Source organism: Haliotis asinina, chromosome 1, assembly GCF_037392515.1.
Source record: "Haliotis asinina isolate JCU_RB_2024 chromosome 1, JCU_Hal_asi_v2, whole genome shotgun sequence".
NCBI lineage: Eukaryota > Metazoa > Mollusca > Gastropoda > Lepetellida > Haliotidae > Haliotis > Haliotis asinina.
Window position 1 is genome coordinate 16,596,807 of NC_090280.1, and position 72,089 is coordinate 16,668,895.

Below are 72,089 nucleotides of genomic sequence, written 5' to 3' on the forward strand. Positions count from 1 at the left end.
AGTAAATTCAAACTTTCATGTTTTTAATCGTAGCATAAGTGTCTTTTTATTTGCATGGCTAGGTTTCCCAAATTGCTGATGGCTGAGGGGATGATGTAAATCCATCTAGGGTCCATGCAGGTAGCCAAGGTACTGTAAGTCCCCATGGTCCCTAGTATGGTGATCTACCTTCAGTTGTTAGCAATCTATAGCCCATGTTTATCTTGTATTGTCCTGTATAGATACATTGTTTTAGGTATAGTTACTAGTTTTATATTCTCATCTGTGATATTCTAGTTGTTTTACTGTCTCTTGTTGACAGGTTTTATAATAGATATATATATTTCATTTCAGTATTAAATGTTCTCGTCACGATATGGCTGAGATATTGCCGATGTGACGATAAATATTAACTCACTCACTCCTCCACTGACGCTACCATAAATAGAGGTATCCCATCCTTATTCTGGTCAATTCCATGGTAGCAGCAGCAGGAGCAGGAACATCATGTCTGCCCGTTTGAAACGTCACAAAGAAACGTTCTGTCATGTGTGTAGTCCTACAGCAACACCGGCCATGCGACAGGCTATTTTGAAACATGCTCCGTCTGAACTGATTCAAGCCATCTGCGAATGTGTGGTGAATTTGTATGGAGGTAACATTCCCATGACAGCACAGCAACGACATCGTTTACAAAAGCATGGACCACTCATGCATACGTTGATGAAAAAGAAAGTGTCTGTGACCAAGAAACGCAAACTGTTACAACAGAAAGGCAGGGGATTGGGTCTCTTGTCTGCCTTGGCCTCGGTGGTGGGCCCTTTGGTGTCTGGTCAGTTGGGGCGATCATAAATATGCGGATCCTCTTGGATTGGGGTTAGTTGCCTCTGCACCATGATGAAGCATGCACGGAAGATGGTGATGGTCCCAGAAGAGGTATGGCAAAGTCAGCAAAACGAAAAACGACAACGTCATTTGCTCAAGGCCAATCTGTTGGAACAGAAACGGTTACACACGCTTCACGATATGGATACCCTCGTTCGTGATGACACGGTTCCCTTCAGAGACAGAGAGCAGCAGTATAACACCTTGTTGCAACAGACGTTGGCGTTTCAAGACAAAGCAGCAGCAACAGCAACAACAGCACGACGCACTAGCAACACGCAACCACTGAACGGAATCCCGACCAACACCACCACCACCACCAGGGAGGAAGGAACAACACCCCTCGGGAAAGGAGGGACTCAACTCCTAGCTGCTCCCCGTAAGTACGGTTTACTTACCGAGTCACACTCTGGCCTGTGTAGAGGTCACCTAGAAGTCTTAGGTCTACAAGTCTTAAGACTAAGAGAGCTGTCTTAGACCCCCTAAGCATGGAGTGCGCGAAGCCAGTTACAGAGTCACTGACTCATGTTGGTTTTTTTTATTCTTTTGTTTCAGAACACTCCTCCTCCTCCTCCTCCTCCTCTGACCTCATTCTGAATGAAGTGGTGCAAACGATTCCTAAAATCCTACAAGGCAAGGCCAAGCAGTTGATGGTACGGATACAAGAATATCCTGACTTGGGTTGGAATCAGCAGGGCCAGTTTGTGGTGGAAGGGGAACCCATGAATGGGACTCACATGGTGGATCTCATCAATGATCTGGTGCGACAACGCACCAAATCCGATCCTCCACGGGGTTGGAACATTCTGGCTAAGTATCTGGCTTCCGGCAACGTCCCTCATGAACTGTTTGGCAACCCTCTCCGTTGGTCCTGGATGATGAAAACGAAAGGATCAGCATCCACCCAGCAGCAGCAGCAACCCTCTGACACCCAACAACCTGGCACACGACAGGCAACACCACCTGACACCCCTGTCAAACGTCCAGGAGTAGAAGCCTTGTTTTTAACACCACCTCCATCGAATCTTGTTAGCGTTAAGAAGAAGAAAGCTGAGGTTGCTCCCTCCACAGTTATGGACAGCGTTGTTGGCCAGTTCATTGGGATACTTACTCCCACAACCCACGTTGGTATCATCATCGTCGTCGTCGTCATTGGTGCCTCCATCCGCCTCTGCCACGTCGCCGACCCCTTCCGTGTCCAGTCTGGTTCCCTAAAGAAACAGCAACAACAAGCATGATGTCAATGTCTTTGTTTTCCAAACGTGACTTTTATGTGACGTTACCCAGCTATGCGTCCATGGATGTCCATCCCGACAACAAGGTGAACCATTATGAAGTCAAACTCCCCTTTCCCATTCAAGTGAATCGTCAAGAGTGGGAAGTGGGCGTCAGTGAACTTCATTTTCCCATGACGTGGTACAACGTGTCGTACCCCTTCAACTGGTTTGTGCTTCGCATCGACCAGGATTTACAGTTCAGGTGCACCGGATGCGACCGTGACCGAAGAGAACCCAGGCATCATCCGAGCTGTCAGCGAAAAAGTGATCATTCCAGAAGGCGTGTATTCTGCTCGAGACTGAACATCCTGCTTCAGCGTACCTGTACACGATTGTTGGAAAAGCATACGATGAATGTGTACCAGGAGGATGCCAGAGGGCGTTACACCATCACTGTGAACTACCCCAAAGAAGAACTCCGATTTGAAATGCGCGGCCAAACGCACGTCAACTTTTATGCTCCCACTCCGAAAGACATGTGCAGGGACATCTCGGGTTCTTCCTGCAAAACAGCCACCCAACCGGCCCACGATGACATCAGGTCTGCCTACACCACTCATCTGGTGTTGCCTGTTTCCTTGGTACGCATGCTTGGATTCATGCAACTCCCCATGGTCGATGAAGCAGAGGAAATAAGTCAAGTCTCCACTTACCCTGTCCAAGTGAGTATGTTTGACCGTCCTCTTGTGGTAGGGGAACAGGAAGCCGACCATCTGTCTGGCTTTGATACGGTGTACGTCTACTCGGATGTGGTGGAAGATCAAATCGTCGGGGATACCATGGCTCCCTAACTGATGTATGATCCCGTATCTCGTCGGAAGAAGAAGATGTGTGTGAAGATGCTGCCAGGCTTAGTGCAAGATATTCGTTCTGGACGCCGTAGTGTACGGGACAGTTTGAAACATCATGGAAAACAGGCCTTCCTGACCACCTTGCAGTCACAGTCATCGCCAGCACACAAAAGAAAACGAAATCCAACGTCTGGTCCCACAAAGAAGAAGAAGAAGAAACAACAAAAACGTCAAGCTTTGTTTTGAGTCGTTATGGAACTTTGTGTCATTGGACTTGACATAAAAGGATCATTCCCATGAACAAGGGTCAGTTCAACACCAGACACGAACCTGTCAAGACCTGTTGGACAGACCTGTTGGGCAGACCTATCAAGATGATGATGATGATGCGTCGGGATGCTTGTGAATATCCAAATATCCTTTGACCCGAGTCCAAATCACAGTTCATGACATTCCAGGAGGAGGGCGCGATTTCCACAAAGATCAACTGGTGGGAGGACAACTGCCCAAACGTGTGGTGTTGGGACTGGTGGACAACGATGCTTTTGCCGGCAGCAAGGAAAAGAACCCCTTTCATTTCAAGCACAACAACGTGACCAGTCTCAAACTGAAACTCAATGGTCAGGAAGTGCATGGCACAGATATCAAAAGTGACTTTCAGAACAACAGTGGCTCGCTCAAACAGTTGTACATAAACCTGTTTCGAAACACGGGACACCTGTGGCAAGAACATCCCTGCAACCTCACCCTAGACGAGTTCAGGAACGGATTCACACTGTGGGTGGTGGATTTGACGGCAGATCTGGGAGCAGACGAAGGTCATAACTACCCACGACAGACGGGCAATTTGGGACTTGAACTCCAGTTTGCAGAACCTTTACCTCGTCCGGTCACCCTCGTGTGCTACGAGGAATACGAAAGCGTGTTGGAAATTGATCGTTTTCGCAACGCTCTGATGGTCTAAGGATGGACAGCACAGGCTTGACGACCAAGGACTTGAACGCCTACGTACAACAGGATCCCATACTGTGCCCTCTCTACCAAGGGACTTTTGCCCGAGATCACGTTGGCATCACCGTGCTGAGTGAACAACAGCATCAGCAGCAAGGACCTTATCCTAAAGCTTACATTGTCAACACAGACCCCAGTGATCTCCCGGGACAACACTGGGTGTGTGTGTATCGTCCAGCACCGGGTGTGTTTGAGTACTTTGACAGTTATGGAGTCCCTACCCACTACTAGGGATCAAAGTATTCAATAGGTGATGCCTACCAACTGCATCCAGACGTTCATGGCCTACGCAGGATGGCTCAGTCAACCATGGAATGTGAATTCACTTCAACCCTGGTTCAGTAGCTCTTGCGGAATGTACTGTCTGTTCGTCCTGGCTCATCGTGCCCGTGGACGGTCTTTTCACGACGTGATGGAACAGTTTGATCCCTTCAACACCCTCGTCAGTGAAGAACGTGTACGACTTTGGTTTCAACGGATGTCTATGATCCACACCCCTGTCAAATATGTTGTTCTTATGGTTCTGATGTTACAAAGTTCTCACGTTACTGTTGCTTGTAAACAAAAGATCAGGGACGCCCCTAATCCTGCATCTTTTGTCTCATTCATGTTAGCAGGGGAAATAAAATATAAAATGTCATCCTATCGTGATGTTATGTGTTTACATCAAATGCAGCATTCTTTGAGAAAGTGTCTTTAGAGACAGTTGGATGGTCCTGAAAAGGACCGATTTTTTTTTTCGTTGTGGTGATCACAACGACCACAGGGGCGGCATCATGCACTGACACGGGTGAATGGTTATCTTGGTTTTCACGGGACACTTGGCCCCGTGAGTCAGCCGCCGATGATACGTATCTTTGAACACCGTGCCGCAATACACGCATTGAAACGTCCCGCTGTAGTCATTCGTGCCCTTGCAATACACGGGCAGGCCTCCCAGGCATTGGTGACACTGCCATGGTGGCAGGTGCCTCCATGATGGAAAGCTGGTGGTGGTGGAGGGATGGACACTGGCAAGGGTGAGGGTGTCTCCACGGAGATGAGTTCTACGTCCCAGTTTTCACAACGTTCAGTCATGGTTGCAGCAGATGACTGACTGATTGACTCCCCTGTCTCGACTCCTCCTGATATGAGAGAGCTCAGCCAATGAAACGCACGGGAATGGAACCAATGAGGTGCTTGGATTGAGACTCACTGAACCAATGAAACGCACGGGAATGGAACCAGTGAGGTGCTTGGATTGAGACGCACTGAACCAATGAAACGCACGGGAATGGAACCAATGAGATGCGCTGGAATGGAACCAATGGAAACGTGAGACGTCATGTCATTCAGGCGACGTATTCAATCCGGTTGTGGGCCTGTAAAAACTCAGGATCCATCGAGACGTCTTCAGTCGTACCAGCACATTCAGCATGTCAGCATCTCCACGTCAGCATAGTAAGTATGGTTTCACCATGAAGAACACAAGTAGAAACTGTAGAAGAAAGAATTGCATTTGATGCAATCCGCATCTGCAACTGAACATCAAGAGAGAAGAGGGAGGGACAACGCCCCTCATACCCACCACCACCACTACCACCACCACCAAATTCTATGTATGCATCCATTGTGGTGGGGGTATCCCAAAGGCAGTACAATCCCTCCACGATAAAATTTGTCCCCAACAACAACAACAACAGAGGCCTCGGTGATGCGTCACCACCACCACCACCACCACCACCAAAATAACGGTCTTTTTCAGGGCCATCCCAACTCTTCTCAATAGAAACTTGAGTGAGTGAGTTAAAATTTAACGTCACATCGGCAGTATCTCAGCCATATCGTGACGAGAACATTTAATTCTGAAATGAAAAATATGCCTATTATAAAACCTGTCAACGAAGGACAGTAAAACAACTAGAATATCACAGAGTAGAATATAAAACTAGTAACTATACCTAAAACAATTTATCTATAGAGGACAATACAAGATAAAAATGGGCTATAGATTGCTAACAACTGAAGGTAGATCACCATACTAAGGACCATGGGGACGTACAGTACCTTGGCTACCTGCATGGACCCTAGATGGATTTACATCATCCCCTCAGCCATCAGCAATTTGGGAAACCTAGCCATGCAAATAAAACGACACTTATGCTACGATTAAAAACGTGAAAGTTTGAATTTACTTTGAATGTTTGTGGACTTACGTACCCTCTCAGGAGGACAATAGTTTTACAGTACTTCAACCCCCTTTGAGGATACAGCCACTACCAGGATTCTTTTAAAAATCCACTAATTAAATGAGAACTGATATCAGTAAAAGGTCCTTCATACTATGTGATTTAAAATAGGTATCCCTTGTGATGGAATATTCCACGCAGTCAAGCAAGACATGCTTGACCGTGATTCTTTCATAACAAGGGATGCAAAACGGAGGATCCTCACCTTTCAAAGGGTATTTATGCGTATATCTGGTGTGACCAATACGACATCGTCGTATAATGACCTCCTCAAATCTGGACTGACAGCCCAAGTAGGTGTAACCAATATACGGTTTTATTTCATGTAATTTATTTATACCTACTTGGGTGTCCCACTTCTTTTGCATCAGATCACGGATGTAAGATCTAATACTAGCTTTGTAATCAGAGTATGGAATAAGAAGTGGTGTCACAGATTTGTTGAGTGCTGCCTTAGCAGTAAAATCGACCATTGTGTTCCCTGAAATGCCTACATGGCTGGGTAACCAACAGAAGACGATGTCGTATTGGCCAGTAGCAAGATTATTATACAATTCAATAATGTCAATTAAAAGTGGATGTTTACATGATAAATTTTTAACAGCCTGAAGGCAAGAAAGAGAGTCAGAATAGATTATATATTGTTTACGTTTAGGGTGCCTTTGAATATATTTAAGAGCTGTTAGTATGGCGTTAGCTTCTGTTGTAAAAATAGAACTATTATCTGGTAATCTAGAAGATATTGTTCTGGATCCAATGACAGTGGCACAAGCCACAGCGCCACCGTCCTTGGACCATCTGTAAATAAGGATTTATAATTGCTATATTTATGTTTCAGTTGATTATATTCTTGTTTATACTGTAATTCATTCGTTTCTGATTTTTTAAAAGTCGTTAATGTTAGGTCAACTTGTGGCTTAACCAACTGCCAAGGAGAAGAAGAAAGAAGACGGGAAGGAGCTATGTTTTCCAGCTCAACGCTGGCAGCAGAAATAAGTGGTTTTATTCTTAAACCAAGAGGCGGAACAAGAGAAGATTTCTTATTGTATAAATCCTCATACAGGGGATTGAAAACAGTTATGTGCAGGGTTTGACTCATTTAAATATAGTTTTGTTACATACTGTAAAGCTAATTTTATACGTCGCTGCTCAAGAGATGGATCATCAGCCTCGACATACAGGCTGTCAACAGGTGAAGTTCTAAAGGAGCCAAGACAAAGTCTTAGACTTTGATGATGGACTGAATCTAATAGTTTTAAGTTGCTTTTGCAGGCTCCACCATAGACAATGGAGCCATAGTCAAGTTTTGAACGCACGAGAGATCGATATAGATGGAGAAGGGTAGCTTGATCCCTTCCCCATTTAGAATTTGAAACCACTTTCAACAAGTCAAGTGCTTTCAGGCATTTACTTTTAAGTGATTTAATATGTGGTAAAAACGTTACATGTGAATCAAAGATTAGACCCAAGAACTTGGCTTCCTTCACAACTTTAATGGGCGTCCCATCTAGAGATAGTTCAGGGTCTTTATGTGGTTTGTATTTTCGACAAAAATGTATGCAGTTAGTTTTCGATTTAGAAAATTTAAAGCCGTTTTCAAGACACCATTTAATAATCCTGTTTAAACACAACTGCAATTGCCGTTCAATGGTATGCATATTCTTCCCACGACAAGAAATATTAAAATCATCCACAAATAATGATCCATCAATTGAATCGTTTAAAACTTTAGATAAACTGTTGATCATGATGCTAAAAAGAGTGACAGACAAAATACTGCCTTGTGGAACACCCTGATCCTGATTGCAATGATCAAACAGGGTAGAACCCACACGGATTGTCTGTTATTTAAAAACTTTGCTATAAATTCAGGCAAGCGACCTCGCAAACCGAAGTCATGTAAATCTTTTAAAATCCAATGTTTCCAAGTTGTGTCTTATGCTTTTTCAAGATCAAAAAAGATAGACACAGCGTGTTGTTTGTTAATTAGTGCGTTTTTTACAAATGATTCCAAACGCACTAAGTGATCGACAGTACTTCTGTTTTTATAGAAACCACACTGTATATCTGTTATGAGATTATTTGTTTCCAAGTACCAAACAAGTCGATTATTTATGATGTGTTCCATGGTCTTGCAAACACAGCTAGTTAATGAAATCGGACGATAATTGGATGGATCCATATGATCACCTGCAGGTGTAGGTACTGGTACTACTACAGCATCACGCCATGAAGAAGGAAATTTCCCGGATGTCCAAATATCATCAAAAATATATGAGCGTCTCTAAACAGGATTCTGGTAAGTGCTTCAGGAGTTGATAATGTATGTTATCAGCTCCTGTAGCAGTGTCATGAGCTTGATCAAGAGCAGTATGGATTTCATGAATAGAAAAGGTTTCATTATAATCTTCCCCATTATCAGAATTGAAATTAATAGTTTTCTTTTCTTGTTGTTTTTTATATTACTGGAATTTTGGTACATAATTAGAAGAGGAAGAGTGTTTAGCAAGTGTTTCACCCAGTTTGTTAGCAATATCTGAATTATCAGTGAGCAATTGATCTCCATGTTTAAGATGATGGATAGTGGATTTAGTACCTTTACCTTTAATTTTCTGGACCATGTTCCATACCTTGGACATGGGTGTCCGAGAATTTATTTTAGATACATAATTTTGCCAAGATTGGCGTTTGTTCTGTTTAAAAGTACGTCGTGCTTTAGCATTTAAAATTTTGAATGTATTTAAATTATGCACCATGGGATGGCGACGGAAATAATGTTCTGCTTTTTTCCTTGCCTTCCTAACTTGTTTGCACTCATCGTTGAACCATGGTTTTCGAATATGTGAAAGTACAGAAGACTTTGGTATACACGCATCAGCTATGGAGTTCAATTCATCAGAAAAGCACTTAATAGCATCGGGAACGTCAATAAAACGTTCAGGTTTAAGCTTTTCAGCACACAGTGTTTCATACAAAGCCCAGTTAGCTTTTTTAATATTCCGTCTTGATGATGAAGGAACAGCAGATGGAGTGACAGATTTCAGTATAGTAGGTAAATGGTCACTTCCACAAAGGTCATCGTGGACTGACCATTCAAATTCATTAAGTAGATTAGAGTCTGCAAGAGACAGATCCAGAGAAGAGTAGGTGCCCGTTGCAGGATGCAGATACGTGCTCGAATCATCATTACATATACACAAATCAGTATTGAAAATAAAATCTTCCAGTGTTTTACCTTTAGTGTTTATATTTGTACCACCCCACAGTGGATTATGACCATTGAGATCACCCATTATTATACAGGGTTTTGGAAGTTTGTCATAGAGAGCTTGCAAATCAGACAGTTGAAGTGTTGAAGAAGGCGGAATATACAACGAGCATACTGTGAAGGCAACATGAAGAGTAAGTCTCACTGCAACGGCTTGAAGATTAGTTGTAAGTGAGACAGGGCTGTGTATAACATTCTGATTTACAAGGATTGAAGATCCTCCAGTGGCCCTATCACCTGGAGGAGAAAGAGAATGCTATCCAATGAACTGACGTAAGTTAAAATTGTCTGCCTGCTTCAGGTAAGTTTCCTGTAAGCAGAAAGCTGATGGTTGTAAATCCTGAATCAACAGCTGTAATTCATTAAAGTTGGTTTTTAGTCCTTTACAATTCCACTGGACAATACATGGAGAAACTGTTTCTATGGGGGATTGATTGGGGATCTCTCCCTTGTCTTTTTTGTGGGTGACACGCTACGAGCTCTACACAGGATGTTGTTCAGAAACATTCATATCTTCAAGAGATCCAAACTTATTATAAATTTGGATTGTTTTTTAAGCAGCTTTTGAGGTTCTACCGTTATGGTATTTTTTTGCAGACTCATTTATTGGTTTGATTTTTTGTTTTGGTAGTTGCTTCCCATTATTCCCAGAGGAAGGTTTGGAAATGGGCTGTGATGATGATTGTTCCTGGGAAGATGGCCGAGACTGAATTTCTTCTCTAACAGTTGTTGATGTAGATACAACAGTTTGCGTTGACTGATCAGGACAGTAGATTTCGGGTGCAACAGTGTCAACCCATGTCAAATTTGTTTGGCATTGCGTTGATGAAGTGGACACTGTTGAAGTTACAGTTTGATTTGTTGATGTTCTCGCAACTGAAGCATAGGACTCGTTTGGTTCTGATGTGTGAACAAGTTTCTTTGCATCAGCAAAACTAAGATTCCTTGTGAATTTGATTTTATTAATTTCCATTTGTTGTTTCCAGATCGGACATTCTTTTGAAAAAGATGAATGTGTTCCAGAGCAGTTGGTGCATTTTTTAAAGTTGCTGTCACAGTCTTCAGTAACATGAGTTTTTTCGCTGCGGTGAGCGCATGTAATAGCATTTGTGCAGTTCGTAACACCATGACCATACCTTTGGCATTTGAAACATCCCAACGGGTTAGGAATATAAGTATCAATATTGAGATGACAATATCCTGCTTTAATTGCTTTTGGAGCAGTTGGAGAAGAAAAATGGAATAGGTAGGTGTTTGTTGGTTTAGTTTCTGAGTTTGGGTTGTGAATCGTTTCACAAAAATCACTCCTTGTTCTTTCATTTCTGTGGCTATATCTAATTCACATATCGGCAAATAGGTGATCCCGGTCTCTGACAATTCCTTTGCTAGTGTTCAAAGTTCTATGTGGAGATACCGAAACCGGTATTCCAACCAAAAGCTGTGTTGACATCAAATTTGTTGTTTGTTGTTTCCTACTGCATTCGATGAGCAAAAGAGCCTGATCGCAATCGTTTGATGTTTGGGACTTCACCTGCAATACCTTGTATACCCTTTGAAACTGCAAACGGGTTTAATTTTAAAGGTGACTTGTCAAGTGTCTCAAGAACTAAAAATCGTGGCCAGTATTCAGTTGAGTTAGAAGGTCGTTGGTCATCATCATCACTGTCCAGTTGACGTTTGTTTCGTTTTGGGGGGGTTTTGTATTCCATAGTTAGTGTAGAAGGTTCATCATCCGAGCTCCCCACCCACCACGGAGTATCACAAGGACAATGCTATAAACAAGTGGGTCTCCAACTTGCAGCACCAAGGATACCCGGATGATATACTCCAGTAGAAAAATTAGAAATAATTAGTCCACCAGATTGGCCCATGAGCCATCGCCTTCTAGCATAAGACTCTAGGCAAAGTTCAAAGCAACATAATGCAACATCAAACATGTTTTAGACAATAAAGCCAAGACCAAATCAATCAAAATCAGTTCCAAATCATACTTGTGCAATGATAAATAAATTTATAGTCTATGCACAGGGCTTGGCATGACCAGCCGATTTTGTTGACCCGGGGACATTCAACCTCCCGTCTAGGTGAAGTAAGGGTCGAAGGGGTGTGTTGAGCAAAGGGAGCACGATTACAGGCCCCCAGTGCCCTCAACCCCCAGACTCCCGTCCTCCACAGGGCCGCAACCCACGGCAAACGGGTTGGTGGACCAAATATCCCCCCGGGTCCACAACGGGGGTGTCGGCGAGCTCCTATCATTACCCAGCACCCACCACGAGGAGGTGGCTCGCCACGGGTGCCAATAGAAACTTGAACCATGCTTTGAAACCATGCTTTGAAACCATGCTTTGAACCATGCTTTGAACCATGCTTTGAACCATGCATGCGTTGACACTCTCTCCCTTCCTTCCTCCCTCCCTTCCTTCCCTTCCTTCCCTCCCTTTCCCTCCCTCCCCCCACCCTCTGGTGCACCCGTCGTCCTCTTGCCGGCTGCCGCCGCCGCCGGCAGCCGGCATCTTGGCTACCACCGCCATCTTGGATACTGCCATCTTGATGACGTCACCATGCTCATGACGTCACCATGCTCATGACGTCACAATGTTGCACAATGTTGCACAGAGAACAATCTAAACACCCCAGGGAGACATTGTACACTACTTATATTAACTCATGACAACTAACGTCTCTCTTCAGGGCAAGGCTGGTATCTGTACATTGAACAGGTGCCGAGGGATGAGATGCCTGGAGATTCATGCTGGAAAGACCGTTTGTGTCAAAGGTAATTACCATTTTTCCTTGTTCTAAAGCAAAAAGTAACATACTATATGTCTAAGACTGTAACATTGTGTCATATTTCCATGCGTTCTTTCAGATGAACATGATCAAACACATAACCGTGTCAACACTGCATTTTTGGATGCCTGCTCACTAGGAGACCTGCATCAGGTTAAATACATACTGTCTCAAGACACTGCAAACATCAATTCAAGAGGCCACTCTGATAAGACACCAGCAATGATAGCGGTTGAAAAGGGACATAGGACAGTACTGGAATTACTTGTGGAGAAAGGTGCAAATTTGTCCCTATTGGATGATGAACATAACAACATCTTACACACTGCCTGTATGATGGGAAACTTGGAGATAGTGAAGTTCATCCACTCACGGAAGATAATTGACATTGACAGTAGTGGAGGGAATGGGACAACGCCGTTGATGCTAGCAGCACTGTCTGCTAGGATGGAAGTGTTTCATTTTCTTATTAAAATAGGAGCTGATACGTCAGCAAAGGATTATACAGGTAGAACTTTCCTTCATTGGGCTTGTCAGGGAGGAAATATTAAGATAGTGAATGATATTCTGACACGAAACAATGTCGATATTAACAGCAAGGATAGGAAGAAGATGACACCATTGATGGTTGCAGCATATCACGGGAAAAGTGATGTGCTTGGGTTATTAATAGAAAAGGGTGCCAATACATTAGCAGTCGATCATAAAAATAGAAATATTCTACATCTTTCCTGTCCTGGTGGACATTTGGATACAGTGAAGTATGTCCTAGATCGAACCGGTGTGGACATTAATAGTATAGAGTCTGCAGGGATGACACCAGTGCTGCTTGCAGCATACCATGGGAGAAGAGACGTATTTGATATTCTTGCGGAAAAAGGAGCTGATCTGTCAGCAGTTGACGAAAATGGTGACAACATCCTTCATTGTGCCTGTCATGGAGGAAATGTAGATATAGTGAATTACATTCTGATACAAAACATTGTGGATATAAATAGTGTAAGTGATAATGGGATGACACCGGTGTCGATCGCAGCCTCTCTGGGGAAAAGAGAAGTATTTGATTGTCTTGTTAAAGAAAGAGCTGATCTGTTAGTGGGGGGCGAAGGTGACAACATCCTTCATTTGGCCTGTCGAGGAGGAAATGTAGAGATAGTGAAATATATTTTGAATCAAAATGTTGAAGACATAAATACTAAAGGGTATAAAGAGATGTCCCCTCTGTTGCAGTCAGTTTATTATGGGAAAAGAGAGGTATTTGATGTTCTTGTAGAACAAGGAGCTGATCTGTTAGCACTTGACACGAATGGTGACAGCATCCTTCATTTGGCCTGTGAAAGAGGAAATACAGAGATGGTGAATTATATCCTGGCACAGAACTTTGTCGACATAAATGCTAAAGGATATAAAGGGAGGTCGCCATCGTTGCTGTCAGTGTATTATGGAAAAATGGAAGTGTTTGAAGCTCTTGTTGAACAAGGAGCTGATCTGTCAGTAGTTGACAAGAATGGTAACAACCTCCTTCATTTGGCTTGTCTAGGAGGACACGTACAAATGGTGAAGTATATCCTGAAACAGAACTTAGTACACATAAATGCTAAAGAGCATAGAGGGATGTCGCCATTTTTACTGTCAGCGTATTTTGGAAAAAGGGAAGTGTTTGATGTTTTTGTTAAACAAGGAGCTGATCTGTCAGTAGTTGACAAGAATGGTAACAACGTCCTTCATTTGGCTTGTCGAACAGGAAAAAAGATGATGGCAGAGTATATCCTGACACAAACCACTGTGGACATTAACAGCAGAAATAACAGGAAAATGACTCCATTGTTGATAGCAGCATATTATGGAAAAATAGACGTACTGGGATTATTACTGGAGGCAGGCGCTAATGCTTTGGCAGCTGATCATAACAGTAATAACATGCTCCATATCTGCTGCTCTAGAGGACATGTGGACACAGTGAAATATATCCTGAACTCAAGTATGGTAGACATAAATAGTAAAAATTCTAAAGGGATGACACCAGTGCTTATCGCTGCGTTTTGGAGCGAAAGAGAAATACTCAATATTCTTGAGAAACAAGGAGCTAATCTGTCCATAACTGATGGCTCTGGTGACAACATCCTTCATGTAGCCTGTATAGGAGGAGATAAACGGATAGTGAAGCATGTCCTCGAACGACACATGGTGGACATAAACGCTAGAGGGTGTGATGGGATGACAGCAGTGTTGTATGCAGCAGACTGCACAACATCCGATATTCTTAAGTTGCTACTAGAGAACGGAGCGGATCCTTTTGTAGTAAATGATAACGGTGACAGCGTCCTTCACATGGCCTCTGCAGGAGGAAAAGAGAACATTGTGAAATTTGTGCTGTCACAGAATATTATAGACATAACCACCAAGAATAAGCAGGGAAAGAACGCAACCGTGATAGCGAAGGAAAACGGTTTTCTATCAATAACAAAGTTACTGTCACAAGGCTCCTAGTCAGCGCGTGAGTAAGTGAATGAGTGAGTATGTAACATCACATCTGCAACATATCATATCGTGCTTATGAAGACTATATATCAACGCGTAAATCTTAATCTATATCAAGCCCTGTTACCAAGGGTAGAATGATATGCAAAGGGCACAGAAACATATTTAAACCCGACAAGTAACAACACAACGATGGTATTCTGTGTGAGTTAATTGTGGCAGACAGGGTATATGCAGTAAAGAGGATGTACACCAAAAGTACAATCGGATGACGACGTATTTTCTGGGTGTGCAGTTACACTAAGCAACTCTACGTCATCGAGTCGTATCAATTTCTTTTCATGGTATACGTATAGGCCAATATTGTATAACAACATCTTTGTCGCTTTGGAAAAGATTACAAAAGGGTGTATGGTTCTTTAGTTGATTTTGTTATGCATTTTGCTCTGAGTTCTCATGTGCACTGCAAATAAATAGTACATGTAATTTTATGATATATTTTTCTATATTATGATGACCTGTGGTTTTACAGTACGAGGGCTATTCACCCCTGATATCCCTGGCAGGTTTCGGAGATTACAGGAAACTGTCTCGTTATACGAGCAAGTACTGATTCTTTAATAGTTTCATTGCGTTGTAAAGGTATATGTTGAAAGAAAGCAGGTGTGAATACATGTCATATATGTAACGTTTTACGTAATTTTATTACATTTTCTCTTGTAGACTTTTGGTGGCGTGTGTATTTTCTTAACACATGTTTGTATTCGTTGTATGTAAGACATACTTAAACAAATTGTTCCTCTCATGTCATTGTGTGAGGTTAAATTGTTCAAAACATCTATGTCAATGGCAGTAAAGAAGAATTTACGCTCATGCCTACCAATCTTGGTGCATGTGTATTTTCTTAACACATGTTTGTATTTTTTGTATGTAAGACATAATTAAACAATTTGTCCCTCTCATATCATTGTGTAAGGTTAAATTGTTCAAAACATCTATGTCAGTGGGAGTAAAGAAGAATTTACGCACATGCCTAATAATCTTCTATGAAACAAGCGTTTTCGCTGATACGTTGCGGCACCCGTGGCGAGCCACCTCCTCGTGGTGGGTGCTGGGTAACGCCAAGAGCTCACCGACACCCCCGTTGTGGACCCGGGGGGATATTTGGTCCACCAACCCGTTTCGGCGGAGGAGGGGATCCTGGTGGTTGAGGGCAATAGGGACCTGTAACCGTGTTCCTGTTGCTCAATATACCACTTTGGCCCTGACTTCACCTAGACGGGTGGTCGAATGGGCCCGGTTCGACCAATCGCCTGGTCATGGCAAGCCCTGTGCATGGACTGTGGATATGTCATTGCACAAATATTATTTTGAATTGTTCGAATTTTCTTGGCACTACTATTGATCTCTAACGTTTTGGATTGTGAAATATGATAATATGAATTTTGCCTAGAGTCTTATGCCCGAAGGCGGTGGCTCATGGGCCAATCTGGTAGATCAATTATTTATAATTCTTCTGCTGGAGTATATCATCTGAGTATCCTTGGTGCTGCAAGTCGGAGGCCCACTTGTTTTTAGCATTGTCCTTGTGATACTCCGTGGTGGGTGGGGAGCTCAGATGATGAACCATATTAAAGTAACTATGGCTTACACAACCCCCATTAAAAGAAACAAGCGTCAACTTGACAATGATGATGATGAACTACGACCGTCTATTCCGTCCGTTGAATACTGGCCACGATTTCTAGTGATCGAGACTCTTGACAAATCACCTTTCAAATTAAACCCATTTGCGGTATCTAAAGGTATACATGGCATAGCAGGTGAGGTACGAAATATCAGACGACTGCGTTCAGGTTCCCTACTTGTAGAATGTAGCAGGAAACAGCAATCAACCAACCTGTTGTCAACTGAGCTCTTTGTTGGAGTCCCGGTTTCAGTTACTCCACACAAGACTCTGAACACGAGCAAAGGCATTGTTAGAGACCGAGATCAATTGTTTGCAGATATGATTGAGTTTGACATCGTATCAGAAATGAAAGATCAAGGGGTGACTTTTGTTAAAAGATTTACAACTCGGATAATCTCAGAAACAAAACCTACTAACACATATCTCTTCCACTTCTCTTCTCCAAATATTACAAAATCAGTAAGAGCAGGATATTGTAATATCAGTGTTGACACTTACATCCCCAACCCGCTTAGGTGTTTTAAGTGTCAGAAATATGGACACGGTGTAAATACTTGCACATTGTCTGTTGTGTGTGCTCACTGTGGTGAGAAAACACACACAACAGAAGATTGTGACAGTGACTATAAAAAATGCACCAACTGCTCAGGCGATCATTCGTCCTTTTCTAAACAGTGTCCAATTTGGAAAGAGCAAATGGAGATAAATAGAATAAAGTTTACTCAAAATATCTCCTTTTCCGAGGCAAAAAAACTGGTAAAGAGATCTGATCTTCCAGAAAGTTATGCTACAGTAGCAAAAACATCATCTGAGTCAAGCTCAAAAAGAACAAAATCATCCACAGGCTGCCAAACTACCTTGACATGGGTGAATTGCGATTCTCCACAGCTTTTGTACCCTGCTATATCATCTCAGACTGAGGAATCACTTCCTAGTACCTCAAAGTCGTCTTCTGATCACAAACCATCATCATCTCAGTCACTCTCGAAGTCTAAATCGACAGCTGACAGTCAGCAAACTGTTAAAAGTAAATCTAAGCCTAAGTCTGATGCCTCAAAACAACAAAGTGGCAGAGCTCCTAAAGGGTCACAAAATAGAATTCAATTGTTCAACAAATATGGGTCTCTTGAAGACATGGACGTTTCTGAAAACGTCCATTCTAGGGCACATAGCTTGTCGCCCTCCAAAAGAGTGCGGGGTATATCCCCAATAAATCCCCCCAAAAGATAGTTTATTCTAATAATATTGTACAGTGGAACTGCAGAGGATTGAGGACTAATTTACATGAATTACAGCTATTAGTCCAAGATTTCACACCTTCAGCCATATGTCTCCAAGAGACATATTTAAAACAAACAGATACATTTGACCTTCGTCATTTTAATGCATATCATTCTTTTTCACCTCCGGGTGATAGAGCCACTGGTGGGTCATCCGTTCTAGTCAGACAAAACGTTATTCAAAGCCCTGTTTCACTAAATACTAATATGCAGGTTGTTGCTGTGAGAATTACTTTACATGTAGCATTTACGCTATGCTCCCTCTATATTTCGCCATCTTCGACATTTGCCAAAACTGATCTTCAAGCTCTATATGACCAACTCCCGAAGCCATGTATTATAATGGGAGATTTAAATGGGCACAACCCACTCTGGGGTAGTGTAAATATAAACACTAAAGGGAAATTGTTGGAGGACTTTTGTTCTGACAATGATTTATGTATTTATAATGATGGTTCCAGCACATATTTACATCCTGGTACAGGGACTTATTCTGCTCTCGACTTGTCATTGACAAATTCTGAACTACTAAATGAATTCGAATGGTCAGTCCACGATGACCTCTGTGGAAGTGACCATTTTCCTACTATATTAAAAGCTATAACTCCATCCGATGTTCCTCCATCATCAAGACGAAATTTTAAAAAGGCTAACTGGGCTTTATATGAAACACTGTGTGCTGAAAAACTTAAACCCGAACGTTTTATTGACGTTCCTGATGCTGTTAAATGCTTTTCTGATGAATTGAACTCTATAGCTGATGAGTGTATACCAAATTCCTCTGCAGTTCCCCATATTCGAAAACCATGGTTCAACGATGAGTGCAAACAAGTTAGGAAGGCAAGGAAAAAGGCAGAACATTATTTCCGTCGCCATCCTATGGTGCATAATTTAAATAAATTTAAAATTTTAAATGCTAAAGCACGGCGTACTTTTAAACAGAACAAACGCCAATCTTGGCAAAATTATGTATCTAAAATAAATTCTCGGACACCCATGTCCAAGGTGTGGAACATGGTCCAGAAAATTAAAGGTAAAGGTACTAAATCTACAGTCCATCATCTTAAACATGGAGATCAATTGCTTACTGATAAATCAGATATTGCTAATAAACTGGGTGAAACCCTTGCTAAACATTCTTCCTCTTCAAATTATGTACCAAAATTCCAGCAATATCAAAAACAAGAAGAAAAGAAAACTATTAATTTCAATTCCGATAATGGGGAAGATTATAATGAAACGTTTTCTATTCATGAACTCCATACTGCACTTGATCAAGCTCATGATACTGCTACAGGAGCTGATAACATACATTATCAACTCCTGAAACATTTACCAGAATCCTGTCAGGAAACTCTCCTAAATATTTTTGATGGTATTTGGACATCGGGTAACTTTCCTCCTTCATGGCGTGACGCCATAGTAGTACCAATACCTAAACCTGGACGTGATCATACCGATCCATCCAATTATCGTCCGATTTCATTAACAAGCTGTGTTTGCAAGACCATGGAACGCCTGATAAATAATCGACTTGTTTGGTACTTGGAAACTAATAACCTTATAACTGATATACAGTGTGGTTTCCGGAAAAACAGAAGTACTGTTGATCACTTAGTGCGTTTAGAATCATTTGTTAAAAATGCACTAAGTAATAAACAACATGCTGTGTCTATCTTTTTTGATCTAGAAAAAGCATATGACACAACCTGGAAATATGGTATTTTAAGAGATTTACATGACTTTGGCTAGCGAGGTCGTTTACCTCAATTTATAGCCAATTTTTTAAATGATAGACAGTTTCAAGTTCGAGTGGGTTCTACCCTGTCTGATCATTACACTCAGGATCAGGGTGTTCCACAAGGCAGTATTCTGTCTGTCACACTTTTTAGCATAAAGATAAATAGTTTATCAAAAGTTTTAAACGATTCAATAGATGGATCGTTATTTGTCGTGGGAAAAACATGCATACTATTGAACGGCAACTGCAGTTGTGTTTAAACAAAATAAATAAATGGTGTCTTGAAAACGGCTTTAAATTTTCTAAATCCAAAACTAATTGTATACATTTTTGCAGAAAATATAAGCCACATAAAGACCCTGAACTATCTCTAGATGGCACTCCCATCAAAGTTGTAAAAGAGGCCAAGTTCTTGGGCCTAATCTTTGACTCCCACTTAACATTTCTGCCTCATATTAAGTCCCCTAAAACTAAATGCCTGAAGGCTCTTGACTTGTTGAAAGTTCTTTCCAACTCAAAGTGGGGAGGGGATCAAGCTACCCTCTTACATCTATATCGATCACTCGTGCGTTCGAAACTTGATTATGGCTCCATCGTATATGGTGGAGCCTGCAAAAGCAATCTTAAACTTCTTGACTCCGTCCACCATCAAGGCTTAAGACTTTGTCTTGGGTCTTTCAGAACGTCACCTATTGATAGTCTCTACGTTGAGGCCGATGAACCATCTCTTACTCAACGTCGTATAAAACTGTCTTTACAATATATTATTAAATTATATTCTAATGAATCTAACCCTGCCTTTAACTGTGTGTTCAATCCCCTTTATGAGGATTTGTATAACAAAAAATGTTCTCTTGTTCCACCTCTTGGGCACAGAACTAAACCATTTATTTCTTCTGCCGGTATTGAGCTGGAAGGTATATCACCTTCCCGTCTTCTTTCTTCTCCTCCTTGGCAATTGGTTAGGCCACAAGTTGACCTAACATTAACTACATTTAAAAAATCAGAAACTAATGACTTACAATATAAACAAGAATATCATCAATTAAATATAGCAATTACAAGCCCTTATTTACAGATGGATCCAAGGACGGTGGCGCTGTGGCTTGTGCCACTGTCATTGGATCCAGAACAATATCTTCTAGATTACCAGAGAATAGTTCTATTTTTACAGCAGAAGCTAACGCCATATTAACAGCTCTTAAATATATTCAAAGACACCCTAAACGTAAACAATATATAATCTATTCCGATTCTCTTTCTTGCCTTCAGGCTATTAAAAATAATTCTTGTAAACATCCACTTTTAATTGAAATTATTGAATTGTATAATACTCTTGCTACTGGCCAATACGACATCGTCTTCTGTTGGTTACCCAGCCACGTGGGCATTTCTAGTAACGCAATGGCCGATCTTGCTGCCAAGGCGGCACTCAACAAATCTGTGACACCACTTCTTATTCCATACACTGATTATAAAGCTAACATTACATCTTATATCCGTGATCTGATGCAGAAGAAGTGGGACACCCAATTGGGTATAAATAAATTACATGAGATAAAACCTTACTTTGGTTATACCCATTTGGGTTGTCAGTCCAGATTTGAAGAGGTTATTTTAAGACGATGTCGTATTGGCCACACTAGATATACCCATTCATACCTGTTGAAAGGTGAGGATCCTCCGTTTTGCATCCCTTGTGATGAGAGAACCACGGTCAAGCATATCCTGTTTGACTGTGTTGAATTCTCCATCATAAGGGATAAGTATTTTACAGTTAAAACAATGAAGGATCTTTTTGCTAGCGTTAATTCATATTTAATTATTGGTTTTTTAAAAGAGATTGATTGTTTGGTTGAATTTTGAATGTTATGTTGTGTAAATAGATGTATTTTAATTACTGGAAGTTTGGATTAGTAACTTGAATTGTTGGTGGCTGTACCCTCGAAGGGGGTTGAAGTATTGTAAAATTATTGTCCTCCTGAGAGGGTACGTAAGTCCAAAAGCATTCACAGTAAATTTAAACTTTCCACTGTTCTTAATCGTAGTATATGTGTATTTTTAATTTTTGGCTAGATGTGACTAAATTGCTGACAGCTGAGGGGATGATGTAAATCCAACTAGGGTCCATGCAGGCAGCAAAGGTACTGTAAGTCCCAATGGCCCCTAGTATGGTGATCTACCTTCAGTTGTTGGCAATCTATAGCCTGATTTTATGTTGTATTGTCGGAATAGTGATATTAGTTTTAACATTCCACATTAGTTTTAATCCCAGTTGTGATATTCTAGTTGTTTTACTGTCCGTCGTTGACAGGTTTTTATAGTATCCATATATTTCATTTCAGTATTTAACGTTCTCGTCACGATATGGCTGAGATATTGCCGATGTGACGTTAAATATTAACTCACTCACTCACTCACTGATACGTTGCTAGTGTATACTGAATATTTTAAGGTAAGTACTAATAAGCTAATGTGTGACTTACATGGAACAGATTCTAGATTTAACGCACAAACATACATGTATGCATATTGTATAATGCTATTCCTTGCACATACATACGACAAAGGGTCATGGGATGGGCGTCATCAGAGTTCCCGAATAGGACGTTTTGTATCTCAACTGTTCAATATAGCGGCTGATTTTTTATCTGTGACCAATCGTATCACGAGATACCTGTCACAGAGGGAATGACGGATGATTGGGCGTGGGCTAAATTTCTGAAGAGCACGTTCGGTCATTAGAGAGTTTGGATACAGATTGACTATTGGTTTGATCGATATGCTGGATTTCGGTTTTATCAACTCGAGCTATCATGAAAATGTTTGTGTATCGTGAACATACATAATCGTGAGGATGCCTGAAATGTACATGTAGGACTAACAAGCACTTTGACGAGTTTATTTTTCTTTAAAGCGCTCAAATCGCTACAATCAGATTATTTTTGCCCCGGATAACCCAATCCAACCATTGAGTAGAGAGAGTATTTATTTGCATATACATTTTGCGCACACTACTTGTACATCAAACATAATGGCTTGCTGAACGTTTCAATATAATCTGCACATTGTTACGAATAAATGTCACAATTCAAGTAAATGTATTATAGAATTGAAATAAGTTACACGATACTGATTTATTGTCATGTATACACTTGCACTTGAATCTCCCCAGACATTTATGAAGACGGGCATGCTTATATTTGTTTTGAAAGCAAACGAATTTCAGAAGATTGACAATGTACTCCACAAAATGAATGATTGATTTAATTTAGAAGAAGGTTTTGTAACCTTGTCAGCGATAATTCAATCAATGTGCAAACAGAGTATCTTAGTATTCACCCCCAATGACGAGTAACAAACACTTACCGACATAATCCCCTTTCTTGCAGACGTGTTCATTTGCCTGTGTAAGCCCCCGACATTGCAAGCAATTGTTATCAAAACACATTAATAGTTCTTCTGATTAACACAGAAAGTAACCTCTCTCATAAGATAGGCTAATCCTTGATCAGTACTGCTAAATTGAATGAAATAATAGTTACAATACGAATTTCAAATTGAAAACCCCCTATATGTGGCTCTCGCTGAATGGGAGATGCTTTTTATCACCCCCAATACGCGGCTCTCGCTGAATAAGAGGTGCTTTTTATAACCTCCAATACGCTGTGCATATGCGTCTCTCGGCCTTAATGAGTTAATAAACAACATGCTGTGTCTATCTTTTTTTCAAGAAAGCAGGATTGAGTGACTGAGTGAGTTCAGTGAATATTTCACGTCTAATCGGCAATATCCCAGCCATATCGTGACGAGAGCGATTAGTTACAAAACTACATAATAATTAATGGCGCATTATAAAAAATCTGTCAACGAAGGACAGTAAAACCACCTACAATATAACACAGACTATAAAACTAGTAATGAGCTTAAAACAGTTCAACTATAAAGGACAAAACAGCATAAAAACAGGCTATAGATCGCCAGCACCTGAAGGTAGATCACCTTACCAGGGACCATGGGGACTTACAGTACCTTTGCAACCTGCATGGACCCTAGTTGGATTTACATCATCCGTTCAGTCACTGGCGAGTGTACTAAATGCTAGCCCAAATTAAAACAACAAGAATACGACGATTGAAAACCCGGTAGACTTAAATTTACTGTGAATGTCTTTGGACTTACATATCCTCTCAGGAGGACAATAATTTCACAATACTTCAACCCCCTTTGAGGGTACAGCCAACAACAATTACTAATCCAAACTACTAATCATTAAAATGCATCTATTTGCAGAACATAATATTCAGAATTTAACCAAAAAATCAATTTCTTTAATTTCCACTGTACAATTTCCACTGTACAATATTATTGGAATAAACTATCTTTTCGTGGGATTTATTGGGGATCTACCCCGCACTCTTTTGGAGGGCGACAAGCTATGTGCCCTAGAATGGACGTTTTCAGAGACGTCCATGTCTTCAAGTGACCCATATTTATTAAACAACTGAATTTTGCTTTGTGACCCTTTCGGGGCTCTGTCACTTAGTTTTTGCAAAGGATATGGCCTTTTAGGTTTAGTTTTAACAGTTTCTGAAGATTTTGGAGTTGACTGAGAAGATGCCTCATGATCAGAGGATGCTACTGTTTGGATTTGAGACGAATGTGACTCTGGCGTTTGGGTAGATATTGTAGGTGAAGTAATCAGAGGAGCTTCTGATGTAATCCACGTCAAGTCAGTTTGACAGCTTGTGGTTGATTTTGTTATGCTTGCTTCCGAAAGGTGTTTTAGTTATAGAAGCATAGCTTTCTTTAGGTTCAGAACTTTGGACCAGTGTTTTTGGCATCTGCAAAACTAATGTTTCGGGTGAATTTTAGTTTGTTGATCTCCATGTGAAACTTCCAGACAGGACATTCTTTAGAAAAGGATGAATGGGCACCAGTGCAGTTTGTACATTTCCTAACGTTACTGTCACAATCTTCTGTTGTATATGTCTTTTTACCACAGTGAGCACACACAACACACAATGTGCAGTTATTAACCCCATGGCCGAACTTTTGGCATTTGAAACATCCAAGAGGGTTTGGAATGTACATTTCAACGTTGATGTTACAGTATCCTACTTTCAGTGATTTTGGAACATTTGGAGAAGAGAAAGAGTGAGTTATTGAGTGAGTTAACATTTAACGTCACATCGGCAATATTGCAGCCATATCGTGACGAGAACAATATAAGTTATAGTAATGTTAGGATGAGAAAAGAGAAAAAGTGAAACCTGTCAGCGAGTATCACAGAACATACAACTAGCATTGAAAGTTAAAACACTGGAATTAAAGAAGACAATACAACATAAAACCGGTGCTAGAGATCGCCAACAACTGAAGGTAGATCACCATACTAAGGTCCATGGGGACTTACATTACTTCTGCTACCTGCATGAACCCTAGCTGGATTTACACCATCCCCTCAGCTATTGGCGATTATCCTGAAATTTAGCCATTACTTAAAACAACAAATACGATTAAAAACTAGTAGTAGATTTAAATTGACTATGAGAGGATTGGACTTACGTACCCTCTCAGGAGGACAATAATTTTACAATACTTCAACTTAAGGGTACAGCCACTAACAATCTAAGTTACTAATCTAAACTGCCAATCATTAAAATACAACTATCTACAGAACATATCAATTACAATTCAATAAGAAAATCAATTTCTTTTAAGAATTAAATGAGTACTAACTGTGCTAAAAAGATCCTTCATTGTTTTGACATTGAAATAGTTATCCCTTATGATGGAGAATTCAACACAGTCAAGCAGGATATGCTTGACCGTGGTTCTCTCATCACAAGGGATACAAAACGGAGGATCATCGCCTTTTAGTAAATAACTGTGGGTGTAACGCGTATGGCCAATGCGACATCGTCGCATAATGACCTCTTCAAATCTGGACTGACAGCCCAAGTGAGTAACCAATATAAGGTTTTATGGCATGTAATTTATTTATTCCCACTTGGGTGTCCCACTTCTTTTGCATCAGATCACGAATGTACGTTCTAATGCTAGCTTTATAGTCACTGTATGGAATAAGAAGTGGAGTCACAGATTTGTTGAGTGCAGCCTTAGCAGCAAGATCGGCCATTGCATTCCCAGAAATACCTGCATGGCTGGGTAACCAACAAAAGACGATGTCGCACTGGCCAGTTGCAAGATCATTATACAGTCCAATTATGTCAATTAAAAGTGGATGTTTACAAGACAAATGTTTAATAGCCTGAAGGCAAGAAAGAGAGTCAGAAAAAATTATATACTGTACATGATTAGGATGTCTTTGAATATATTGACGAGCCGTTAATATTGCGTTTGCTTCTGCAGTGAAAATGGAGCTGTTATCAGGTAATCGAAAAGATATTGTTCTGGATCCAATGACAGTGGCACAAGCAACTGTGCCACATCCTTGGACCCATCTGTAAACAAGGATTTGTATGTACTATAATTATTTTTTAATTGCATAAACTCTTGTTTACATTGTAATTCGTTTGTGTCTGGTTTTGTTACCTTTATTAATATGAGGCCAACTTGTGGCCTCTATAATTGCCAAGGAGGAGAAGAAAGAAGACGAGAAGGTGCTATACTTTTCAGCTCAATGCCGGCAGTAGAAATGAATGGTTTAATTCTGTGTCCAAGAGGCGGAACAAGAGAAGGCTTTTTGTTGTATAAATGCTCATATAGAGGATCGAAAACACACTTAAAAGCAGGGTTGGATTCGTTAGAGTATAGTTTTGTAACATATTGTAAAGCTAATTTGATACGGCGCTGTGTTAGAGATGGTTCATCGGCTTCGACATAGAGACTGTCAATAGGAGAAGTTCGGAACGACCCAAGACAAAGTCTAAGACCTTGGTGGTGGATAGAATCAAGGAGTTTGAGATTGCTTTTACAGGCTCCACCATAAATGATGGAGCCATAATCAACGGATAAGTGAACGGTATAGGTGCAGGAGAGTAGCTTGATCCCCTCCCCACTTTGAGTTTGACACAACTTTCAATAGATCAAGTGCCTTCAGGCATTTAGTTTTCAGGGATTTGATATGCAGAAGAAAAGTTAAATGAGAGTCGAAAATCAAACCTAAGAACTTGGCCTCCTTAACGACTTTGATAGGAGTGCCATTTAAAACTAATTCCGGGTCCCTATGTGGTTTATACTTACGGCAGAAATGGATGCAATTAGTTTTTGTCTTAGAAAATTTAAAACTATTCTCAAGACACCATTTATTTATTTTGTTTAAACATAATTGCAGTTGCCGTTCAATTGTATGCATATTCTTACCGCGACAGGAAATATTAAAATCATCCACGAAAAGTGATCTATCTATTGAATCATTTAAAACCTTGGATAAACTGTTGATCTTGATACTAAATAAGGTCACAGACACAATGCTGCTTTGCGGAACACCCTGATCCTGATTGTAATGATCAGACAGGGTAGAACCTACTCGGACTTGAAATTGCCTGCCTTGCAAAAACTGCGATATAAAAAGAGGTAAACGACCCCTTAAACCGAAACCATGTAAATCCTTTAAAATGCCATGCTTCCAGGTGGTATCGTATGCTTTCTCAAGATCAAAAAAGATCGATACAGCATGTTGCTTATTGATAAATGCATTTTTAACAAAGGATTCTAAACGTACCAAATGATAAATGGTACTACGATTCTTACTGAAACCACACTGAATATTTGTGATAAGGTTGTTAGTTTCAAGAAACCATGTTAATCGATTGTTTACCACACGCTCCATGGTTTTACAGACACAACTCGTTAAAGAAATTGGTCTGTAATTCGACGGATCAGTATGATCCCGGCCAGGTTTTGGAATAGGAACTACAATAGCATTACGCCAAGAAGATGGGAAATTTCCCGAAGTATATATTGAATCAAAAATATTTAGCATTGTTTCCAAACATGATTTGGGCAAATGTTTCAGAAGCTGATAGTGAATATCACGAGCTTGCTCAAGGGCAGTGTGTAGCTCATGTAATGAAAATAATTCATTATAGTCTTCGCCATTGTCTGAGGTAAAATTTATTCTCTTCTTCTCCTGCTGTTTCTGGTAGTGTTGAAATTCAGGTACGTAATTGGACGAAGAAGAATGTTTGGCGAGAGTTTCACCAAGCTTGTTGGCAATATCAGATTTATCAGTTAATAACCGGTCACCATCCTTCAGATGATGAACAGTAGATCTGGAACCTTTGCCCTTAATTCTTTGTATCATATTCCACACCTTAGACATAGGTGTATAGGAAACATAGTTCCTCCAAGACAGACGCTTACTCTGTTTAAAAGTGCGTCGAGCCTTGGCATTTAAATTTTTTACTCTTTTTAAATTATGTACTGTAGGGTGGTGGTGAAAATACTTTTCCGCTTTCCTCCTACTCTTTCTGGCCTGTTTACAGTCATTAGTAAATCATGGTTTGCGAATATGTGGAATTGCAGAGGACTTGGGGATAGTTTGGTCAGCAATGTTATTGATTATATCTGAAAACAGCTGTATAGGATCTTCGCTGTTTACAAAAACATCAGGTTTGAAATGATCAATACAAAGTGTTTTATATAAGGACCAGTCAGCTTTCTTGAAGTTCCGTCTGGATAAGGGTGGATCATCCCCAGGGATAATGCCTTTAAGAATAGTTGGGAAGTGATCACTACCACATAGGTCATCATGCACCTCCCATTCGAATTCATTACATAAATTTGAGTCGGCAAATGATAAAATGATATATCCAGGGAAGAATACGTTCCCGTAGCAGGATGTAGGTAAGTAGCTGAATCGTCATTGAAAATGCATATATTATTATCGGAAATGAATTTCTCAAAGATTTTGCCTTCAGTATTTGTGGTGACACTACCCCAAAGTGGATTGTGCCCGTTAAGATCGCCCATGATAAGACATGGTTTCGGAAGCTGATCATATAAATTTTGAAGATCTGAATGTTGAATATTTGACGAGGGAGGTATATACAAGCTGCACAATGTCAGTGCCATGTGTAGAGTAAGACGAACAGCAACAGTTTGTAAATGTGTATTCAGAGCGACAGGGCTATGGATGACGCTCCGATGAACCAAAATAGAAGTACCTCCAGTTGATTTATCTCCTGGAGGAGAAAAAGAGTGATAATCACTATCACTGGAAAAAAAGTTCACCTTTACAAGCTTGTAAATCTCTTGTAAAGATGATGTTTACAAGACATTTACAAGCTTGGAAAGATGATGTTTACAAGACATTTACAACTTGTGAAGATCCACAAGGAGAGATAACAGATGGGTGATGGTAAAACGGTCCGCAAGGCCTCAAATTCACACCTAATAAATCCCAAAGGCTAATTACAGTTTGACCTCTGGACATAATTAATGAGGTAATTGGGGCGTGAAATGAGAGTGGGACAGACCACTGTTCAGTGGAGAGTGGTCACTCTGTTACGGGTAGGATACTGATGCTCTTACCACAGTGTTCGGTGGAGTGAAGATGTTTCTTTCACTATGCGCAAGCTCTTTAGAAAAGAATTCTGACTCAGTATCCCACTTATTTTGTGTTTGGGAACAGTGAATAACAATTCCATAAACAATATCACCTTGTCACCTGTGATAATATGCTAAATGATAGAGATTGTGTTGTGATAACATAACACATGACAGTATATGTTGCTATGAATCATGTGGTCGATCCAACCTTTACCAATAGTACCAGATAGGTCACCTTTTGAAATACTTTACAATCATATTTGCTTTCTGTTGTTTCTTCCTATCTGTGGGGCACCCATGAAGAGCCACCTCCTCGTGGTGGGTGCTGGGAAACGCTAAGTGTTCTTCTCCCGTGTGGACCCGGGACAGAATGTGTCCACAGCACCCCATTGCTGGTCGTAAGAGGCGACCAAATTTGGCAACCTGTTTGCCGTGGGTTGCGTCCCGTGTCGGTGGAGGACGGTAGTCTGGTGGTTGAGGGCAGTGGGAGACTGAACTATTTTGCTCTTACTGCTCAACACACCACTTTGGCCCTTACTTCACCTAGACGGGTGGTAGAACTGGCCCAGTTCTATCAATCGGCTGGTCACGCCAAGCCCTGAGCTACAGCTATGCTCAAAATTTATGAAACTGTTAATTTGCTTTTTCGTGCTTGGTTATTTTGACTTTGTAATTTCAAATGCATCATTTTATGTATGTTTTTGCCATATGTTTTTGAGTCGTATACCCAGAAGGCGGTGGCTCATGGGCCAATCTGGTGGAACTATTAATCTATTCATTTTTCTGCTGGAGTATATCATCCGGGTATCCTTGGTGCTGCAAGCTGGAGATCCGCTTGTTTTTAGCATTGTCCTTGTGATACTCCGTGGTGGGTGGGGAGCCCGGATGATGAACCAATAAATACTAACCATGGAATACCAAACCCCTACCAAAAAGACAAAACGTCCACTTGACATTGATTCTGATAATACTGCACACAGATCCACTAAGTCAATTGACTACTGGCCGCGCTTTGTCGTAATTGAGACTCTGGATAAGACACCATTGACACTCAACCCTTTTGCGGTATCTAAGGGAATATAAGGAATTGCAGGTGAAGTAAAAAACATCAGACGCTTGCGCTCAGGTGCTTTACTTGTTGAATGCAGTAAACGGCAGCAAGCCACGAACCTGATGGCGATTGAATCGTTTGTGAACATTCCTGTGTTGGTCTCAGCACACAGAACCTTGAACACCAGTAAAGGAATAGTGCGAGACCGTGACCACTTGTTTGCTGACATGACAGAATTTGATATCGTGTCAGAAATGAAGGATCAAGGAGTCACTTATGTTAAGCGATTCCAAAGTCGTAGAAATAATGAAACCGTACAAACAAACACATACCTGTTTTCCTTTTCGTGTCCGATTGCTCCAAAATCAATACATTCCCAATCCTTTAAGATGCTTTAAATGCCAAAGATACGGCCATGGTGTCAATACATGTAAATCATCGGTTACATGTGCTCACTGTAGTGAGAACACTAACACGACGGATGACTGCACCAGCACTTTAAAAAAATGTACCAATTGTGAAGGAAATCACTCATCTTTCTCAAAGGAGTGTCCCATTTGGAAAGAGCAAATGGAAATCAACAAAATAAAATTTACACAAGACATTAGTTTTGCTGAAGCCAAAAAACAAGTGCAAAAATCTGAACTCAAGGAAACGTATGCTTCCGTATCTCGGTCACCATCTGATACAGCCAAAATAACCAAAATGTCTATAAGCTGTCAAACTCACTGGACATGGATAAATACCGATTCCCCTCAGATTCTGTCACCCGAAATATCCACTCAGACTGCGGAAGTACTTCCAGAGCCATCCCGTATTCAGGATGCATCTATATCTAAGGCATCTAAATCCCAGTCACATTCTAAATTTGATTCTGAACCAAATGTGAAAGACATTGCAAAGCAGCCAGTGAAATCAAGAAATGTATCTTTACAAAAATGTCGGAGTGGCAGAGCCTCGAAAGGTTCAAATAAAATCCAGCTGTTCAACAAATATGGATCGTTGGAGGACATGGATGTGTCCGAAAACACCCCCCACAGGGCTCATAGCTTGTCGCCCTCTAGAAAGGCAAGGGATAGGTCCCCAATAAATCCTCCGAAAAAATAGTTTCTTCAACCATTCTACAGTGGAACTGCAGAGGCCTTAAAAATAACATTCATGAACTTCATCTACTAGACCAGGATATTCAACCATCTGCGATCTGTTTATAAGAAACGTATCTGAGACAAACAGATTCTATAAACTTACGTCAGTTCAACACATATCATTGTTATTCTCCCCCAGGTGATAAAGCCACTGGTGGATCCTCCATTCTTGTAAGACATGGCGTTATCCACAGCCCTGTGATGCTCAAAACAAATCTCCAAGCAGTTGCAGTGCGCCTTACTTTGAACATTACACTTACTCTGTGCTCATTGTACATTCCACCATCATCGACTCTCCTTTTGGCTGATCTTCAATCTCTCTATGATGAACTACCAAAACCATGTGCACTCGTGGGTGATTTGAATGGCCACAACCCACTCTGGGGGAGTGCAACCACAAACACAAAAGGTAAAATTCTAGAGGATTTTATTTTAAGTAATGAATTATGTATATTCAATGATGGTACAGACACGTATTTACATCCTGGTACAGGAACATATTCAGCTCTTGATTTGTCAATAACTGATTCCAAAGTACTAAATGAAATTAAATCAGTCCACGATGATTTTTGTGGAAGTGACCATTTTCCTACTTTTTTGAAATCTGTAACTCCATCTGATGTTCCTCCATCATCAAGACGGAATTTTAAAAAGGCTAACTTGGCATTATATGAAACACTGTGTGCTGAAAAACTTAAACCCGAACGTTTTATTGACGTTCCTGATGCTATTAAATGTTTTTCTGAGGAACGGAATTCCATAGCTGATGAGTGTATACCAAAGTCCTCTGTAGTTCCACACATAAGAAAACCATGGTTCAACGATGAGTGCAAACAAGCTAGGAAGGCAAGGAAAAAAGCAGAACATTATTTCCGTCGCCATCCTATGGTGCATAATTTAAACAAATTTAAAATTTTAAATGCTAAAGCACGGCGTACTTTCAAACAAAGCAAACGCCAATCTTGGCAAAATTATGTATCCAAAATAAATTCTCGGACACCCATGTCCAAGGTATGGAACATGGTCCAGAAAATCAAAGGTAAAGGCACTAAATCTACAGTCCATCATCTTTAACATGGAGATCAATTACTTACTGATAAATCAGATATTGCTAATAAACTGGGTGAAACCCTTGCTAAACAGTCTTCCTCTTCAAATTATGTACCAAAATTCCAGCAATATCAAAAACAACAAGAAAAGAAAACTATTAATTTCAATTCTGATAATGGGGAAGATTATAATGAAACGTTTTCTATTCATGAACTCCATACTGCTCTTGATCAAGCTCATGACACTGCTACGGGAGCTGATAACATACATTATCAACTCCTGAAGCACTTACCAGAATCCTGTTTAGAGACGCTCTTATCAATATTTGATGATATTTGGACTTCCGGGAACTTTCCTTCTTCATGGCGTAATGCCATAGTAGTACCATTACCTAAACCTGGACGTGATCATACCGATCCGTCCAATTATCGACCTATTTCACTAACTAGCTGTGTTTGCAAGACCAGTGAACGCATGATAAATAATCGACTTGTTTGGTACTTGGAAACAAATAATCTTATCACAGATATACAATGTGGTTTCCGTAAAATCAGAAGTACTGTCGATCACTTAGTGCGACTGGAATCATTTGTGAAAAACGCACTCATTAATAAGCAACATGCTGTGTCTATCTTTTTTGATCTTGAGAAGGCATATGACACAACCTGGAAATATGGCATTCTGAGAGATCTGCATGATTTCGGTTTGCGAGGTCGTTTGCCTGAATTCATTGCTAAATTTTTAAATGACAGACAGTTTCAAGTCCGTGTGGATTCTACCCTGTCTGATCATTATAATCAGGATCAGGGTGTTCCACAAGGCAGTATTTTGTCAGTCACTCTTTTTAGCGTCACGATCAACAGTTTATCTAAAGTTTTAAACGATTTAATCGATGGATATTTATTTGTGGATGATTTTAATATTTCTTGCCGCGGTAAGAATATGCATACTATTGAACGGCAACTGCAGCTGTGTTTAAACAAAATAGATAAATGGTGTCTTGAAAACAGTTTTAAATTTTCTAAATCAAAAACCAATTGTATACACTTCTGTCGTAAATACAAACCCCATAAAGAACCAGAACTATTTCTCAGTGGTACCCCAATCAAAGTCGTCAAGGAGGCCAAGTTCTTGGGACTTATTTTCGACTCGCATTTGACCTTTTTGCCACATATTAAATCCCATAAAGCCAAATGCCTGAAGGCACTCGATTTATTAAAGGTTATTTGAAATTCAAAATGGGGAGGGGATCAATCTACCCTTCTTCACTTATGTAGATCACTGATCCGATCTAAACTTGATTACGGTTCCATCGTATATGGTGGCGCTTGTCAAAGCAAACTAAAACTACTTGATCCTGTTCACCACCAAGGCCTAAGACTTTGTCTTGGTTCTTTTAGAACCTCTCCTATCGACAGTCTATACGTCGAAGCTGATGAGCCTTCTCTCAACTTACGTCGTATCAAACTATCTTTACAATACATTACAAAATTAGCTTCTAATGAGTCTAACCCCGCATTTAATTGTGTTTTTAATCCTCTCTATGAGGATTTGTACAACAAAAAGTCTTCCCTTGTTCCGCTTCTTGGGCTCAGAATTAAGCCATTTCTTGCTGCTTCCGGCATTGAGCTGAACCATATAGCTCCTTCCCGTCTTCTTTCTTCTCCTCCTTGGCAGTTGGTTAGGCCACATGTTGACCTAACATAAACATCACTTAAAAAAATCAGAAACGAATGAATTACAGTATAAACAAGAATATAATCAATTGAAACATAAATATAGCAATTATAAATCCTTATTTACAGATGGGTCCAAGGACGGCGGCGCAGTCGCTTGTACCACTGTCACTGGATCCAGAACAATATCTTCTAGGTAACCAGATAATAGTTCTATTTTTACAGCAGAAGCTAACGCCATATTAACAGCACTTACATATATTCAAAGACACCCTAAACGTAAACAATATATAATCTATTCTGATTCTCTTTCTTGCCTTCAAGCTATTAGGCACCCGTGGCGAGCCACCTCCTCGTGGTGGGTGCTGGGTAACGCTAAGAGCTCGCCGACACCCCCGTAGTGGACCCGGGGGGATATTTGGTCCACCAACCCGTTTGCTGTGGGTTGCGGCCCTGTGTCGGTGGAGAAAGGGATCCTGGTGGTTGAGGGCAGTGGGCATCTGGAACCGTGTTCCTGCTGCTCAACACACCACTTTGGCCCTGACTTTACCTAGACGGGAGGTTGAATGGGCCCGGTTCAACCAATCGGCTGGTCATGCCAAGCCCTGCGTGTGACTTATATACCTATTCACTTTTTATATATAATATTTGATTTTGATTGGTCTTGGCTAACGTCTTTCGTTATCAAAATTAATTCTGCCTAGAGTCTCATGCCAGAAGGCGGTGGCTCATGGGCCAATTCGGCGATGTTGACCTCCGAAATCTGTATGTTTCCAATTTCTTGTTTTGGGCGAACCAGCCAGACATTTGATTTGGTAAACTTACGCAGCTTTTCGCGTCATATTTGCTGAAGTATACCATTCCTGTATCCCTGGCGTTTGCATGTTGGAGATCCGATGCAAATCAACACCGCTTGTTTGGCACTCCATGGTGGGTGGGGAGCAGGGATGCTCAATTCCATTCTTTCCACTATGGCTCAACAAAATCCTGGTTCAAACAGATCTAAACGCCGACATGTTGATTCAGATGACGCTGATCATGCTGTTTCTCCTGTACTTGATTCATGGCCTAGATTTATTCTCATTGAAGCAGTAGACAAGCAGCCACTTAAGCTCAATCCGTTTGCAATTTCTAAGGCCATTTCCGGAATTTGCGGAGAAGTGAAGAACGTAACACGTCTTCGTAGTGGATCACTGCTTATTGAGTGTTTAAGGAGGCAACAGTCTCTTAACCTCTTATCCGTGAAAACATTTGCAAACATTGAGGTTGTTGCATCTGCACACAAAACATTAAATACTTGTCGCGGCATTGTTCGTGACAGAGCACGTTGCCTGTCCGACATGTCTGAAGAAGATATTTCACAAGAGTTACAACATCAAGGAGTGATAACAGTCAAACGTTTTACAGTGAAGACTCGGGACGGTGATATCATTCCGTCAAATACATATCTGTTTACCTTTTCGCTGTCAACCTTACCCAAATCTATAAAAGCTGGTTATATCAACATCGGAGTGGAGGTCTATATCCCCAATCCTCTCCGATGTTTCAAGTGCCAAAAATTTGGACATGGATCCAAATCATGCAATGGATCTGCTGTTTGTCACCGTTGTGGAGAAGGACATTAGAACGTAGATTGCTCAGCAGATATCAAATGTGCAAACTGCAAGGGTCAACACGTTGCTTCATCAAGGTTATGTCCTGTGTGGCAAAAACAGTCGAAAATATTAACGATCAAACATGAAAAAAACATCTTTCTGAGGCAAAACCTTTAATGAGGCAAAAATACTTGTTGACAATCAGGTACCAATTCAAATCAATAAATCTTTTTCTTCAGTTGATGCTTCTCCACCTATTAAATGCTCATCAGTTTCTGTTCAGACTGATTTGACATGGATCAAATCAGATCAGCCCTCTAACATGACTTCTGTCATTGAGTCCCTCTCATCTTCAACTCAAACTGTAAATCAAGTTCCGATTGATGCCAATGTCCTTGATGTTCCCAGTACACCAGTCACAGTGCAACCAGCTGCTCAACCTTTGTCCAAACATGAAAGAAAGAAATTAAATAGAAAACAGACAAACAAGAAAACTTCATCTTCAGAGATAGTTGTCCATAACTCCTTTGAAGTACTTGATATGGACACAACACCTTCGTCGCAGAGCGGAAAGAATCCGTCCTACTTCCGACGAGAACGGTCGCCAATTGAGCCTCCATGATGCACTCTTCCAACATAATCCAATGGAATTGTAGGGGACTTAGGAATAATTTTAATGATTTACAGATTTTAATACAGGATTTGAAACCATCTGCAATGTGTCTACAAGAAACGTATCTTAGGGACACAGATAAATGTGATATCAGAAAATATAATGTGTATAATCACTTTTCACCTCCAGGTCTAAAAGCCACTGGAGGCTCTTCCATCTTGGTAAGACAGGATGTTATTCACAGCGTTGTTCCATTAGCTACTCATCTCCAAGCTGTTGCAGTTCGACTTACATTTCACATAGCCTTAACACTCTGTTCTTTGTACATTCCACCCTCTTCAGCTTTACAGCAGGCGGATCTACAAGGTTTATATGATCAACTTCCGAAACCATGTGTCATCATGGGTGATTTAAACGGACATAACCCTCTATGGGGCAGTGTTAGTACTAATGCTAAAGGCAAAGTAATTGAAGATTTTATCTCTGACAATAACATATGTATCTTAAATGATTGCTCTAACACATACTTACATCCTGCTACGGGAACGTATTCAGCATTAGATCTGACTCTAACAGATGCCAATTTACTAAATGAATTTGACTGGCCTGTTCATGATGACCGATGTGGAAGTGATCATATTCCTTCATTGCTTCAAGCTATAAACCCCACTGATGAACCACCTTTAACCAGATGGAATTTTACCAAAGCAAACTGGCCATTGTTTCAAACTCGTTGTTCCGGAACACTGCAGCCTGAAAGTTTCAAAAATATTCCAGACCCTATTCAACTATTCTCGGAGAAACTGAAAGGTATAGCAGATGACACTATTCCTAAGTCCTCTATGAACCCTCACATACGTAAACCATGGTTTACAGATGATTGCAAACGAGCTAGAAAATGTAGGAAAAAGGCAGAAAAGTATTTTCGTCGACACCCTACAGTTCATAATTTTAATATTGTGAAAATAAACAGTGCAAAGGCTAGACGAACATTTAAACAGTGTAAACGCCAGTCCTGGAGGCATTATGTGTCTAAAATTAACTCACGCACACCACTATCAAAGGTGTGGAATATGGTTCAAAGAATTAAAGGCAAGGGTTTGAAGGCAAGCATTCACCACCTCAAAGATGGTGATGATATATTAACAGATAAATCTGACATCGCAAATAAATTAGGTGAGACTTTGGCCAAACACTCTTCATCATCAAATTATAATCCTAAATTTCAGAAATTTCAACAAAACCAGGAACGTCAAAAAGTCAACTTCAGTTCGGACAATGGTGAAGATTACAATGAAATATTTTCACTTCATGAGCTCACTGCTGCACTTGAGCAAGCTCATGATACTGCTACTGGAGAAGATAATATACATTATCAACTATTGAAACACTTGCCTGAATCATGTCTCCAGACACTTTTGAACATATTTGATGAAATTTGGACATCGGGCAGTTTTCCTCCTTCGTGGAGAAACGCAATTGTTATCCCTGTTCCAAAGCCTGGCCGAGATCATACAGATCCATCTAACTACCGTCCAATATCTCTCACTAGCTGTGTTTGCAAAACTATGGAGCGTATGGTGAATAATCGTTTAGTGTGGTACTTGGAAACCAATCATCTCATTACTGATATTCAATGTGGTTTCCGAAAAAATAGAAGTACTATTGATCACCTTGTGCGTCTAGAATCGTTTATAAAAAAATTCCTTTGTAAATAAACAACATGCTGTGTCTATCTTTTTTGATCTTGAAAAAGCATATGACACAACCTGGAAATATGGCATTTTAAAAGATTTACAAGGCTTCGGATTGCGGGGTCGTTTGCCTCAATTTATAGCCAATTTTTTAAATGACAGACAGCTTCAAGTCCGTGTGGGTTCTACCCTGTCTGATCATTACAATCAGGATCAGGGTGTTCCACAAGGCAGTATTTTGTCTGTTACACTTTTTAGTATAAAGATAAATAGTTTATCCAAAGTTTTAAACGATTCAATTGATGGATCGTTATTTGTGGATGATATTAATATTTCTTGCCGTGGGAAAAATATGCATGCTATTGAACGGCAACTTCAGTTGTGTTTAAACAAAATAAATAAATGGTGTCTTGAAAACGGCTTTAAGTTTTCTAAATCTAAAACTAATTGTATGCACTTTTGTCGAAAATATAAGCCACATAGGGACCCAGAACTATCTTTAGATGGCACTCCCATCAGGATTGTTAAGGAGGCCAAGTTCTTGGGCCTTATCTTTGACTCCCACTTAACATTTCTGCCTCATATTAAGTTCCTTAAAACTAAATGCCTGAAGGCTCTTGACTTGTTGAAAGTTCTTTCCAACTCAAAGTGGGGAGGGGATCAAGCTACCCTCTTGCACCTATATCGATCACTCGTTCGTTCAAAACTTGATTATGGCTCCATCGTATATGGTGGAGCCTTCAAAAGCAACCTTAAACTTCTTGATTCTGTCCACCACCAAGGTCTAAGACTTTGTCTTGGGTCCTTCAGAACTTCACCTTTTGACAGTCTCTACGTTGAGGCTGATGAACCATCTCTTGAGCAGCGACGTATAAAGTTAGCTTTACAGTACATTACTAAGTTATACTCAAATCAATCTAACCCTGCATATAACTGTGTTTTCAATCCCCTTCATGAGGATTTATACAACAAAAAGTCTTCTCTTGTCCCACCTCTAGGACACAGAATTAAACCCTTTCTTTCTGCTGCCGGCATTGAACTGGAAAACATAGCTCCCTCCCGTCTTATTTCTTCTCCTCCTTGGCAATTGGTTAGGCCACAAGTTGACCTAACATTAACATCATTTAAAAAGTAAGAAACTAATGAATTACAGTATAAACAAGAATATAATCAATTAAAACATAAATATAGGAATTATAAATCCTTATTTACAGATGGGTCCAAGGACGGTGGCGCAGTTGCTTGTGCCACTGTCATTGGATCCAGAACAACATCTTCTCGATTACCCGATAATAGTTCTATTTTTTACAGCAGAAGCTAACGCCATATTAACATCTCTCAAATATATTCAAAGACACCCTAAACGTAAACAATATATAATCTATTCCGATTCTCTTTCTTGCCTTCAGGCTATGAAAAATATCTCTTGTAAACATCCACTTTTAATAGAAATTATTAAATTGTATAATAATCTTGCCACTGGCCAATACGACATCGTCTTTTGTTGGTTACCCAGCCACGTAGGTATTTCCGGTAACGCAATGGCAGATCTTGCTGCCAAGGCAGCACTCAACAAATCTGTGACACCACTTCTTATTCCATACTCAGATTATAAGGCACCCGTGGCGAGCCACCTCCTCGTGGTGGGTGCTGGGTAATGCTAAGAGCTCGCCGACACCCCCGTAGTGGACCCGGGGGGATATTTGGTCCACCAACCCGTTTGCCGTGGGTTGCGGCCCTGTGTCGGTGGAGGAAGGGATCCTGGTGGTTGAGGGCAATAGGAGCTTGCAACCCTGTTCCTGTTGCTCAATACACCACTTTGGCCCTGACTTCGCCTAGACGGGTGGTCGAATGGGCCCGGTTCGACCAATCGGCTGGTCATGCCAAGCCCTGTGCATGGATTATACTTGTATTTATCATTGCACAAATATCATTTGGAATTGGTGTACTTTGGTCTTGGCTTTATTGTGTAAAATATTTGTAATTTGAAATATGTTGTTCTGAACTTTGCCTAGAGTCCTATGCCAGAAGGCGGTGGCTCATGGGCCAATCTGGTGGAATTATTAATCTTTTGATTCTTCTGCTGGAGTATATCATTCGAGTATCCTTGGTGCTGCAAGCTAGAGGCCCGCTTGCTTTAGGATTGTCCTTGTGATACTCCGTGGTGGGTGGGGAGCTCGGATGACGAACCAATATACCAGTAATCATGGATTACCAAACCCCTAACAAAAAAACCAAACGTCAATTGGAAAATGACGATCAGCATCGACCCTCTGTACAAATTGATCACTGGCCGCGTTTTTTGATTATTGAAACACTTGACAAGACTCCTTTGAAATTAAATCCCTTTGCAATTTCAAAAGGCATCTCTGGCATTGCAGGTGAGGTGAAAGATATCAAACGTTTGCGATCAGGTTCACTGCTGATTGAATGTAGCAGAAAACAACAAGCTACCAACCTGTTATCAACTGATATGTTTGTCGGAGTCCCTGTATTAGTATCTGCCCACAGAACACTGAATACAAGCAAAGGTATAGTTCGAGACCGTGAGCGTCTTCTAGCAGACATGACTGAGCTCGATATAATGTCCGAGATGAAAGATCAAGGAGTATCTTTCGTCAAACGTTTCACAACAGGGAGAAATAATGAGACTGTCCAAACCAATACATATTTGTTTTCATTTTCAGCTCCAACACCTCCAAAGTCAATCAAAGCAGGTTACTGCAATCTCAATGTTGACATATATATTCCAAATCCCCTGCGCTGCTTTAAGTGTCAAAAGTACGGACATGGTGTTAATACTTGCACATTGTCTGTTACATGTGCTCACTGTGCTGAGAATACACATGTAACCGAAGATTGTAACAGTATTCAGAAAAAATGTGCAAACTGTTCAGGAAATCATTCATCATTTTCGAAAGAATGTCCCATCTGGAAAAAGCAAATGGAAATTAATAAAGTCAAATTCTCCAGGAACGTCAGTTTTGCTGAAGCAAGAAAGATTGTACAATCTACTGAGCACACTTAAACGTACGCCTCTATCACAAAAACATCTGAAACCTTATCAAAAGGAACAACTACGCCAGTACTAACTTCGTCAAGCTCATGTCAGACTGACCTCACATGGGTGCATTCAGATATTCCTGAGTCTATCTCACCTGATCTTCCACAGTCTATCTCAGAACAGTCTACTCAGACAGATACAGCTCACTCTACGCAAAAGACTATCATTCCTTCGACTACAACTCCTTCACAGTCTGATAGACATGATAAACAAACTGTAAAATCGAAATTCAAGACAAGGCCAGAAACTTCGAAATCAAATCGAGCACCAAAGGGGTCAGATAATAAAATCAAATTGTTTAACAAGTTTGGATCACTTGAAGAAATGGATGTATCGGATCACATCCATCCCAGGGCACATAGCTTGTCGCCCTCCAAAAGAGTGCGGGGTAGATCCCCAATAAATCCCCCCAAAAGATAGTTTATTCCAATAATATTGTACAGTGGAACTGTAGAGGACTGAGGACTAATTTACATGAATTACAGCTATTAGTCCAGGATTTTACACCTTCAGCGATATGTCTCCAAGAGACATATTTAAAACAAACAGATACATTTGACCTTCGTCATTTTAATGCATATCATTGTTTTTCACCTCCGGGTGATAGAGCCACTGGTGGGTCATCCGTTCTAGTCAGACAAAACGTTATTCAAAGCCCTGTTTCACTAAATACTAATATGCAGGCTGTTGCAGTGAGAATTACTTTACATGTAGCGTTTACACTATGCTCGCTCTATATTTCGCCGTCTTCGACGTTTGCCAAAACTGATCTGCAAGCTCTCTATGACCAACTCCCAAAACCCTGTATTATAATGGGAGATTTAAATGGGCACAACCCACTCTGGGGTAGTGTAAATATAAACACTAAAGGGAAATTCTTGGAGGACTTTTGTTCTGACAATGATTTATGTATTTATAATGATGGTTCCAACACATATTTACACCCTGGTACAGGGACTTATTCTGCTCTTGACTTGTCATTGACAAATTCAGTACTACTTAATGAATTCGAATGGTCAGTCCACGATGACCTCTGTGGAAGTGACCATTTTCCTACTATATTAAAAGCTGTAACTCCATCCGATGTTCCTTCATCATCAAGGCGGAATTTTAAAAAGGCTAACTGGGCTTTATATGAAACACTGTGTGCTGAAAAACTTAAACCCGAACGTTTTATTGACGTTCCTGATGCTATCAAATCTTTTTCTGATGAACTGAATTTCATAGCTGATGAGTGTATACCAAAGTCCTCTACAGTTCCACACATAAGAAAACCATGGTTCAACGATGAGTGCAAACAAGCTAGGAAGGCAAGGAAAAAAGCTGAACATTATTTCCGTCGCCATCCTATGGTACATAATTTAAATAAATTTAAAATTTTAAATGCTAAAGCACGGCGTACTTTTAAACAGAACAAAAGCCAAACTTGGCAAAATTATGTGTCCAAAATAAATTCTCGGACACCCATGTCCAAGGTATGGAACATGGTCCAGAAAATTAAAGGTAAAGGTACTAAATCTACTGTCCATCATCTTAAACATGGAGATCAATTACTTACTGATAAATCAGATATTGCTAATAAACTGGGTGAAACCCTTGCTAAACACTCTTCCTCTTCTAATTATGTACCAAAATTCCAGCAATATCAAAAACAAGAAGAAAAGAAAACTATTGATTTTAATTCCGATAATGGGGAAGATTATAATGAAACGTTTTCTATTCATGAACTCCATACTGCTCTTGATCAGGCTCATGACACTGCTACTGGAGCTGATAACATACATTATCAACTCCTGAAGCACTTACCAGAATCCTGCCTAGAAACTCTCCTAAATATTTTTGATGATATTTGGACATCGGGTAACTTTCCTCCGTCATGGCGTGACGCCATAGTAGTACCAATACCTAAACCTGGACGTGATCATACCGATCCATCCAATTATCGTCCGATTTCATTAACAAGCTGTGTTTGCAAGACCATGGAACGCATGATAGATAATCGACTTGTTTGGTACTTGGAAACTAATAACCTTATCACAGATATACAATGTGGTTTCCGCAAAAACAGAAGTACTGTCGATCACTTAGTGCGTTTAGAATCATTTGTAAAAAACGCACTGATTAACAAACAACATGCTGTGTCTGTCTTTTTTGATCTTGAAAAAGCATATGACACTACTTGGAAATATGGCATTTTACGAGATTTACATGACTTCGGGTTGCGAGGTCGTTTGCCTGAATTTATTGCCAAGTTTTTAAATAACAGACAATTCCAGGTCCGCGTGGGCTCTACCCTGTCTGATCATTACAATCAGGATCAGGGTGTTCCACAAGGTAGTATTTTGTCAGTGACTCTTTTGGCATCAAGATCAACAGTTTATCAAAAGTTTTAAACGATTCAATTGATGGATCGTTATTTGTGGATGATTTTAATATTTCTTGTCGTGGTAAAAACATGCATACCATTGAACGGCAATTGCAGTTGTGTTTAAACAGGATTAATAAATGGTGTCTTGAAAACGGCTTTAAATTTTCTAAATCGAAAACTAACTGCATACATTTTTGTCGAAAATACAAACCACATAAAGACCCTGAACTGTCTCTAGATGGGACGCCGATTAAAGTTGTGAAGGAAGCCAAATTCTTGGGTCTAATCTTTGATTCACATTTAACTTTTTTACCACATATTAAATCACTTAAAACTAAATGCCTGAAAGCACTTGACTTGTTGAAAGTTGTTTCAAATTCAAAATGGGGAGGGGATCAAGCTACCCTTCTCCATCTCTATCGATCACTAGTTCGTTCTAAACTTGATTATGGCTCAATCGTTTACGGGGGAGCCTGCAAAAGCAATCTTAAACTTCTTGATCCTGTCCATCATCAAGGTCTGAGGCTTTGTCTTGGATCTTTTAAAACTTCACCTATTGACAGTCTCTATGTTGAGGCTGATGAACCTTCTCTTGAGCAGCGACGTATAAAGTTAGCTTTACAATACATTACTAAATTATACTCTAACCATTCTAACCCTGCATATAACTGTGTTTTAAATCCCCTTTATGAGGATTTATACAACAAAAAGTCTTCTCTTGTCCCGCCTCTGGGACATAGAATTAAACCCTTTCTTTCTGCTGCTGGGATTCAGCTGGAAAAGATAGCTCCCTCCCGTCTTCTTTCTTCTCCTCCCTGGCAGTTGGTCAGGCCTCAAGTAGACCTAACATTGACCACATTTAAAAAATCAGAGACTAATGAATTACAATATAAGCAAGAATATAATCAATTAAAACATAAATATAGCAATTATAAATCCTTATTTACAGATGGATCCAAGGATGGTGGCGCTGTGGCTTGTGCCACTGTCATTGGATCCAGAACAATATCTTCTAGATTACCAGATAGTAGTTCTATTTTTACAGCTGAAGCTAACGCCATACTAACAGCTCTTAAATATATTCAAAGACACCCTAAACGTAAACAATATATAATCTATTCAGACTCTCTTTCTTGTCTCCAGGCGATTAAAAATTTATCATGTAAACATCCACTTTTAATTGACATTATTGAATTGTATAATAATCTTGCTACTGGCCAATACGACATCGTCTTCTGTTGGTTACCCAGCCACGTGGGTATTTCCGGTAACGCAATGGCTGATCTTGCTGCCAAGGCAGCTCTTAACAAATCTGTGACACCACTTCTTATTCCTTACACTGATTACAAAGCTAGCATTAGAACTTACATCCGTGATCTGATGCAGAAGAAGTGGGACACCCAAGTAGGTATAAATAAATTACATGAAATAAAACCGTATATTGGTTACACCTACTTGGGCTGTCAGTCCAGATTTGAAGAGGTTATTTTAAGACGATGTCGTATTGGCCACACACGATATACTCATGCATACCTATTGAAAGGTGAGGATCCTCCGTTTTGTATCCCTTGTGATGAGAGAGTCACAGTCAAGCATATCCTGCTTGACTGTGTTGAATTCTCCATCACAAGGGATAAGTATTATACAGTTAAAACAATGAAGGATCTTTTTACCAGTGTTGGGTCTCATTTAATTATTGGTTTTTTAAAAGAAATTGATTTTTTGGTTGAATTTTGAAAACCTTTCGTGTAAATAGATGTATTTTAATTATTGGAAGTTTGGATTAGTAACTTGAATTGTTGGTGGCTGTACCCTCAAAGGGGGTTGAAGTATTGTAAAATTATTGTCCTCCTGAGAGGGTACGTAAGTCCAAAAGCATTCACAGTCAATTTAAACGTTCCATTGTTCTTAATCGTAGTATTTGTGTATTTTTAACTTTTGGCTAGATTTGTCTAAATTGCTAACAGCTGAGGGGATGATGTAAATCCAACTAGGGTCCATGCAGGTAGCAAAGGCACTGTAAGTCCCCATGGTCCCTAGTATGGTGATCTACCTTCGGTTGTTGGCAATCTATAGCCTGATTTTATATTGTATTGTCCGAATAGTGATATTAGTTTTAACTTTCCACACTAGTTTTAATTCAAACTGTGATATTCTAGTTGTTTTACTGTCCTTCGTTGGCAGGGTCTTATACTATACATATATTTCATTTCAGAATTAAATGTTCTCGTCACGATATGGCTGAGACATTGCCGATGTGACGTTAAATATTAACTCACTCACTCACTCACTCAGATTATAAAGCCAGCATTAGAACTTACATCCGTGATCTGATGCAGAAGAAGTGGGACACCCAAGTAGGCATAAATAAATTACGTGCAATAAAACCCTATATTGGTTACACCTACTTGGGTTGTCAGTCCAGATTTGAAGAGGTCATCATGCGGCGATGTCGTATTGGCCACACCAGATATACACATGAATACCTTTTGAAAGGTGAGGATCCTCCGTTCTGCATCCCTTGTGATGAAAGAATCACAGTCAGGCATATCTTGCTTGACTGTGTTGAATATTCCATCACAAGGGATCAGTATTTTAATTCACATACTATGAAGGATGTTTTTAACAGTGTTAGTCCTCATTTAATTATTGCATTTTTAAAGGAATTAAATTTGTTAACCGAACTGTAAATAGATAAATATTTTAAAATTGGAAGATTAAATTAGTAACTCAAATCGTTAGTGGCTGTACCCTCAAAGGGGGTTGAAGAACCGTAAAATAATTGTCCTCCTGAGAGGGTACGTAAGTCCAAAACCATTTGACGTGAATTTCAGTTTTCCAGCTTTTTAATCGTAGAATAAGTGTGTTTTTAATTTATGGCTAGATTTGTCTAAATTGCTAACAGCTGGAGGGATGATGTAAATCCAACTAGGGTCCATGCAGGAAGCAAATGTACTGTAAGTCACCTTGGTCCTTAGTATGGTGATCTACCTTCAGTTGTTGGCAACCTATAGCTCATTTTTATATTGTACTGTCCTCTATAGATACATTGTTTTAGGTCTATTCACTAGTTTTATATTCCATTCTGTGATATTCTGGCACCCGTGGCGAGCCACCTCCTCGTGGTGGGTGCTGGGTAACGCCAAGAGCTCGCCGACACCCCCGTAGTGGACCCGGGGGGATATTTGGTCCACCAACCCGTTTGCCGTGGGTTGCGTCCCGTGTCGGTGGAGGACGGGATCCTGGTGGTTGAGGGCACTGGGGCTTTTAACTGCGTTCCATTGCCCAACACACCACTTTGGCCCTTACTTCACCTAGACGGGTGGTCGAATGGGCCCGGTTCGACCAATCGGCTGGTCATGCCAAGCCCTGTGCATGGAGTATATATATCATTGCACAAATTTTATTTGGTTTTTTACTTTCGGTCTTGGCCTATTTGTTCATTGAGCTTTTCGAATTTTAAAATGCATTTTTGAAGTTCTTAATTTTTGCCTAGAGTCTTATGCCCAGAAGGCGGTGGCTCATGGGTCAATCTGGTAGACTAATTATTTCTAATTCTTCTGCTGGAGTATATCATCCGGGTATCCTTGGTGCTGTAAGCTGGAGGCCCGCTTACTTTAGCATTATCCTTGTGATACTCCGTGGTGGGTGGGGAGCTCGGATTATGAACCGTATTACACTAACCATGGCTTATGAAACTCCAACCAAAAAAACAAAACGTCCACCTGATATAGACCCTGTTGATACTGACCATAGACCGTCTACATCGATTGAGTATTGGCCACGTTTCATTGTGATTGAGACTCCTGATAAGACACCTTTGAAGTTGAACCCCTTTGCTGTATCCAAAGGTATTCAAGGCATTGCTGGGGATGTGAAGAATATCAGACGCTAACGTTCGGGTGCCCTGCTAGTCGAGTGCGGGAAAAAGCAGCAAGCAACAAATCTGATGAATATTAAATCTTTCGTGGGCATTCCCGTCTCGGTTTCTGCACACAAAACCTTGAATACAAGTAAAGGTATCGATTGTTTGATGACATGTCGGAACTTGATATAGGATCTGAAATGAAGGATCAAGGTGTACTATATGTCAAGCGCTTTTCAACTCGCAGAAACAACGAAACCGTCAAAACAAATACGTATCTGTTTACTTTCTCATGTCCAAATGCTCCAAAATCAGTGAAGGCAGGCTACTGCAACATACAAGTTGATACCTACATCCCCAACCCGCTCAGGTGTTTTAAATGCCAGAAATATGGACACGGTGTATCTACCTGCACATTGTCTGTTGTGTGTGCTCACTGTGGTGAGAAGACACACACAACAGAAGATTGTGACAGCGATTATAAAAAATGCACCAATTGCTCAGGCGACCATTCGTCCTTTTCTAAACAGTGTCCTATTTGGAAAGAGCAAATGGAGATCAATAAAATAAAATTCACTCAAAATATCTCTTTTGCGGAGGCCAAAAAACTGGTAAAGACATCTGATCTTACAGAAAGTTATGCAACAGTAGCAAAAACATCATCGGTTTCTAGCTCTAAAACAACATCAACCACAGGCTGCCAAACTACCTTGACTTGGGTAAATTGCGATTCTCCACAGCATTTGTACCCTGCCATATCATCACAGACTGAGGAATCACTTCCTAGTACCTCAAGGTCTTCTGATCACAAATCATCATCTCAGTCACACTCAAAGTCTCAATCGACATCTGATAGTCAGCAAACGGTGAAAAGTAAACCGAAGCCAAAGCCTGATGCTTCAAAACATCAAAGTGGTAGAACTCCTAAAGGGTCACAGAACAAAATTCAATTGTTCAATAAATACGGATCTCTTGAAGACATGGACGTTTCTGAAAACGTCTATTCTAGGGCACATAGCTTGTCGCCCTCTAAACGAGTGCGGGGTAGATCCCCAATAAATCCCCCCAAAAGATAGTTTATTCCAATAATATTATACAGTGGAACTGCAGAGGATTGAGGACTAATTTACACGAATTACAGCTATTAGTCCAAGATTTTACACCTTCAGCGTTATGTCTCCAAGAGACATATTTAAAACAAACAGATACATTTGACCTTCGTCACTTTAATACATATCATTGTTTTTTAACTCCGGGTGATAGAGCCACTGGCGGAGCATCCATTCTAGTCAGACAAAACGTTATTCAAAGCCCCGTTTCACTTAATACTAATATGCAGGCTGTTGCTGTGAGAATTACTTTACATGTAGCATTTACGCTATGCTCCCTCTATATTTCGCCATCTTCGACATTTGCCAAAACTGATCTTCAAGCTCTATATGACCAACACCCGAAGCCCTGTATTATAATGGGAGACTTAAATGGGCACAACCCACTCTGGGGTAGTGTAGATATAAACACTAAAGGGAAATTGTTGGAGGACTTTTGTTCTGACAATGATTTGTGTATTTATAATGATGGTTCCAACACATATTTACATCCTGGTACAGGGACTTATTCTGCTCTCGACTTGCCAATTACAAATTCAGAACTATTAAATGAATTCGAATGGTCAGTCCACGATGACCTCTGTGGAAGTGACCATTTTCCTACTATATTAAAAGCTGTAACTCCATCTGATGTTCCTCCATCATCAAGACGGAATTTTAAAAAGGCTAACTTGGCATTATATGAAACACTGTGTGCTGAAAAACTTAAACCCGAACGTTTTATTGACGTTCCTGATGCTATTAAATGTTTTTCTGAGGAACTGAATTCCATAGCTGATGAGTGTATACCAAAGTCCTCTGCAGTTCCACACATAAGAAAACCATGGTTCAGCGATGAATGCAAACAAGCTAGGAAGGCAAGGAAAAAAGCAGAACATTATTTCCGTCGCCATCCTTTGGTGCATAATTTAAATAAATTCAAAATTTTAAATGCTAAAGCACGGCGTACTTTTAAACAGAATAAACGTCAATCTTGGCTAAATTATGTATCCAAAATAAATTCACGGACACCCATGTCCAAGGTATGGAACATGGTCCAGAAAATTAAAGGTAAGGGTACGAAATCTACAGTCCATCATCTTAAACATGGAGATCAGTCACTTACGGATAAATCAGATATTGCGAATAAACTGGGTGAAACCCTCGCTAAACACTCTTCCTCTTCTAATTATTTACCTAAATTCCAGCAGTATCAAAAACAAGACGCTCTTATCAATATTTGATGATATTTGGACATCCGGGAAATTTCCTTCTTCGTGGCGTGATGCTATAGTGGTACCAATACCTAAACCTGGACGTGATCATACGGATCCATCCAGTTGTCGTCCGATTTCATTAACTAGCTGTGTTTGCAAGACCATGGAACGCATGATAAATAATCGACTTGTTTGGTACTTGGAAACAAATAACCTTATCACAGATATACAATGTGGTTTCCGTAAAAACAGAAGTACCGTCGATCACTTAGTGCGTTTAGAATCTTTTGTGAAAAGCGCGCTGATTAATAAGCAACATGCTGTGTCTATCTTTTTTTATCTTGAGAAGGCATATGACACAACCCGGAGGTATGGCATTCTGAGAGATCTGCATGATTTCGGTTTGCGTGGTCGTTTGCCTCAATTCATAGGCAAATTTTTAAATAACCGACAATTTCAAGTCCGCGTAGGTTCTACCCTGTCTGATCATTACAATCAGGATCAGGGTGTTCCACAAGGCACTATTTTGTCAGTCACACTTTTTAGTATAAAGATCAACAGTTTATCTAAAGTTTTAAACGATTCCATTGATGGATCGTTATTTGTGGATGATTTTAATATTTCTTGTCGTGGTAAAAATATGCATACCATAGAGCGGCAGTTGCAGTTATGTTTAAAGAAAATAAATAAATGGTGTCTTGAAAACGGCTTTAAATTTTCTAAATCGAAAACTAATTGCATACATTTTTGTCGTAAGTACAAACCACATAAAGACCCTGAACTATCTCTAGATGGCACTCCCATTAAAGTTGTCAAGGAAGCCAAGTTCTTGGGATTAATTTTTGACTCACACCTTACGTTTCTGCCTCATATTAAATCTCTGAAAACTAAATGCCTGAAAGCACTTGATTTGTTGAAAGTGGTATCAAATTCTAAATGGGGAGGTGATCAAGCTACCCTTCTCCATCTATATCGATCACTTGTCCGTTCTAAACTTGATTATGGCTCCATCGTATATGGTGGAGCCTGCAACAGCAACTTAAAAGTATTAGATTCTGTTCATCATCAAGGTCTAAGACTTTGTCTTGGGTCCTTTAGAACCTCTCCTGTTGACAGTCTATATGTTGAAGCCGATGAACCATCTCTTACACAACGTCGTATAAAATTATCTTTACAATATATCACGAAGCTATACTCTAACGACTCTAACCCTGCATATAACTGTGTTTTCAATCCTCTCTACGAGGACTTGTACAACAAAAAGTCTTCTCTTGTTCCACCTCTCAGGCACAGAATTAAACCCTTTCTTTCTTCGGCCGGCATTGAGCTGGAAAACATAGCTCCTTCCCGTCTTCTTTCTTCTCCTCCTTGGCAGTTGGTTAGGCCACAAGTTGACCTAACATTAACGACCTTTAAAAAATCAGAAACGAATGAATTACAGTATAAACAAGAATATAATAAATTGAAACATAGATATAGCAATTATAAATCCTTATTTACAGATGGGTCCAAGGATGGTGGCGCAGTGGCCTGTGCCACTGTCATTGGATCCAGAACAATATCTTTTAGATTACCAGATAATAGTTCTATTTTTACAGCTGAAGCTAACGCCATATTGACAGCTCTTAAATATATTCAAAGACACCCTAAACATAAACAATATATAATCTATTCCGACTCTCTTTCTTGTCTTCAGGCTATTAAAAATATTTCTTGTCAACATCCACTTTTAATTGATATTATTGAATTATATAATAATCTTGCTACTGGCCAATACGACATCGTCTTTTGTTGGTTACCCAGCCACGTAGGTATTTCTGGTAACACAATGGCAGACATTGCTGCTAAAGGAGCACTCAACAAATCTGTGACACCACTTCTTATTCCATACACTGACTATAAAGCTATCATTAGGTCTTACATCCGTGATCTGATGCAGAAGAGGTGGGACACTCAAGTAGGTATCAACAAATTAATAAAATAAATAAAAATAAAACCCTACATTGGTTACACCTACTTGGGTTGTGAGTCCAGATTTGAGGAGGTCATCATGCGACGATGTCGTATTGGCCACACACGATATACTCATGAATATTTGCTTAAGGGTGAAGATCCTCCGTTTTGTATCCCTTGTGATGAAAGAATCACAGTCAAGCATGTCTTGCTTGACTGTGTTGAATATTCCATCACAAGGGATAACTTTTTTAAATCAAGAACTATGAAGGATCTTTTTAGTAATGTTAGTTATCGTTTAATCATTGCTTTTTTAAAGGAATTAGACCTGTTACATGACTTGTAAATAGAAAAATGTTTTATGATTGGAAGTTAAATTAGCAACTAAGATTGTTAGTGGCTGTATCCTCGAAGGGGGTTGAAGTACCGTAAAATTATTGTCCTCCTGAGAGGGTACGTAAGTCCAGAAAAACAGTTGAAGTCAGATTTAATCTTCCACTTTTTTAGTCGTAGAATATGTGTAATTTTAAATTGTGGCTAATCTTGCATACAGTCGCCAGCAGCTGAGGGGATGGTGTAAATCCAGCTAGGGACCATGCAGGTAGCTGAGGTACTGTAAGTCCCCATGGTCCCTAGTATGGTGATTTACCTTCGGTTGTTGGCGATCTATGGCCTGTTTTTATAATGTACTGTCCAAATAGTGATAATATTAGCTTTTAAGTTTCTACGCTAGTTTTAAATACTAACTGTGATAGTCTAGTGGTTTTACTGTCCTTCGTCGACAGGTTCTTCATAATATGCCTATATATTCCTTTTTATGTCACGTATATTCTCGTCACAATATGGCTGCAATATTGCCGACGTGACGTTAAATGATAACTCACTCACTCACTCACCTGTTGCTCAATACACCACTTTGGCCCTGACTTCGCCTAGACGGGTGGTCGAATGGGCCCGGTTCGACCAATCGGCTGGTCATGCCAAGCCCTGTGCATGGAATCTATGTATATTTATCATTGCACAAGTATAATTTGAAATGGATGTAATTTTGGTCTTGGTTATATTTTTATAAACATGTTTGATTTGAATTCTGACGTTCAAAACTTTGCCTAGAGTCGTATGCCCAGAAGGCGATGGCTCATGGGCCAATCTGGTGGATCAATTATTCATAATTCTTCTGCTGGAGTATATCATCCGGGTATCCTTGGTGCTGCAGGCTGGAGGCCCGCTTGCTTTAGCATTGTCCTTGTGATACTCCGTGGTGGGTGGGGAGCTCGGATGATGAAACCTAAATAACTCACCATGGCTTACGAAACCCCCACTAAAAAGAGTAAACGTCTTCTTGAAAATGACCCTGTTGATGACCTCAGAACGTCTAAACACATTGACTACTGGCCACGTTTTATTGTCATTGAGACCAAAGATAATGCACCTTTAAAGTTAAACCCTTTTGCCGTGTCTAAAGGTATTCAAGGCATTGCCGGTGATGTAAAGAACATTAGAAAATTACGTTCTGGTGCACTGTTGATTGAGTGCGCCAAAAGGCAACAGTCAACGAACCTTTTGAACACTGACACTTTCGTTGGCACTCCGGTTACTGTCACGGCCCACAAAACACTGAACACGAGCAAGGGAATCGTACGTGATCGAGATCGCTTACTGGCAGACATGTCTGAACTTGATATCGCTTCCGAAATGAAAGATCAGGGTGTATTATATGTCAAACGTTTCACAGCCCGTAAAAACAACACAACTATTCAAACCAATACCTATCTGTTTTCTTTCTCATCACCTAGTGCTCCAACATCACTTAAAGCTGGATACTGTAATATCAGTGTGGAAAAGTACATTCCGAATCCCCTTCGGTGTTTCAAATGCCAAAAGTTCGGCCACGGTGTCAATACTTGCACATTGTCTGTTGTGTGTGCTCACTGCAGTGAAAAGACACACACAACAGAAGATTGTGACAGTAACGTCAAAAAATGCACCAACTGCTCAGGCGACCACTCCTCGTTTTCAAAACAGTGTCCTGTTTGGAAAGAGCAAATGGAGATAAACAGAATAAAGTTTACTCAAAATATCTCCTTTTCTGAGGCAAAAAAAATGGTAAAGAGGTCTGATCTTCCAGAAAGTTATGCTACAGTGGCAAAAACTTCATTGGAGTCTACCCCTAAAATAACAAAATCATCCACAGGCTGCCAAACTACCTTGACTTGGGTAAATTGTGATTCTCCACAGCATTTGTACCCTGCCATATCATCTCAGACTGAGGAATCACTTCCTAGTACCTCAAAGTCTTCTTCTGATCACAAATCATCATCTCAGTCACACTCAAAGTCTCAATCGACAGCTGATAGTCAACAAACTGTGAAAAGTAAACCGAAGCCAAAGCCTGATGCTTCAAAACCACAAAGTGGCAGAGCTCCTAAAGGGTCACAGAACAAAATTCAACTGTTTAATAAATACGGGTCTCTTGAAGACATGGACATTTCTGAAAACGTCCATTCTAGGGCACAAAGCTTGTCGCCCTCCAAAAGAGTGCGGGGTAGATCCCCAATAAATCCCCCCAAAAGATAGTTTATTCTAATAATATTATACAGTGGAACTGCAGAGGATTGAGGACTAATTTACATGAATTACAGCTATTAGTCCAAGATTTTACACCTTCAGCGATATGTCTCCAAGAGACATATTCAAAAGAAACAGATACATTTGACCTTCGTCAATTTAATGCATATCATTGTTTTTCACCTCCGGGTGATAGGGCCACTGGCGGATCATCCGTTCTAGTCAGACGGAACGTTGTTCAAAGCCATGTTTCACTTGATACTAATATGCAGGCTGTGGCAGTGAGAGTTACTTTACATGTAGCGTTTACGCTATGCTCTCTTTATATTTCGCCGTCTTCGACGTTTGCCAAAACTGATCTTCAAGCTCTATATGACCAGCTCCCGAAGCCCTGTATTATAATGGGAGATTTAAATGGACACAACCCACTCTGGGGTAGTGTAACTACAAACACTAAAGGTAAGTTATTGGAGGATTTTTGTTCTGACAATGATTTATGTATTTATAATGATGGTTCCAGCACATATTTACATCCTGGTACAGGGACCTATTCTGCTCTCGACTTGTCACTCACAAATTCAGAACTACTAAATGAATTCGAATGGTCAGTCCACGATGACCTCTGTGGAAGTGACCATTTTCCTACTGTATTAAAAGCTGTAACTCCATCCGATGTTCCTCCGTCATCAAGGCGAAATTTTAAAAGGGCTAACTGGGCTTTATATGAAACACTGTGTGCTGAAAAACTTCAACCTGGGCTTTTTATTGACGTTCCCGATGCTATTAAATGCTTCTCTGATGAACTGAATTCCATAGCTGATGAGTGTATACCAATGTCCTCTGTAGTTCCACACATAAGAAAACCATGGTTCAACGATGAGTGCAAACAAGCTAGGAAGGCAAGGAAAAAAGCAGAACATTATTTCCGTCGCCATCCTATGGTGCATAATTTAAATAAATTCAAAATTTTAAATGCTAAAGCACGGCGTACTTTTAAACAGAACAAACGCCAATCTTGGCAAAATTATGTATCCAAAATACATTCTCGGACACCCATGTCCAAGGTATGGAACATGGTGCAGAAAATTAAAGGTAAAGGTACTAAATCTACTGTCCATCATCTTAAACATGGAGATCAGTTACTTACGGATAAATCAGATATTGCAAATAAACTGGGTGAAACCCTTGCTAAACACTCTTCCTCTTCCAACTATTTACCTAAATTCCAGCAGTATCAAAAACAAGAAGAAAAGAAAACTATTAATTTCAATTCCGATAATGGGGAAGATTATAATGAAACATTTTCTATTCATGAACTCCATACTGCTCTTGATCAAGCTCACGACACTGCTACAGGAGCTGATAACATACATTATCAACTTCTGAAGCACTTACCAGAATCCTGTTTAGAGACGCTCTTGTATATATTTGATGATATTTGGACTTCCGGGAAATTTCCTTCTTCATGGCGTGATGCAATAGTGGTACCCATACCTAAACCTGGACGTGATCATACGGATCCGTCCAATTATCGTCCGATTTCATTGACAAGCTGTGTTTGCAAGACCATGGAACGCATGATAAATAATCGACTTGTTTGGTACTTGGAAACTAATAACCTTATCACAGATATACAGTGTGGTTTCCGTAAAAACAGAAGTACAGTCGATCACTTAGTTCGTTTGGAATCATTTGTAAAAAACGCATTAATTAACAAACAGCACGCTGTGTCGATCTTTTTTTATCTAGAAAAAGCATATGACACCACTTGGAAACATGGGATTTTAAAAGATTTACATGACTTCGGATTGCGAGGCCGATTGCCTCAATTTATAGCCAACTTTTTAAATGATAGACAATTTCAAGTCCGTGTGGGTTCTACCCTGTCTGATCATTACAGTCAGGATCAGGGTGTACCACAAGGCAGTATTTTGTCTGTTACACTTTTTAGCATCAAGATAAACAGTTTATCAAAGGTTTTAAACGATTCAATTGATGGATCACTTTTTGTGGATGATTTTAACATTTCATGTCGAGGTAAAAACATGCATACTATTGAACGGCAAATGCAGTTGTGTCTGAACAAGATAAATAAATGGTGTTTGGAAAACGGCTTTAAATTTTCTAAGTCAAAAACTAACTGTATACATTTCTGCCGTAAATACAAACCACATAAGGACCCTGAACTGTATCTAAACGGCACACCTATTACAGTTGTTAAAGAGGCCAAGTTTCTGGGTCTTATATTTGACTCCCACTTGACGTTCTTGCCACATATTAAATCCCTTAAAGTTAAATGTTTGAAGGCACTCGACTTGTTAAAAGTTGTTTCCAATTCAAAATGGGGAGGCGATCAAACCACCCTACTTCACTTATACAGATCACTCATTCGCTCCAAACTTGACTATGGTTCCATTGTATATGGTGGAGCCTGTAAAAGCAGTCTCAAAATGTTAGATTCCATCCATCATCAAGGTCTAAGACTTTGTCTTGGATCTTTTCGAACTTCTCCAGTTGACAGTCTCTATGTCGAGGCAGATGAGCCATCTCTCACTCAGCGACGTATAAAATTATCTTTACAATATGCTACAAAACTATACTCTAACAAATCTAACCCGGCATATAACTGTGTTTTCAATCCTCTCTACGAGGATTTATACAACAAAAAGTGTTCTCTTGTTCCACCTCTCGGACACAGAATTAAACCCTTTCTTTCTTCGGCCGGCATTGAGCTGGAAAACATAGCTCCTTCCCGTCTTCTTTCTTCTCCTCCTTGGCAATTGGTTAGGCCACAAGTTGACCTAACATTAAGTATATTTAAAAAATAAGAAACTAACGAACTACAATACAAACAAGAATATAATCAGTTGAAACATAAATATTGCGGTTATAAATCCTTATTTACAGATGGGTCTAAGGGCGGTGGCGCAGTGGCTTGTGCTACTGTCATTGGATCCAGAACAATATCTTCTAGATTACCAGACAATAGTTCTATTTTTACAGCTGAAGCTAACGCCATATTAACAGCCCTTAAATATATCCAAAGACATCCTAAACATAAACAGTACATAATCTATTCAGACTCTCTTTCTTGCCTTCAGGCTATTAAAAACCTAGCATGTAAACATCCACTTTTAATAGAAATTATTGAACTTTATAATTATCTTGCAACTGGCCAATACGACATCGTCTTCTGTTGGTTACCCAGCCATGTTGGAATCTCTGGTAACACATTGGCTGACCTTGCTGCTAAAGCAGGGCTCAACAAATCTGTATCACCACTTCTTATTCCTTACAGTGACTATAAAGCTAGCATTAGAACGTACATTCGTGATCTGATGCAAAAGAAGTGGGACACCCAAGTGGGAATAAATAAATTACATGCCATAAAACCTTATATTGGTTACACTCACTTGGGTTGTCAGTCCAGATTTGAAGAGGTCATTATGCGACGATGTCCCATTGGCCATACGCGTTACACCCACAGTTATTTACTGAAAGGCGATGATCCTCCGTTTTGCATCCCTTGCATCCATATCCTGCTTGACTGTGTTGAATTCTCCATCATAAGGGATAACTATTTCAATGTCAAAACAATGAAGGATCTTTTTAGCACAGTTAGTACTCATTTAATTCTTGGATTTTTAAAAGAAATTGATTTTCTTATTGAATTGTAATTGATATGTTCTGTAGATAGTTGTATTTTAATGATTGGTAGTTTAAATTAGTAACTTAGATTGTTAGGGGCTGTACCCTCAAAGGGGGTTGAAGTATTGTAAAATTATTGTCCTCCTGAGAGGGTACGTAAGTCCAATACACTCATAGTCAATTTAAATCTACTACAAGTTTTTAATCGTAGAATATTTGTTGTTTTAAGTAATGGCTAAATTTCAGGATTATCGCCAATAGCTGAGAGGATGGTGTAAATCCAGCTAGGGTTCATGCAGGTAGCAGAAGTAATGTAAGTCCCCATGGACCTTAGTATGGTGATCTACCTTCAGTTGTTGGCGATCTATAGCCCCGGTTTTATGTTGTATTGTCTTCTTTAATTCCAATGTTTTATCTTTCAATGCTAGTTTTATGTTCTGTGATACTCTAGTGTTTTTACTGTCCTTCGCTGACAGGTTTAACTTTTTCTCTTTTTTCATCCTAACATTACTATAACTTATATTGTTCTCGTCACGATATGGCTGCAATATTGCCGATGTGACGTTAAATGTTAACTCGTAACCAGCCACGTAGGTATTTCTGGTAACACACTGGCTGACCTTGCTGCTAAAGCAGCACTCAACAAATCTGTGACGCCTCTTCTTATTCCATACAATGATTATCATGCGACGATGTCGCATTGGCCACACAAGATATACACATGGATATCTGCTTGAAGGTGAGGATCCTCCTTTTTGTGTCCCTTGTGATGAAAGAATCACGGTCAAGCATGTCAAATCCCGAACTATGAAGGATCTTTTCAATAATGTCAGTTATCATTTAATTATTGCGTTTTAAAAAGAACTAGATTTTTTAAGTGACTTGTAAATAATTGAATATTTTATTATTGGTAGTTTAGATTAGTGACTGAGATTGTTAGTGGCAGTACCCTCAAACGGGGTTGAAGTATTGTACAATTATTGTTCTCCTGAGAGGGTACATAAGTCCTGAAACATTCAAAGTGAATTTAAGCTTACCAGGAGTTTTAAACGTAGTATTTCTGTTATTTTAGGTTTGGCTAAGATTTCCTACAATCGTCAGCAGCTGAAGGGATGGTGTAAATCCAGCTAGGGTCCATGCAGGTAGCAAAGGTACTGTAAGTCCCCATGGTCCCTAGTATGGTGATCTACCTTCAGCTGTTGGCGATCCATAGCCTGTTTTTATACTGTGTTGTCCCTTCTGGCTCAAAGGTTTTATATATAATTACTAGTTTTACATGTATATCTGTGATATTCTAGTTATTTTATTGTCCTCTGACGACAGATTCTTTAACACATGCATATATTCCATTAAAATGTGAAATGTTCCCGTCACGATATGGCTGAGATATTGCCGATATGACGTTAAATAATAACTCACTCACTCACCCTTCTGATAACAAATCATCATCACAGTCAAACTCAAAATCTCAGTCGACAGCTGATAGTCAGCAAACGGTAAAAAGTAAACTGAAGCCAAGCCTGATGCTTCAAAACAACAAAGTGGCAGAGCTCCTAAAGTGTCACAGAACAAAATTCAATTGTTCAATAAATACGGGTCTCTTGAAGACATGGACGTTTCTGGAAACGTCCATTCTAGGGCACATAGCTTGTCGCCCTCCAAAAGAGTGCGGGGTAGATCCCCAATAAATCCCCCCAAAAGATAGTTTATTCCAATAATATTGTACAGTGGAACTGCAGAGGATTGAGGACTAATTTACATGAATTACAGCTATTAGTCCAAGATTTTACACCTTCAGCGACATGTCTCCAGGAGACATATTTACAACAAACAGATACATTTGACCTTCGTCATTTTAATGCATATCATTGTTTTTCACCTCCGGGTGATAGGGCCACTGGCGGATCATCCATTCTAGTCAGACAAAACGTTATTCAAAGCCCTGTTTCACTTAATACTAACATGCAGGCTGTTGCAGTGAGAATTACTTTACATGTAGCGTTTACGCTATGCTCTCTTTATATTTCACCGTCTTCAATGTTTGCCAAAACTGATCTTCAAGCTCTATATGATGAGCTCCCGAAGCCCTGTATTATAATGGGAGACTTAAATGGGCACAACCCACTCTGGGGTAGTGTAAATATAAACACTAAAGGTAAATTGTTGGAGGACTTTTGTTCTGACAATCATTTGTGTATTTATAATGATGGTTCGAGCACATATTTACACCCTGGTACAGGGACTTATTCTGCTCTCGACTTGTCACTTACAAATTCAGAACTACTGAATGAATTCGAATGGTCATTCCACGATGACCTGTGTGGAAGTGACCATTTTCCTACTATATTAAAAGCTGTAACTCCATCCGATGTTCCTTCATCATCAAGACGGAATTTTAAAAAGGCTAACTGGGCATTATATGAAACACTGTGTGCTGAAAAACTTAAACCCGAACGTTTTATTGACGTTCCTGATGCTATTAAATGTTTTTCTGAGGAACGGAATTCCATAGCTGATGAGTGTATACCAAAGTCCTCTGCAGTTCCACATATTCGAAAGCCATGGTTCAGCGATGAATGCAAACAAGCTAGGAAGGCAAGGAAAAAAGCAGAACATTATTTCCGTCGCCATCCTATGGTGCATAATTTAAATATATTTAAAATTTTAAATGCTAAAGCACGGCGTACTTTTAAACAAAACAAACGCCAATCTTGGCAAAATTATGTATCCAAAATAAATTCTCGGACACCCATGTCCAAGGTATGGAACATGGTCCAGAAAATTAAAGATAAGGGTACTAAATCTACAGTCCATCATCTTAAACATGGAGATCAGTTACTTACAGATAAATCAGATATTGCGAATAAACTGGGTGAAACCCTCGCTAAACACTCTTCCTCTTCTAACTATGTACCTAAATTCCAGCAGTATCAAAAACAAGAAGAAAAGAAAACTATTAATTTCAATTCTGATAATGGGGAAGATTATAATGAAACATTTTCTATTCATGAACTCCATACTGCTCTTGATCAAGCTCATGACACTGCTACAGGAGCTGATAACATCCTCTATCAACTCCTGAAGCATTTACCAGAATCCTGTTTAGAGACGCTCTTATCAATATTTGATGATATTTGGACAACCGGGAACTTTCCTTCTTCATGGCGTGATGCTATAGTGGTACCAATACTTAAATCTGTACGTGATCATACGGATCCATCCAGTTATCGTCCGATTTCATTAACTAGCTGTGTTTGCAAGACCATGGAACGCATGATAAATAATCGACTTCTTTGGTACTTGGAAACCAATAACCTTATCACAGATATACAATGTGGTTTCCGTAAAAACAGAAGTACTGTCGATCACTTAGTGCGTTTAGAATCTTTTGTGAAAAACGCGCTGATTAATAAGCAACATGCTGTGTCTATCTTTTTTGATCTTGAGAAGGCATATGACACAACCTGGAAGTATGGCATTCTGAGAGATCTACATGATTTCGGTCTGCGTGGTCGTTTGCCTCAATTCATAGCCAAGTTTTTAAATAACAGGCAATTTCAAGTCCGTGTGGGTTCTACCCTGTCTGATCATTACAATCAGGATCAGGGTGTTTCCACAAGGCAGTATTTTGTTAGTCACACTTTTTAGTATAAAGATAAACAGTTTATCTAAAGTTTTAAACGATTCCATTGATGGATCCTTATTTGTGGATGATTTTAATATTTCTTGTCTTGGTAAAAATATGCATACCATTGAGCGGCAGTTGCAGTTGTGTTTAAACAAAATAAATAAATGGTGTCTTGAAAACGGCTTTAAAGTTTCTAAATCTAAAAACTAATTGCATACAATTTTGTCGTAAGTACAAACCACATAAAGACCCTGAACTATCTCTAGATGGCACTCCCATTAAAGTTGTCAAGGAAGCCAAGTTCTTGGGATTAATTTTTGACTCACACCTTACGTTTCTGCCTCATATTAAATCTCTGAAAACTAAATGCCTGAAAGCACTTGATTTGTTGAAAGTGGTATCAAATTGTAAATGAAAAGGTGATCAAGCTACCCTCCTCCATCTATATCGATCACTTGTCCGTTGTAAACTTGATTATGGATCCATCGTATATGGTGGAGCCTGCAAAAGCAATCTTAAACTTCTTGATCCTGTCCATCATCAAGGTCTGAGACTTTGTCTTGGGTCCTTTAGAACTTCACCTATTGACAGTCTCTATGTTGAGGCTGATGAACCTTCTCTTGAGCAGCGCCGTATAAAGTTAGCTTTACAGTACATTACTAGATTATACTCTAATCATTCTAACCCTGCATATAACTGTGTTTTCAACCCCCTTTATGAGGATTTATACAACAAAAAGTCTTCTCTTGTCCCGCCTCTGGGACATAGAATTAAACCCTTTCTTTCTGCTGCTGGTGGCACCCGTGGCGAGCCACCTCCTCGTGGTGGGTGCTGGGTAACGCGAAGAGCTCGCCAATCTGGTGGAATAATTCTTTAATTTTTCTGCTGGAGTATATCATCCGGGTATCCTTGGTGCTTCAAGCTGGAGATCCGCTTGTTTTTAGCATTGTCCTTGTGATACTCCGTGGTGGGTGGGGAGCAGGGATGTCGAATCCATTTACACTTATCATGGATCCCACTCCATCTGGTTCATTGCGAAATGAAAAGAAGCGACGTTTTGAAAATGTTGAGGATTCATCAAAAACTGTTTCTTCAAATTCTGATTCATGGGCTCGTTTCCTGGTGATTGAGGCAACTGATTCACTACCTATAAAGCTAAATCCTTTTGCGATTTCAAAGGCCATTTCTGGAATTTGTGGAGATGTTAAGAACGTCACCCGTCTCCGTAGTGGTTCCCTTCTGGTGGAATGTGCACGGAGACAGCAGTCTCTCAATCTTTTGTCCATAAAAACATTTGCAAATATTTAGGTTGCTGTGTCTGTGCACAGAACATTAAATTCATGTCGTGGAATCATTCGTGACAGAGCTCGTTGTCTGTTCGACATGTCAGAGGAAGATATTGCCACAGAACTTGTAGATCAAGGGCACCCGTGGCGAGCCACCTCCTCGTGGTGGGTGCTGGGTAACGCGAAGAGCTCGCCGGCACCCCCGTTGTGGACCCGGGGGGATATTTGGTCCACCAACCTGTTTGCCGTGGGTTGCGGCCCTGTGTCGGTGGAGGACGGGAGTCTGGGGGTTGAGGGCACTGGGGGCCTGTGACTGCGTTCCCTTTGCTCAACACACCCCTTCGACCCTTACTTCACCTAGACGGGAGGTTGAATGGGCCCGGTTCAACCAATCGGCTGGTCATGCTAAGCCCTGTACATGTAAATTTTACAGCATAAATCTTTAGAAACCATTTTTGTCTTTTGTCAGTTGTCATGGCTTTGTGATGATATATCTATTTTACGATTAAATAACTCAAATTTCGTATCTTGCCTTGAGTCCTTTGTCCAGAAAGGAGGGGCTCATGGGCCAATCTGTTTGAATAATTACTTGCTGATTATTCTACTTGAGTATATCATCCAGGTATCCTTGGTGCTGCAGGCTGGAAACCCGCCTGCTCTTAGCATTGTCCTTGTGATACTCCGTGGGGGGTGGGGAGCTCGGATGACGAATTCATACTAACTTACCATGGAATACCAAACCCCAAACAAAAAAACGAAACGCCAACTCGACAATGATGATGATGAACAGCGACCCTCCAAATCTATTGATTACTGGCCTCGTTTTCTGATCCTTGAGACGCTTGATAATACTCCTTTAAAGCTGAATCCATTTGCGATATCTAAAGGTATCCATGGAATAGCAGGAGATATTAAAGATGTGAAACGCTTGCGTTCAGGATGTTTATTACTTGAATGTAATAGAAAACAGCAAGCAACTAACCTGTTGTCCATTGAAACGTTTGTTGGAGTTCCGGTTAAGGTCTCTGCACATAGAACACTGAACACCAGTAAAGGTATTGTACGAGACCGAGATCGTCTATTTGCAGATATGACCGAGATTGACATTGCATCGGAAATGAAGGATCAAGGTGTGATGTATGTCAAAAGATTTTCCAGTCGAAAAAACAATGAAAGTGTTCCAACTAACACATACCTTTTTTCTTTTTCTGCGCCAAATCCACCCAAATCAATCAGGGCAGGTTACTACAGCGTTACTGTTGATGCATACATCCCCAATCCTCTGATATGTTTCAGATGCCAGAAGTTTGGACATGGTGTGAAGACTTGCACATTGTCTGTTACATGTGCTCACTGTGCTGAGACTACTCATGTAACAGAAGATTGTGAAAGTAGCTCCAAAAAATGTGCCAACTGCAATGGAAATCATTCAGCATTTTCTAAGGATTGTCCCACTTGGAAAAAGCAGATGGAGATCAACAGGATTAAATACACTAATAATGTCAGTTTTGCTGAAGCCAAAAAGTTGATACAGTCAAGGGATACTAGTGAAACTTATGCCTCCATCGCCAGAAAGCCATCAGAAATGACCAACAAAGAAAATACTTCTCAAGTCATTACCTTGTCACATGCCTGTCAAACAGACTTGACGTGGATAAACACAGACATTCCTAAAAATCTTTCTCCTGAGCAATCAACACAGACAGCAGATTTACTTCCTGATCAGCAGAACTTTTCTCAGCACCAATCTCCCGTTTCTCAACTTGGATCACAACCAGGAAAGAATGAGAAACAGACAGGTAAAACAAAGATCAAATCAAGATCAGACACTTCAAAACCAAATCGAGCTCCTAAAGGGTCAGACAAGATCAAATTATTTAATAAGTTTGGGTCACTAGAAGATATGGATGTGTCTGATAACATCCATCCTCGGGCACATAGCTTGTCGCCCTCTAAGAAAGTGCGGGGTAGATCCCCAATCAACCCACCATAGTTTTTTCCAAAAGTATAATACAATGGAATTGTAGAGGATTAAGGACTAATCTTAATGAACTACAGCTATTAGTCCAAGACTTTGCACCAGCAGCTTTCTGTTTACAGGAAACATACCTGAAACAGACAGATACTTTTAATTTACGTCAGTTTGAAGCATACAATTATTTTTCCCCTTCGGGTGACAGGGCCACTGGAGGATCTTCAATCCTCGTTAAACAAGATGTTATCCATAGTTCTGTAGCTCTTAAAACTAACCTCCAGGCCGTTGCAGTGAGACTTACTCTTCACGTTACTTTTACACTATGCTCTTTGTATATACCGCCTTCCTCAGCACTCCAACAGTCAGATCTGCAAGATCTCTATGATCAACTCCCAAAGCCGTGTATCATAATGGGTGATCTCAATGGCCATAACCCGCTATGGGGTGGTACAAACACTTACTCAAAAGGTCAAATACTGGAAGATTTTATCTCCAATAATGACTTATGTTTATACAATGATGATTCAAGCACTTATCTGCACCCTGCAACCGGCACCTACTCTTCTCTAGATCTGTCTCTTGCAGACTCTTCCATACTTAATGAGTTTGAGTGGTCAGTCCACAATGATCTCTGTGGAAGTGACCATTTCCCTACTATATTAAAATCTATAACTCCATCTGATGTTCCTCCATCATCAAGGCGGAATTTTAAAAAGGCTAACTGGGCTTTATATGAAACACTGTGTGCTGAAAAACTTAAACCCGAACTTTTTATTGACGTTCCTGATGCTATTAAATGTTTTTCTGAGGAACGGAATTCCATAGCTGATGAGTGTATACCAAAGTCCTCTGCAGTTCCACACATAAGAAAACCATGGTTCAACGATGAATGCAAACAAGCTAGGAAGGCAAGGAAAAAAGCAGAACATTATTTCCGTCGCCATCCTATGGTGCATAATTTAAATAAATTTAAGATTTTAAATGCTAAAGCACGGCGTACTTTTAAACAGAACAAACGCCAATCTTGGCGAAATTATGTAAATTCTCGGACACCTATGTCCAAGGTATGGAACATGGTCCAGAAAATTAAGGGTAAAGGTACTAAATCTACTGTCCATCATCTTAAACATGGAGATCAATTACTTACTGATAAGTCAGATATTGCGAATAAACTGGGTGAAACTCTCGCTAAACATTCTTCCTCTTCGAATTATACACCTAAATTTCAGCAATATCAAAAACAACAAGAAAAGAAAATTATTAATTTCAATTCTGATAACGGGGAAGATTATAATGAAACGTTTTCTATTCATGAACTCCATACTGCTCTTGATCAAGCCCATGATACTGCTACAGGAGCTGATAACATCCATTATCAACTCCTGAAACATTTACCAGAATACTGTCTGGAAACTCTCCTAAGTATTTTTGATGATATTTGGACATCGGGTAACTTTCCTTCTTCATGGCGTGATGCAATAGTGATACCAATACCTAAACCTGGACGTGATCATACCGATCCATCCAATTATCGTCCGATTTCATTAACTAGCTGTGTTTGCAAGACCATGGAACGCATGATAAATAATCGACTTGTTTGGTACTTGGAAACAAATAATCTCATAACAGATATACAATGTGGTTTCCGGAAAAACAGAAGTACTGTCGACCACTTAGTGCGACTGGAATCATTTGTTAAATTAATAAATTTGTTAAATTAATTAATAAACAACATGCTGTGTCTATCTTTTTTTGATCTTGAAAAAGCATATGACACCACCTGGAAATATGGCATTTTGAGAGATTTACATGACTTTGGCTTGCGAGGTCGTTTGCCTAAATTTATTGCCAACTTTTTAAATGACAGACAATTCCAGGTCCGTGTGAGTTCTACCCTGTCTGACCATTACAATCAGGATCAGGGTGTTCCACAAGGCAGTATTCTGTCTGTCACTCTTTTTAGCATCAAGATCAACAGTTTATCAAAAGTTTTAAACGATTCAATTGATGGATCGTTATTTGTGGATGATTTTAATATTTCTTGTCGTGGTAAAAATATGCATACCATTGAACGGCAACTGCAGTTGTGTTTAAACAAGATTAATAAATGGTGTCTTGAAAACGGCTTTAAATTTTCTAAATCGAAAACTAACTGCATACATTTTTGTCGTAAATATAAACCCCATAAAGACCCTGAACTGTCTCTAGATGGGACGCCCATTAAAGTTGTGAAGGAAGCCAAGTTCTTGGGTCTAATCTTTGATTCACATTTAACTTTTTTACCACATATTAAATCACTGAAAACTAAATGCCTGAGAGCACTTGACTTGTTGAAAGTTGTTTCAAATTCAAAATGGGGAGGGGATCAAGCTACCCTTCTCCATCTCTATCGATCACTAGTTCGTTCTAAACTTGATTATGGCTCAATCGTTTACGGTGGAGCCTGCAAAAGCAATCTTAAACTTCTTGATCCTGTCCATCATCAAGGTCTGAGGCTTTGTCTTGGATCTTTTAGAACTTCACCTATTGACAGTCTCTATGTTGAGGCTGATGAACCTTCTCTTGAGCAGCGCCGTATAAAGTTAGCTTTACAATACATTACTAAATTATACTCTAATCATTCTAACCCTGCATATAACTGTGTTTTCAACCCCCTTTATGAGGATTTATACAACAAAAAGTCTTCTCTTGTCCCGCCTCTGGGACATAGAATTAAACCCTATCTTTCTGCTGCTGGGATTCAGTTCGAAAAGATAGCTCCCTCCCGTCTTCTTTCTTCTCCTCCCTGGCAGTTGGTCAGGCCTCAAGTAGACCTAACATTGACCACATTTAAAAAATCAGAGACTAATGAATTACAATATAAGCAAGAATATAATCAATTAAAACATAAATATAGCAATTATAAATCCTTATTTACAGATGGATCCAAGGATGGTGGCGCTGTGGCTTGTGCCACTGTCATTGGATCCAGAACAATATCTTCTAGATTACCAGATAGTAGTTCTATTTTTACAGCTGAAGCTAACGCCATATTAACAGTCCTTAAATATATTCAAAGACACCCTAAACGTAAACAATATATAATCTATTCAGACTCTCTTTCTTGTCTCCAGGCGATTAAAAATTTATCATGTATACATACACTTTTAATTGACATTATTGAATTGTATAATAATCTTGCTACTGGCCAATACGACATCGTCTTCTGTTGGTTACCCAGCCACGTGGGTATTTCCGGTAACGCAATGGCTGATCTTGCTGCCAAGGCAGCTCTCAACAAATCTGTGACACCACTTCTTATTCCTTACACTGATTACAAAGCTAGCATTAGAACTTACATCCATGATCTGATGCAGAAGAAGTGGGACACCCAAGTAGGTATAAATAAATTACATGAAATAAAACCGTATATTGGTTACACCTACTTGGGCTGTCAGTCCAGATTTGAAGAGGTTATTGTCGTATTGGCCACACACGATATACTCATGCATACCTATTGAAAGGTGAGGATCCTCCGTTTTGTATCCCTTGTGATGAGAGAGTCACAGTCAAGCATATCCTGCTTGACTGTGTTGAATTCTCCATCACAAGGGATAAGTATTATACAGTTAAAACAATGAAGGATCTTTTTACCAGTGTTGGGTCTCATTTAATTACTGGTTTTTTAAAAGAAATTGATTTTTTGGTTGAATTTTGAAAACCTTTCGTGTAAATAGATGTATTTTAATTATTGGAAGTTTGGATTAGTAACTTGAATTGTTGGTGGCTGTACCCTCAAAGGGGGTTGAAGTATTGTAAAATTATTGTCCTCCTGAGAGGGTACGTAAGTCCAAAAGCATTCACAGTCAATTTAAACGTTCCATTGTTCTTAATCGTAGTATTTGTGTATTTTTAACTTTTGGCTAGATTTGTCTAAATTGCTAATAGCTGAGGGGATGATGTGAATCCAACTAGGGTCCATGCAGGTAGCAAAGGCACTGTAAGTCCCCATGGTCCCTAGTATGGTGATCTGCCTTCGGTTGTTGGCAATCTATAGCCTGATTTTATATTGTATTGTCCGAATAGTGATATTAGTTTTAACTTTCCACACTAGTTTTAATTCAAACTGTGATATTCTAGTTGTTTTACTGTCCTTCGTTGGCAGGGTCTTATACTATACATATATTTCATTTCAGAATTAAATGTTCTCGTCACGATATGGCTGAGACATTGCCGATGTGACGTTAAATATTAACTCACTCACTCACTTGTAGATCAAGGGGTAACTGCTGTAAAACGTTTCACTGTCAAGAGAGAGGGTACAGTTGTGAAAAATAATACCTATCTCTTAACATTTGCCCGTGCATCTTTGCCACAGTCCGTAAAAGCTGGATACTTTAATATTGGAGTGGACGTGTATGTTCCCAGTCCACTGCGGTGTTATAAGTGCCAAAAATTTGGTCATGGGTCCAACTCTTGTCGTGGCTCCGTCGTGTGTCATCGCTGCGGTAACAATCATGAACATACAGACTGTGACAAGGAGTATAAATGTGCAAACTGTTCTGGCCCACATGATTCGTCATCCAAATCCTGCCCCGTTTGGCAAACAGAATCAAAAATAATGAAGCTGAAGTGCGAAAAGAATATATCATACGTTGACGCTAAAAAGCTCTTTCAAAGTGCTAATTCGACTCCATTGCCTTTGTCGTACTCTGCTACAGTAACTCGGCCTGTAATGACATCTTCTGTTGCTTGTCAAACAGATCTGACATGGGTCAAGTCAGAGAAGCCCATGACTTCTGCTCCATCCTTGCCATTGATGTCTAAGTCAACGTCTGCCTCTCAGACTTCATCTGGTTCCCAATCGTCATCAGACTCTCAGACAAAGACTCAGCCAGACACATCACAAACGTTGGCTAGGCAGTCTAACACTGGTCAATTACCCAAGAAGAAAGGAAAAAAATTCAACAAGAAACAGTTACCAAATATCCCAATTCCTTCAGAGGTTCCCTTTGAGAATCCCTTTGAACCTCTAGATATGGAGGTGTCGCCGTCCTCTCAGGACACACGAAGGAGCATAACTCACTCACATTCCCGCGGAAGATCACCAATTGAGGCACCATGACCCAATTGTCCAATATTATTCAATGGAATTGCAGAGGTCTCAAACATAATTTCAGTGAGGATCAAATACTAACACAGGACTTTCAACCGTCAGCTGTATGTCTCCAAGAGACATATTTGAAAAATACAGATACCTTTAATCTAAGACAGTTTAGTGATTACCACTGTTTTTCTCCTCCAGGAGATAAAGCAACTGGAGGTGCTTCAATCTTGGTGCGGCAAGGCATAATACACAGTCCTGTCCATCTTAGTACTAATCTTCAAACTGTTGCTGTTCGTATCAGTCTGCATATTGCATTGACTCTGTGCGGTTTATATATTCCTCCCTCCTCTGATATTACACAGTCAGACTTAAAAAATCTGTATGACCAGCTTCCAAAGCCATGCCTCATCATGGGCGATCTGAACGGCCACAACCCGCTTTGGGGAAGTGACCATACTAATACTAAAGGTAAAATCATAGAGGAATTTATTTCTGATAATAATCTATGTATTCTCAATGCTGATTCTGCAACATATTTACATCCTGCTACTGGCACATATTCTTCTCTGGACCTATCACTCGCTGATTCCACCATATATAATGAATTTGAATGGGCTGTACATGATGACCTGTGTGGGAGTGATCACTTCCCCACCATTCTTAAAACAGTCAGCCCTGGTGATGATCCACCTTTATCAAGACGGAACTTTGCCAAGGCTGACTGGTCATTATTTCAGACACTATGTAGTGATCACTTAAAACATGATATTTTTGCGAACAGCGAAGACCCTATACAGTTATTTGCAGATGTACTCAACAATATTGCTGACCAAACTATACCAAAGTCTTCTGCAATTCCACACATTCGTAAACCATGGTTCAATAAGGAATGTAAACAGGCCAGAAAGTGTAGGAAGAAAGCTGAAAAGTATTTCCGCCGACATCCTACTGTACATAATCTAGACAAAGTTAAAATTTTAAATGCTAAGGCTAGACGTGCTTTTAAACAAAATAAGCGTCAGTCTTGGAGAAACTATGTTTCTAAAATAAACTCACGCACACCTATGTCCAAGGTGTGGAACATGGTCCAAAGAATTAAGGGCAAAGGTTCTAAATCTACTGTACACCATCTGAAGGATGGGGAAAATCTTTTAACTAACAAAGCTGACATTGCAAACAAACTTGGTGAAACTTTAGCCAAGCATTCATCTTCATCAAATTATATCCCTGAGTTTCAAAAGTTTCAGAAAGAACAGGAAAAGAAAAAGATTAATTTTACCTCAGACAATGGTGAAGATTATAATGAATTATTTTCACTCCATGAGCTCCATACTGCCCTTCAACAGGCTCATGATACAGCAACAGGGGCTGATAATATCCACTATCAGCTCTTGAAACATTTGCCGAAATCGTCTTTGGAAACTCTGTTAAATATATTTGATACCATATGGACTACCGGTAATTTCCCAGCTTCATGGCGTAATGCCATTGTAGTCCCTATTCCCAAACCTGGCCGGGACCATACTGATCCCTCTAATTACAGACCAATCTCGTTAACGAGTTGTGTCTGTAAAACCATGGAGCGAATGGTAATTAATAGATTAACATGGTATCTTGAAACCAAAAATTTGATAACAAATATCCAGTGTGGTTTCAGGAGAAATCGTAGTACCATTGATCATTTGGTACGTTTGGAATCCTTTGTTAAAAATGCCATAGTAAGTAAACAACATGCAGTATCAATTTTCTTTGATCTTGAGAAAGCTTACGATACCACTTGGAAGCATGGCATTTTGAAAGATCTACATGATTTTGGTTTAAGAGGCCGTTTGCCTCTTTTTATATCACAGTTTTTACAAGACAGGCAATTTCAAGTCCGAGTGGGTTCAACACTGTCTGATCATTATAATCAGGATCAGGGAGTCCCTCAAGGCAGCATTTTGTCTGTCACACTGTTTAGCATTAAGATCAATAGTTTATCCAAGGTTTTAAGTGATTCAATAGATGGATCGCTTTTCGTGGATGATTTTAATATTTCTTCCCGAGGTAAAAATATGCATACCATTGAACGGCAACTGCAGCTTTGTTTAAACAAAATAAATAAATGGTGTCTTGAAAACGGCTTCAAATTTTCGAAGTCCAAAACTAATTGTATACATTTTTGCAGAACATATAAGCCACATAAGGACCCTGAACTATCTCTAGATGGCACTCCCATCAAAGTTGTAAAGGAGACCAAGTTCTTGGGATTAATTTTTGACTCACATTTAACGTTTCTACCACATATCAAATCCCTTAAAACTAAATGCCTGAAGGCACTTGACTTGTTGAAAGTCGTCTCAAATTCTAAATGGGGAGGGGACCAAGCTACCCTCCTGCAACTTTATCGATCACTGATCCGGTCAAAACTTGATTATGGCTCCATTGTATATGGTGGAGCCTGTAAAAGCAACCTGAAACTTTTAGATTCTGTTCAGCATCAAGGTCTAAGACTTTGTCTTGGCTCCTTTCGAACTTCACCTGTTGACAGCCTGTACGTCGAGGCCGATGAGCCATCTCTTGAGCAGCGACGTGTCAAA

The 72,089-nt window shown here is 39.9% G+C and overlaps 1 protein-coding gene across 1 annotated transcript; it reads left to right on the plus strand.

Moving 5' to 3' along the window:
* Positions 1-13,441: 13,441 nt before the first annotated feature.
* LOC137297786 (putative ankyrin repeat protein RF_0381) lies at positions 13,442-14,719 on the plus strand. The gene has a single exon (XM_067829767.1). The coding sequence runs from the start codon at positions 13,442-13,444 to the stop codon at positions 14,717-14,719; it is 1,278 nt and encodes a 425-aa protein (XP_067685868.1).
* The last annotated feature ends 57,370 nt before the right edge of the window (positions 14,720-72,089 follow it).

What these genes read in the sequence shown, in the direction of transcription:
- LOC137297786 (XM_067829767.1), top strand. Translation starts at nt 13,442, where the DNA reads ATGTCCCCTCTGTTGCAGTCAGTTTATTATGGGAAAAGAGAGGTATTT.